Source organism: Cnephaeus nilssonii (genome assembly GCF_951640355.1).
Source record: "Cnephaeus nilssonii genome assembly, chromosome: X".
In the NCBI taxonomy this organism is placed as follows: domain Eukaryota; kingdom Metazoa; phylum Chordata; class Mammalia; order Chiroptera; family Vespertilionidae; genus Cnephaeus; species Cnephaeus nilssonii.
In genome coordinates, this window is record NC_137071.1 from 3,157,270 (window position 1) to 3,229,358 (window position 72,089).

General features: G+C 46.4%; 1 protein-coding gene and 1 pseudogene across 2 annotated transcripts; both read right to left on the reverse strand.

The window, feature by feature from the left end:
* Positions 1-24,260: 24,260 nt before the first annotated feature.
* Positions 24,261-24,905, reverse strand: LOC307096070 (claudin-34-like; the record flags this gene model as incomplete). The annotated part of the gene is made up of 1 exon (XM_079765648.1): positions 24,261-24,905. The coding sequence occupies one exon, from the start codon at positions 24,903-24,905 to the stop codon at positions 24,261-24,263; it is 645 nt and encodes a 214-aa protein (XP_079621774.1).
* A 12,503-nt stretch (positions 24,906-37,408) lies between these two features.
* LOC307096169 (ferritin light chain-like) lies at positions 37,409-38,171 on the reverse strand (annotated as a pseudogene). Its single transcript has one exon. The product of its transcript is annotated as a ferritin light chain-like (transcript).
* Positions 38,172-72,089: the final 33,918 nt, after the last annotated feature.

Genomic DNA, 72,089 nt, shown 5'->3' on the forward strand with positions numbered 1-72,089 from the left:
AGTGTTTTATTACAATGCTTTTGTTCAGAGCTAACCTTGAAAAATTAGGAGATTTCCAGTAAACATTCAGATTTGGGGAATTTTCCTTTTTTTCTTGAAAGGATAGATGACTGACTTTTAGAGAGAAAGGGAGGGAGGCAGGGAGAGAGAGAAACATCGATGTGAGAGTACAACATGGATCGGCTGCCTCCTGCATGTCCCCTCCTGGGGACCAAGCCCACAACCCGGGCATGTGCCCTGACCGGGACTCGAACTGGCAATCTTTTGGTGCACAGACGACGCGCAACCAGCTGAGCCACACCGGCCAGCGCTGGGGATTGCCTTTAGGACTCAGCAGCTGACACACGGGGTGAGTGCTCCCTTAAAGCGAGAATAGACAGAGCTTCGATCGTTGCCCTGGAGACGCTTAAGTTTGCAACCCTGCAATAGAACAAAAAAATGCATCTATCACCCTGAACTGGTAGGAGCTAAAGGAATAAGTCATGTCATGTGGCTTTTTGCAGTCTCCAAACCTGCTTGTTCAGTGGCTTTTGTTCCCAACAGGCCCCTAACCCATCCATGCTCCAGAATTATGGTTCCGGGTCCACTGCCCCCCTCTGCAATCAAAGGTTCTGCAGGCCAATAGCTTTCTCATGACTCCCTTGGTGGCACCATGTGCCGTGAACTGATGAAAGGCTGTTTATCACCTATTTTTCCCACTTCGTGTGGACATTCATGCATGTAGTTGCAGCAATATACACTGAGTGGCCAGATTATTATGATCTCTGAGCGCTTAATAATCTGACCACTCAGTGTGTGTGTGTGTGTGTGTGTGTGTGTGTGTGTGTATTAGAGGGCTGGTGCATGAATTCGTGCATGGGTGGGGTCTGGCCAGCCTGACCAGGGGGAGGGGACATGGGCAGTTGGCCAGCCTGCCTGCTGGTCGAACTCCTGGTAGAGAGGACAATATGCATATTAGCCTTTTATTATATAGGACTAGAGGCCCAGTGCATGATTGAATCATGCACGTGTAGGGTCCCCTACACACTTTCGCTTTTCGTGGTGGAGCTGGGTGCCTGTCCGCTGGTGCACCAGGCCTTTCAGAAGCCTCCGGCGCGGCAGAGGCTTCTGAAAGGCCTAGTGCCGGAGCAGACAGGCACCCAGCTCCCACGCTTTTGATGGTCCGCGGCCGCTGAGTGGGGCTACCCTGCTGTTGAGAGGCGCAGGGGGTGGGACTCCCGCCCCCTGCGCCTCTCAATGGCCGCTGAGGGGGGCTGCCGCGGACACCTGGCTACCCTGACGTTGAGAGGCGCAGCTGGGTGTCCGAGGCAGGCCCCCTCAGCGGCCGCGGATCTGGCGGTTGAGAGGCACAGGGGGCGGGAGTCCCGCCCCCTGCGCCTCTCAACAGCAGGGTAGCCCCCCTCAGTGGCAGCGGATCCGTGCCTCTCAATGACCGGATAGGCCACCCCGAGTCCCGCCCCCCAGCCTCCCGCCGCCCAATCGTGGGCGTAGCGGAGTGATGGTAATTTACATGTTACTCTATTATTAGATAGGATAGACACTGAGTGGCCAGATTATTATGCGTTCAGAGATCATCATCATCTGGCCACTCAGTGTAAATGCATCTGACTCTCTGGTGTGGCCCCCGCCCCTGATGGTGGTGGTTGGTCACATACAGCACAGGTGCCACATTACCTTTCAACAAACCCCACTCCCGCGGCCTCACCGTAGCAGCCCTGAGAGTAAGCACTTGCATCAGGGTCATCATTTGGGAGGCACTAGAAAAGTGGTCGCTGTGAAACAATTAGAGTCACAGGGTTACCATTTGCTAAGAAGTTCACGAATCGGGGGGCGGGAGTCAGGAATGGGAAAATGACAGTATTGCGGCTGAAGGTGGAATACAAGTGCTGGCCCACGGTGGCAAGAAGAGGGAGGGGGTTTTAAGCACAACGTAGTCTAATATCCCATTTGAAGTTGCTTGCTATACTGGGCTGTGATGTCATCCATACACACACTCACACACCACCACCAGCACCATTGCCCAAAGCATTCAGGGAAGTCTGTTACAAGCAGAACCTTGCGTTGGGAGCACTACTTGGATGGAAAGGGAAGCAGGACCACCCGGTGCAGAAGAGAGTGGCCATGAGCAGGGAGGAGGGAATGAATAGCAGAGAGAGTCCATGGATTCAGCAGAGCCAGGAGTGTTCAAAGGGACGGACACTGGGCTTTCAAAATGACATGTGAATTTTCACTGCAGCCTCAGAAAGTGAGCTGGGGGACCAGGGGACTTCTGGGGCCGACACTTGGGCTGTTCATGCAGAAAGCAGCATTTCAGAAGCAGTGTCACCGTGTTTGTAAAATCTTTTATTTTTAATACCGTATTTTCCGGCGTATAAGACGACTGGGCGTATAGAAGATTTTCTTGGGTTAAAAAGTCATCTTATATGCTGGAAAATACGGTATATTTTTATTGATTTCAGAGAGGAAGGGAGAGGGGGAGAGAGAGAAACATCAATGATGAGAGAGAATCATGGATTGGATGCCTCCTGCACCCCCCACACTGGGGATCGAGCCCGCAATCCGGGCATGTGCCCTGACTGTGAATCAAACCGTGACCTCCTGGTTCATAGGTCAAAGCTCACCCACTGAGCCACACCGGCCGGGCTAAAATCTTTAATATTTCCACTTCACCACACTGAAGGATCAGCCTCCCCTCCTTAGTGCTTTGAAAGTACTTTAAACACATTTAACTGTAACACTAGCTTGTCTTTGTGTATGTGTACATCTGTACAGTATATGTTTTAATATGCGTGTGTATCCATAGTTTTCTGAACTAGGCTAAAAATTTCTCAAGGCAGATACAATTTTTTCATTTTTCATCTTTGTTATTCCAAATTCTCATGCATGCCCTAACCGGTTTGGCTCAGTGGATAGTCAGCCTGTGGACTGAAGGGTCCCGGGTTCGATTCCGGTCAGGGGCATGTACCTTGGTTGCGGGCACATCCCCAGTGGGGCATGTGCAGGAGGCAGCTGATCAATGTTTCTCTCTCATCGATGTTTCTAACTCTCTATCCCTCTTTCTTCCTCTCTGTAAAAAATCAATAAAATATATTTTAAAAAACCAAAAAACAAATTCTCATGCAGTGTCGAGAACACAATGTTTGTCAAATGGCTCACGAAGTCAGCTTGATTCCACCCATCTTCATTTTACCCCCTCCTCCTCCCCCCCACCCCCCGCCGTCCCAGTCCCCATCCCCAAGGACCAGAAAGTCTAGCCCCAGAAGGACCGAGGGCCTCTCCAGCGAGTCATGGCCAAGGCCGCGTCCCTCAAGCTGGCTCTGCCCTGCCGGCAGCTGCCTGAGGCCCCGGATTATTGGACCCGTCCCATCTGGTCACGATCTTATAAAATAGCTCCGCAAATCATGGGTCTGTCTCTCAGGGTCTTCAGTTTGGATGCCGATCCACGCTAGTGGTTTCTGTGGTTCGTCCTCGGATTCATTTAGTCCCTCTCGCTGTAGCTCCACTTTACCCCTCCTTCCCCCTAAGAACTTGAACACTTTCTGTTCCTTTTGTCCCCATTTCAGCTCTCCTCTGGTTTAGTCTCTTTGCACCATTGTTCTTGGTCCACTGCAAATAATTCATCTTCGAGAGCAACATTCGCTCACTCATTCATTGGTTTACGTAGCAAGTATTAGCACCTACCATGTGCTAACGAAAGGAGTAAGAAACACGCCCTAGCCGGTTTGGCTCAGTGGATAGAGCATTGGACTGTGGACTGAAAGGTCCTGGGTTCGATTCTGGTCAAGGGCACATGCCCTGGTTGCGGGCTCAATCCCCAGTAGCGGGCGTGAAGGAGGCAGCTGATCAATGATACTCTCTCATCATTGATGTTTCTCTCTCTCCCTCCTTCCTCTCTGAAATCAACAAAAATATATTTTTTTAAAAAAGAAGAGCCTTGACCGGTTTGGCTCAGTGGATAGAGTGGCGGCCTACGGACTGAAGGGTCCCAGGTTCGATTCCGGTCAAGGGCATGTACCTTGGTTGCGGGCACATCCCCAGTGGGGGGCATACAGGAGGCAGCTGATCGATGTTTCTCTCTCATTGATGTTTATAACTCTCTATCCCTCTCCCTTCCTCTCTGTAAAAAAAAAAAATCAATAAAATATATATTTTTTAAAAAGAGTAAAAAAACATAGACCTGGTCCCTGCTTTCATGGACCTTACGGTTTTACAGGAAAGTCAGGCATGAAGCAAATAACTATGTACACAAATGGGCGTGTGGTTGCCAAGCAAACAAGAAAGAAACAGAAATTCTATGAAAGCTTGTGGTGAAGGGGGTGAGGGGTGGGCACGACTAAGGAACTGAGCAGTCAGTGTGGGCTGGGCCCAGAAGCAGGATGATGAGGAAACGGGGGCCAGATGCGGGCTCTTGTCATCACGCTAAGGATGCCTGTAAATGAGAATGCTCCGATGTCCCGCAAAAGGGAGGTCATCTGTTATGCATGGAATTACTGAACGCACTGCTCCCTCTGGAAGGAAGACCTGAGAATAGAAACTCACTTCGTGCATTTGTTTCCTGTGTAATTGCCACAGATTTGCTTTCCTCCTGTGAAGGGAGAGTCTAGAAAATTATCATCGAGCTTGCTCTAAAAATGTTCTGTTTAGTCCCAGTGTGTTAGAAATGCTCAATAGGAAGAGGGTTGAAAAGTCACTTAGCACCCTCTTAAGAGTCAGCAAGGCCTGAGCAGACTAAAATGCTAACTGTAGCAAAACGGAGACTCCCTGCTAATTGCCTATTGATCGAGGAAGGGAAAGAGAAGGAAAGGAAGCCAGTTATTAGCATCTTTGCTAAAATAGTTTCTTTTCCCGATTGGAAGGTCATTCTGACGACGTGAGACCCAAGCATTTTATACATGCAGCGTGACCGTGCTGCAGTTTAGTGGACATTGGAGCTGGAAGATGCACATGCCTACCTTCCCTGGGGCTGAGCAAGCTTTGTAACACAACCCTTCCACTTATAAAGATGTGCCAGTGCCCTAGCCAGTTTGGCTCAGTGGATAGAGCATCGGCCTGCGGACCAAAGGGTCCCAAGTTCGATTCCGGTCAAGGGCACGTACCTCGATTGCAGGCTCCTCCCAGGCCCATGTCCTGGTCAGGGCATGTGCAGGAGGCAACCAATTGATGTGTTTCTCTCCCATCGATATTTCTCTGTCTTTCCCTTTCTCTTCCACTCTCTCTAAAATCAAAGGAAAAATATCCTCAGGTGAGGATTTTTTTAAAAAAGATGTGTCAGGGAGGAAATCCTGGCTGAAAAGTTTGATCATGTTAAAGAACATTTTAATATCCTAGCTTCTGCTGAGTCTTTGTGCTGCTGGGGCCTAAGATTCGGTGTTGGAGACTTTTATTGCTGGCATTGTCTGGCTGTGCACAGTATGCCCCTACAGCTTGCATGCGGGGAGCAAAGCTGCTCTGATTAATAAAGTAAAAGTCAATCACCACGGAGGGCCAGGGAACTCGATGTGAATTACATTGCCTTTAGGAAAATGCTTCTCTTCCTTAAAATGTATCTGAAATATATTGCCTATAATCAACTTTGTTCGTCCTTGGGAGATGTGCCTTGTTCAAGAGCTTTTTTTTTTTTTTCTATCTCCAAATTTTTCAGTTACAGTTTACAGTCAATATTAATTTGTATTAGTTTCAGGTGTGTAGCATGTGATTAGACATTCATATACTTTACAAAGTGTTCTCCCTGATATTTCTGGTACTCACCCGGCGCCGTACATATTGCATTCTGCAATTACAGTATTGACTATATCTCCGCTGTAGTGCAAGAGCTGTTTTTATCTCATCCTAGCGGAGGGTGTCCTGTGAGTGCCAGAGTGGGTGTTACCATTCCAGACTGTCCCGTGAGGCCTTGCTGCCTCCTGGGCTGTTATTTGAACGGAGAAAGTTAGATTTGAGGAAACTGTTGTAGATTACTTTATTTTATATATGCTTACCCAGATGGACCCTATGAATAAACCAAACCTGTCCGGCCAGTGTGGCTCAGTGGTTGACTATCGACCCATGCGCCAAGAGGTTGCTGGTTCGATTCCCGGTCAGGGCACATGCCTGGTTACAGGCTCAATCCCCAGTAGGCAGCATGCAGGAGACAGCTGATCGCTGTTGCTGTTTCTCATCAATGTTTCTATCCCTCTCTTCCTCTCCCTTCCTCTCTCTCTAAAGTCAATAAAAACATACTTTAAAAAAAAAGGAAAAGAATAAACCAAACCATATGGATTAGGGTATAGATTACCTTGGAAGTAAGGGTGGCTAAGATTCATGCAATTAATAATTTAAAAAGGGCTCTCTGAGGCCTGACCAGTGTTGCTCAGCGGTTGACCATCGACCTATGAACCAGGAGGTCACGGTTCAATTCCCGGTCAGGGCACATGCCCAGGTTGTGGGCTCGATCCCCAGTGTGAGGCATGCAATCAATGACTCTCATCATTGATGTTTCTATCTCTCTCTTCCTCTTCCTTCCTCTCTGAAATCAATAAACACATTATTTTTAAATGAGGGAAGGGCAGAAGCTCTGGGAAGGGTCCCGAATTGGTTGGAAAATGAGAAAACAAGGAGAGAGAGAGACTCGGACTCTCCTCCCCTCTGAAAATAGAAGCGTGCTGTCACAGCCCTGACCTTGCTGGCTCTGAGATCCACTTCGCTCTCGCCCAGATTTTGTCTGACTTCCGAGCTCTGGTGGCATTGCTCATCCACGCGGTGAGGTGGACGCTGCGGCCCACTGCCTGGCTCTGAGCCCCTGGTCACTTAATTTGGGTAAATGATTCACACTCTCAGTGAATGCTCACTGACTGTAAAATAGGCTGCTGCTAACACCCACTTCAAAGAGTAGATGGGATGGAACAAGTTGCAACCTGGAAAGCCCAGACACAGTAAATGCTTTGTTAATGGGAGCTACTACTATTGTTCTTTGAATGAGTATTGATGGGGTGTCTGTTTTGTTTTGTTTTTTAATATATTTTTATTGATTTCAGGGAGGAAGGGAGAGGAGAGAGAGAGAGAAACATCAATGATGAGAGGGAATCATTGATCGACTGCCTCCTGCATGCCCCCTACTGGGAGGGGGGGTCGAGCCTGCAACCCGGGCATGTGCCCTTGACTGGAATCGAACCCGGGACCCTTCAGTCTACAGGCCAACGCTCTATTCACTGAGCCAAACCGGATAGGGCTGGGTGCCTATTATGTATAGCGTTAGACCATCTCTTTCACCAGTTATTCCAAGGCCACTCGCAAAATCATCACGTATGTCTCTACGTGACAATGTCATTGTGATGGCCTTAGTAATGTAGTGCTTGGCTGTCTTGATTTTTTTCTTATTAAAAAATGACTCAGTGCATCATAAAGTTCCATATTGATTGAAAATTACTGTAATTCGCTGCAATAGCACGTGGTGGGTGTGGTTCAGCTGCTTTATTTCCCTCTCCTCAAGAAGAACAAGTAAGATCCCCAACCCCTCATCTGTCATTAGGCGTGCACTCAGCCTCTTCAGAATGCCTGACCTGCAGTGGAAAACCACTCACATCCCTGGTGGTAGTCACCCCTTCTGCATGCTGACCATGAAATTCAACCTTATATTTATCCTTCATTTTCTGTCTCCCTTATATTTAAAACTAGAGTCATGATAATGGTTCCAGTATTTTAAAACATTTTGTCATAGTAACCCCGAGGGCCTAAAGCAAGCTATGAGATCTGATGATTATTACTCAGTTCGGGGCTATATATAACTCCTAACATAGCACCCTCACTGCTCAATCTGGTGGCTCCCAGATTACATTCTCAGCTATATTTCTGTCTTGGCTTTACAGAATCCCTCACCTATTGCATTTCGGCAAAGATCGGCTTAAAGCAGTTCTTCTCAAACTGTAATGTGTACACAACCCCCTGGCGATCTAGTTGAAGTTCCGGTTCTGCTTCAGTAGGTCTGGGGTGGGGCCCGAGTGTCTGCGCTTCTGACCGCTCCCTGGTAATGCCCGCGCTGCAGGTCAAAGGCCCACACTTTGAGTGGAAAGGATTTAAAGGACAGATGCCAAAAGCAGCTACACAATGAGGCTTAGATGAGCCTCTTGAGAGATCCCAAGCCACTCTCAGCTGTGAAGTCAACACTCAATGCTGAAATTCAACCCTGGCTGCTCTGTGAGCACCATCTGTCATGGTGTTGCCTAAACAGGTGTCCTATGGCTGATGGTCCCTGAGAAAGGGTGTTGGCCTCTTCCATAATCAGCCTTTTAAAAGCAAAAGCTGTTCGCCCTAGCTAGTTTGGCTCAGTGGGTAGGGTGTCAGCCTATGGACTGAAGGGTCCCGGGTTCGATTCCAGTAAAAGGCACATGCCCAGGTTGTGGGCTTGATCCCTAGTAGGGGGCATGCAGGAGGCAGCCAATCAATGATTCTCTCTCATCATTGATGTTTTTCTCTCTCTCCCTCTCCCTTCCTCTCTGAGTTCAATTGTGTGTGTGTGTTCAAAAGCTGTCTTCAAGCCAAAGAAGATTCGCTTCCTATTTATGGCTGTGAAAAATCGAGGTTTGAGGGTGAGGATGTGAGGAAGTTAAGAAGAAATTATATCATTGATCCTGTATTTATTCTCAGAAAATATTAGGCATCCTAACCCCCAGCTCTGATCTGGAGATTGTGTTTCCTGAGGGCATGTTTTCTCCCCTGCCAAGAACCACACATGACCACAGATGGGCCCAGAGATGGCTTTGAGTTTCAGAGCCCATACTAAGTGGTTGAAAAAACGCCCTATCAAGTCCATGGGTTGAATCGTTTGTACGACACACATTGCTTGGCCCCAACCAGAGTTCCTGACTCGGTAGGTTTGCCTGGGAAGTTGTGTTTTGTTAAGTTTTCAGGTGATGCTGCTGCTGCCGGGCCAGAGACCACACTCTGAGAACCCCGAATTTATTATCTTTAGCATTCTGCAAAAGTGGACTTTCTTATAAGCCCTAAGTGTCTAAGAAGGAAAATGAATGGGTAAGTGTAGGTCCAATGCATACCAGGCTTTTTACCTAAATCTTTGGCAGAGAGAGTGGGAGCAGAAAAGCAAGGCTGAGATGTGACTTTGGGATTTGGATCAGGGAGAAACCCCAGTTGCAAAACCCTGTTCCTTTTCGAAGGTACTAGATTGAAAGTCAGAGCTAGCAGCAAGAGGCAAATTATTCTCTTCTTTGGAATATTAAGTGTGATGTCATTAACGATGACTAGCTGTTTTAGGTATAAAAACTGTGAAGCAGGAGAAGTTAGAAGGAGCAAGCCCTGAGAGGTCTACAGCTTGGTGGCAATAAGAAATCAAAGATATTCTGAAAGTTGCCCTAGCCAGTTTGGCTCAGTGCATAGAGCGTTGGCCTGCGGACTGAAGGGTCCCGGGTTCGATTCTGGTCAAGGACACATGCCTGGGTTTTGGGCTCGGTCCCCAGTAGGGGGCATGCAGGAGGCAGCCAATCAATGATTCCCTGTCATCATTGATGTTTCTATCTCTCTCTTCCTCTCCCTTCCTCTCTGAAATCAATAAAAAAATATATATTTTTAAAAAATTCTGAAAGTAGAAAACAAAAGTTCATGTAGAGATTGTCAGCAGATGGGTCCAGCGAGCGGAGTCCTTGGTCAAGTCATGTTCCCTGTTTTCTTTCTTTTAAAAAAATATATATATTTATTGATTTCAGAGAGGAAGGGAGAGGGAGAGAGAAACATCAGTGATGAGAGAGAATCATTGATCGGCTGCCTCCTGCACGCCCCATACTAGGGACCGAGCCCACAACCTGGGCATGTGCCCTTGACCGGAATCAAACCCAGGACCCTTCAGTCCATAGCTCGAGGCTCTAGCCACTGAACCACACTGCCTAGAGCTCCTATTTTCTTAATGGCTCCCTGTCCTTTGAACCTGCCACTCGATGACATAGAGAAATCTTGTTAGCAACAGGTTGAACTATCTCACTTATGTCTCTGCAGCTCAGCAATCTCAGCCAGATGAGAGTTTCTCTTTCCCAGTAGTTAAAGCTCAGGACCAGGGATTGGCTTTGGTGGGACTGACTTTTGGTTGGTGCCTGTCCTCAGGTCATTCACTCCCATGGATGGGCTACCCTGGGATTGTCTCTGGTTGCTTGGGCTGGTGTCAACCTTTCCCATACCCCTTGGACTGGGAGTGGCAAAGGAGTGGTCCCTAGAAGACAACCAGGAGGAACGGAAGCTAGGACATCCAACCCAAAGTGTCCAATGCTAGCCTTCATTTTCAGAGTCCTCAGGTTTGGGGCCAGCATGCAGAGGGCTCTGAATGGCAAGAGAATGAGAAAGATCTGGAATATTTCTGTTACTAGTGGAGAGCTAATAACAAGGGTTTGGAGCCGCATAATGGTATAATGAAGTAGTAAATTGTGAAAGAATTAATTGAATTGGTTTTATAAGGAAGCTTAAAAAGCAGGGAAACCATTTAAGGGACCACTGAAATGGGTCAGAAGTAGGATGCCGTGGAAAAGGACTCTGATGCTCACGGGAGGAGAAGTACGTGGCAGACCATTTTGTAACTCTAGGAATTTGGTAGACATGTTAGGGACAGATGTCAACTCCATGCATGTACTCCCCTGGGCTGGAGTTTAGATCTTCCATGGGCACTTGTACTCTCTTGCACCCCAAACTCCTGTCCCCTCTTCCTTCGTGTTGGCCCAGGCTCAACTGCATCACCAGTGTATACACGCTTCTGTCCCATTTCTGCCTTGCAGAGGTGTTTACCTTATTTTAAGTATGGCCTTATGTTTTTTAAATTTTATTTTTCTGTAACTTAATTTGAAATGTTTGGAACTAAGAAGTCCTCAAGCTACAAACTTAACGATGCCATCTTGACCAAAAGTTTGCCCACTTGCTCATCTTAAACATTTCCCAGGCATTTCCTATGTTCCAGTCCTGCTTGCCCAGTATTGCTGCTTTGTCTCTCAGTAGTAAAGGGAAAAGTAGAGAAACTAGGTAGTAAAGTAAAATGTGTATATTTTACATTATTAAAACTACAGTTGGCCCTAGCTGGTTTGGCTCAGTGGATAGAGCATCAGCCCGCGAACTGAAGGGTCCCAGGTTTGACGCCAGTCAAGGGCACATGCTCAGGTTGCAGGCTGGATCCCAGTAGGGGGGTGTGCAGGAGGCAGCCGATCAATGTTTCTCTCTCATCATTGATAGTTTTTATCTCTCCCTCTTCCTTCCTCTCTGAAATCAATAAAAATATTTTTTTAAAAATACCGTGATTAGAACCAGAGCTGTAACCAATCATTAAAGTAATTTTCAAAGCGTACTCTGTGAATTATGAATAATTGTGCTGACGGGAATAAGGAGGGCATGGAGAATTTTATTAAAAACTAGAGGCCCAGTACATGATTGAATCATGCACGTGTAGGGCCCCCTACACGCTTTCGATCGCGGGGGAGCCTGGTGCCTGTCCGCTGGTGCACCCAGAGGCCCCTTCAGCTCGCTGCCCCAGAGGCCCCTTCTGTTCCGCAGCACAGCCATGGTGCAGATGCTGGCCCAATCGGCTACCCCGGCCACCCCGAGTCCCGCCCCCTGCGCCTCCCACTGGCCCAATCGTGGGCGTAGCAGAGTGATGGTAATTTACATATTACCATTTTATTAGGTAGGATGTGAAAAGCTTATGCTTTTCATTAGTGGAGGAATAAGACCACCGCGGTGTGTCCTGGGAGGGAGGGACAAGTGCCAATCAGAACCGCCACTGAGTTTATTGTTTTTTTTAAAATATATTTTATTCATCTTTTACAGAGAGGAAGGGAGAGGATAGAGAGTTAGAAACACCGATGAGAGAGAAACATCGATCAGCTGCCTCCTGCACACCTCCTACTGGGGATGTGCCCGCAACCAAGGTACATGCCCTTGACCGGAATCGAACCTGGGACCTTTCAGTCGACAGGCCGACGCTCTATCCACTGAGCCAAACCAGTTAGGGCTGAGTTTGTTCTTTTATCATCATTTGGTTGGGAGTCACACTGTGATTTTCAGACGGATGCTGACGGGATGTAATGCCCGGGGCACTGGACCGCTGCCCCGCTGCCTCCCCATCAGTGTCGTGGACTTTTGCTGTCTGGTTCTACAAGATGCCTGCGTGGGCGAGCCTCAGTGGAGGCAAAAGCTGGATAGGTTATATTGTGGGAGTACTTTTGCAAATGTGGCATTTCAGCAGCCTGGAGAATTACCAAGGCAGAAGAGATGAGCCTGCAGGCGAATGTAATTGCTTTTACAGAATGAGCAATTCGGAATTCCAAGCGTCAGATGAGGTTCTTCTCTAATTCCTCAGGTGTTTAGACGGGCTACTTTCACTTGGAAATCTTCACTTAGATGAAAGAATTAGAGCTGATTTCGAGTTTCTTGAAGTTTTTTTCTTTTTAATTACAGAGGTGCTAGAGGCTGAAAAAATATTCAAAAAACAGTCCTTTGGAAATTATAAAATGCAAGCCTGCTGCTTGTTGAATTCATTGTCATCTCATCTTTTAGGGCAGCTTGTTTTTTGTTTTTGTTTTTAAAATATATTTTAATTTATTTCAGAGAGGAAGGGAGAGGGAAAGAGAGAGAGAAACATCAATGATGAGAGAGAATTGTTGAGCGGCTGCCTCCTGCATGCCCCACACTGGAGATCAAGCCCGCAACCCGGGCATGTGCCCTGCCCTGGAATCAAACTGTGACCTCCTGGTTCATAGGTCGATGCTCAACCACTGAGCAATGCCAGCCAGGCCTAGGGTAGCTTGTTAAAAGAGCTTACAGTCCATTTCCTGTGGATATAATATGTCTATGATTATATCTATAACTACAGCAGTGGTTCTCAACCAGGGGGAATTTTGCCCCCCAGGGGACACTTGGGAATGTCTGGAGACATTTGTGGCAACAGGGAGAGGGCTCTTGGCATCCAGTGAGTAGAGACCAGTGAGTATTCAACCACTGAGCCAGGCCAGCTGAGCTAAGAAACTTCAAATAGGAAGGAGTAAATCACCATTGTTTCTTAGAAGTTCATTGAGGGAATCTAGCCACTAATGATCTAGTATTGTTTTCTTTTTCTCTGTAAAAGTCTTTAAATCATTTTTGGAGTAGGCATTGGAACGCATTTACTCCCAGTTCTACTCATGTAGACAGGGAAGGTCACCTTGCTCCCAGGCAGGGGAGAATGAGGACAACAGATCTCAGGGTTTGGGGGCCACGGATGCTTGGGGAGTGTCCCCAGGGTGCAACCTCAGAGTCATGGCAAGGGTGCAGCTGGGGAGGGGGCTGCCGCCTGGGATTAGACAGGACCTGAGGCACAGGTGGCTCCTAATGAACCCTGAGCTAGAAAAGCCAGCAATCCCATTCACGCCCACCTCCCACACCTGCAGGGGACACGGCGCTTGGGCACATTTCCCCCCTTTATGCTTACTTGGATTGGCACTTGAATCAAAATGTCAGGAGGTGGGAAACAGGAAATCTGAAGACAGTGGAACCTAAGGGATTTTTCCCCTTAGACTCCAGACTCCGTGGGGTGCATGCATTCTGAGAACTGCAGCCTAGCTCGGAAATTCTCGCCCCAGCGCCGCCTTGGAGAGAAAAATCTCTTTGAGCCACGGTTCATGGCTGTAAGCAGGGGCCACTCCGCCAATGCCAACACGATGGCCGTAGCACAGACGGGACAGGCAGGTCTGTCCCTGGGGCAAGAAGTTCCACCTGTGTCCCATGGCCATTGGAGGAAACGGGGAGGGTGACAAGGCCTGGATGACTCCTGCCCACACCTGGGAACCTTGGTGAGGCTTGCCTGTAGTTTGCGTCACACAAGCCCCAAGGGACTCTGGGAGTGACTCCATAAGGGAGTGTTGGCCAAACCATAATTATGCCGACTTTCACCAGTTGGGGGTTAGAATGCCCGGATTGAGCATCCTCGTGGCATAGCTGTAGGTTTGAACTGGTCTGAAATACTCGAGTGCTGAGAATCTTATGGGTGGGTAGGAAAATGGTTTTGTTTCTTCCCTCCCTCCCTCTCTCCATACACCTTTCCCTGTTCTCCCCTCCCCTCCAGAGAATAATATCTTAGGAAACTTGAAATTCCTTAGGAAACTACTTATGGGAAAGAACAGCTATGTAAAATGACATTTCAGTATTTACCATTCTATAGGGTAGAGACTATTAGGGAATAGGATGGAGAAGTTGAAGGTATTTTTGAAAATCTTGTTATGTAAATCACGTGTTTCATAATGTACTTCTGTTTCAAAATATATTAAATCATTAATTAGCATTTTGTCACCAGAAGACATTTAATAAGCTCTCAATGGGGGCCTAGCATTTTGCCAGACCGGATGCATATTTATTCACGACAAGTAAACATGAAAATCCTCCCTGCGACCTTTATCAAATGCCATGATGTTTCACTCTCCGTGAAATCGAAATATCCCTTATCCGGAGTTTAATTTGTCCTCACCATTGAGAGCAGGTGTATGGTTGAAGAGACAAAACACACAGCTTGGAGGCGGGCAGCTCTGATTCCAGATCCCACCATTAGCTTGCACCTGCAGGGAGCTGCCTTTTCTTGGTACAGAAACATCCGGATTTTATCCCAATATGACACCCAGATCTTTGCTTCCTCTAGTTGCCTTCCAAGGAAATGAAGGGGAAAGCAAGTATACCCCAAATCCAACCACTTCTTCCCACTCCCCTGGGCCACCCTGGTCCCAGGCACAGTCCTCTCTGGTAGACTAATATAGAGGGCCGCCTGGGAAGGCACATGGACATTTTTTAAATTGTCAGCTGAGCCTGAGGCGATTGGCAGAGCCGCATCCAGGTTACACGCTCCCCCCCCCCCCCCCCCCGCCCCCAAGAAGGCAGGGGATGTTATTCAGTTCTGACTTACCCTTGTCCAGGTGTTGGCAGGGGTGGGACTAGATATGTAAATCTAGGAATGCTAGGGCCTACTTAAGAATGCAAATAAGCTCCTTTGATCCTATAAAAATAAACTCGCTGTGAGTCATGGCTCGATGCCTCTCCATCAGAGAGAATGGCGTCCCACCTAGCTCCCAGCTTTTATTTCTGTTTCTGCGTCTTGGTCTCTTTCTTTCTTTAATTTCTTAATCCCCAGCTCCTCCACTCAGCAACCGGACCAGTTCCTTTTCCGTGATGGACGCAGAAAAGAGAGAAACACCCCCCCCCCTCTACAGACTAATGCCAGGGTTTCCTCATGGGTCTCCCTGTCTCTGCCCTGGCCCCCTGCAACCTCCTCTCCACCAGGCAGGCAGAGCAGTGATCTGAAAAAGGAAGAAAGCCCATGCCATGCCTCTGTCCAGAAGCCCACACTGGCTCCCCCTTACACTCGGAGCCCATTTTCCATCTTTGGGTCCTCCCTCCTCCAGGCCTTTGCATATGCCATTCCCTCTCCCTGGCAGGCCTTTCCTACCTAGCCGGGCAGCTGCAAGACCACTCACCAAATAGGCCTTGGCCTTCCTGCTTCCCGGGGCAGCCCCCCCCCCACTGCCACAGCACTCCCTAGGCTCCTGCCCCTGCAATAGTTTCTCCACGTTACTTGTAACTCCTTCTGTATACTTTCTTTCTTTTTAAAAATATATTTGTATTGATTTCAGAGAGGAAGGGAGAGGGAGAGAGAGATAGAACATCCATGAGAAAGACACATTGATCGGCTGCTTCCTGCACACCCCACACTGGAGATCAAGCCCACAACCCGGGCATGTGCCCTGACTGGGAATCAAACCGTGACCTCCTGGTTCATAGGTTGATGTTCATCCACTGAGCCATGCCAGCTGGGTGATATACTTTTTTAATTTACTAGTTATTATCTGCCTGCCCTACTTGAGGAAAGTTTCATGAGAGCAAGAATTTTTATCTGTTGTTTTGTGTTGTGTGTTTTTTTTTGGGGGGGGGGCGGTTGCATAGCTATATCCCCAGTAGCCAGAACTGTGCCTGGTACAAATATTTTGTTTAAGGAATAAAAAGTAACCGCACCTCTGTTTTTCTACCATTGAAAGGAATACAGGTAGACGTGATCATGAGGGATGCTAAGCAGGTTAGGATCCATCCAGATTTCTTTATATCCGATTTCAAATGGAAAATATCTAGTTAAGGCTCTTCGAGTAAGTTGCTAATCAACAATATTTTCAATAATAGGTTAATACATGCAGCGTGCATGCAAGTGTGGCCAGATGTGTTGAATATGTGCACCTAACCGCAGATATATCTCCATAAACTTCATATTTGCAGACACAGGTTTTACCACCAACCCATCCATCCTCTCTGAGCTGTGAGCAATATTTTGCTAACCTGTGGAAGGAGGGCCAAGAATCAGTTAATATCTCGATTTTTCTTTTTCTTTTGGCCACACAAACTCACTAACAGCAGGCCTCCGGTTTCTATATGTGGCTGCCTGTGTGAGTGGTGAAGATAGGCATAGAGCTTAGCACTGTCTAGGAGAAATGTAATGTGAGCGCCATTTTAAATTTTCTAGTAACTCAATTAATAAAGTAAAAGGAGACAGATGAAAATTACATAATTTAAATAATAGATTTATTTAACCCAGTCTATCCAAAATGTTATTTCAACAAGTAACCAATATTAAAAGAGGATTTATGAGATATTTGACATCTTTTTCTTTTGGACTAAGTCTTTAAAATCCAGTGTGTAACCCTAGCCAGTTTGGCTCAGTGGATGGAGCATTGGCCCACAGACTGAAGGGTACCGGGTTTGATTGCAGTCAAAGGCATTACCACATTGCAAGCTCCATCTAGGCCAATTGGTGTGCTTCCCTCACATTGATGTTTCTCTCTCTCTCCCCTTCCCTTCCACTTTCTCTCAAAAAAATATCCTCAGTGAGGATAACAAACAAACAAACAACCCAGCGTGTAGCCCTGGCCAGAGTTTCACAGTGGTTAGAGCATCGGCCCCGTGCACCAAAGGGACTCGGGTTCGCTTTCCAGTTAAGGGCATGTACCTGGGTTGCAGGTTGGAGCCCCAGCCCTGGTCCAGGTGCGTGCAGGAGGCAACCAATTGATAATGTCTCTCTCACATCATCTCTCTCTCTTTCTCTCTGTCCTCCATCCCTCCCACTCTCAAAAAAAAAAAAAAAACACAATGGAAAAAATATCCTCAGGTGAGGATTAACAACAAAAAACCCAGTGTGTATTTGACACTTAGAGTACATCTCAGTTTGGATATATTTCAAGTGCTCATTGGGGCTGATGGCGACTGTTGCGGATGGAATGTTTGTGTGCCCCCCAAATGCACAGGTTGAAGTCCTACCTCTCAATGTGATGGGATTAGGAGGCGGGGCCTTTGGGAGGTGATGAGGATTAGATAAGGTCATGAGGGAAGGGCCCTCATAAGAGTCACAAAAGCTTACTACTCTCTGTTCTCTGCCAGGTAAGGATTCAAGAAGACAACTGTCTAGGAACCAGGGAAGAGAGCCCTTACCAGACACCAAATTTGCCAGCGCCTTGATCTTGGACTTTGCAGCCTGCAGAACTGTGAGAAATCTGTTTGTTGTTGAAGCCTCTCAGTCTATAGTTACAGCAGCCCGAACTGTCTAAGACAGCTGTCATTAGACAGTGCGGATATAGACTTTCTATTTAAATGTTTCGTTGGCCCGTGTTAATAATGTTACTAGTTATTTATTCAATGAAAACCAATTTTTGAGTGTCTACCATGTGTCAGGAGCTGTTCCTGGCTCTAGGATACAGCAGTGAACAACGCAAACTTCCCTTCCCATCCAGAACGCACATCGTAATCATGAGCAGAGTAAGCAGTAACAGGCTTATAGCAGGGAAGACGGGTGGCGCCATGGAGGGGTGATCGGGAGAGCCTGGGGTGGGGTAGAGCATTGCAGTGGTAAGAGGATGATTCTAGAAGACTTCACTGAGGCAGTGGCACCCAAGCAGCCTGAGGGAGGTGGGACAGCAAGCCACAGGGACGTGTTGGGGGGGAGGGCTCCCAGTAAAGGAAAGAACAGGGATGTAGGCCGTCCTTGGAGTGTCCAGGGACCTGCAAGAAAGCCCCTGTGGCTAGTGGAGGGAGGGCAAAGGACGGTGGGGGAGGGGACGAAAGTATCATCTGAATTTTGAGGCTTTGCCTTTTCCCCTGAATGAGCTTGGAGGCCTTGTGAGGGTTTTTAATGGAAGGGTAATAAGACCTACATTTCACCCGCACCTGCTGGCTGAGCCCATACATTTCTGCAAATCCTGGCCCTGTCTCTTTTCCCCTGTGTTTCCTTCCGCACGTCGTCCTAGACGTGCGGCACTGGGATGACTGTTGAAATGTGAAGTGCGGTGGCTGTCTTCAAAGGTGGCCCTCATCCTATTAGCTGTTCTGCAGCCCTTTGCCCATTCGGCCAAGTACAAGGACAGAGGAGCTGGATGTTCAGCTCTCAGCGAAGCCACCGCGGGGGAGGGGAAAGATCAGTTTCTGGGCACTGTCTTCCACAAGGCAGATGCCCGTGCAAACACCGCACACCTCCTGCCGATAGCGAATTCCATTTGTTCCGATGAAAACATCTCCCAGCTGAAATGCGGGCACCCTCCTTCCAGGCCTGGCTCTGACCCATGGAGACCGGGAGAGATGCCCTCCTGACCCCTGAGGCTCAAAGTGTGGTTCAGGACCAGCGGCATCAGCACCAACTGCAGAATCCCCAGCCCCAACCTAGAAGCGCTGGGTCAGAATCTCATTTTAACAGCGTCTCCAGGTGATTTGTACACACAGTACAGTTTGCAAAGTGCTCTCTAGATAGTTTAATTCTATATATATATATATATTTTTTTAATTGATTTCAGAAAGGAAGGGAGAGGGAGAGAGAGAGAGAGAGACAGAAACATCAATGATGAGAGAGAATCATTGATCAGCTGCCTCCTGCACACCTCCCACTGGGGATCGAGCCCACAACCTGGGCCCGTGCCCTGACTGGGAATCTAACCCTGACCTCCTGGTTCATAGGTCGACACTCAACCACTGACGGGGCTAGACCAGTGGTCGGCAAACTGCGGCTCGAGAGCCACATGCGGCTCTTTGGCCCCTTGAGTGTGGCTCTTCCACAAAATACCACTGCCTGGGCGAGTCTGTTTTGAAGAAGTGGTGTTAGAAGAAGTTTAAGTTTAAAAAAATTGGCTCTCAAAAGAAATTTCAATTGTTGTACTGTTGATATTTGGCTCTATTGACTAATGAGTTTGCCGACTACTGGGCTAGACCATTTAATTCTTAATCTGCTCTAAATTTCTCCCTAGTAATAGTGTTTTAATGGTTTAAAACTGCAATTACCATTTATTCTTTTTCATAGTTTTTTTTATGATTGATTGGACTCCACTGGGTGATTCTTCTGCTCCCCAAGGGGTCACCTAGGGCGCTGATCATCTGGAGGCTGGACTGGACTGGAGTGACCACTGGCAGGCAGTGGCATAGGGATCACGCTGCCCCATGTTTTGTCAGTTGGGGATCCAGCTATCTAGGGGTCTCACCGGGCTGGGACACCCCAGCTGGCTCCCTCCCATGGCTGAGGGTGAGTGCTGGCTGCCCATTGGGAGCTCAGCTGGGGCTGTGGCCTGGAGAGCCCCATTCTGCTCCGTGTGACTCCCCCTGTGGCTTGCCTTCCTGGGAGCATGGTTCCAGGAGGGAACTTCCCAAGGTGTCTCAGGCCCAGCGTGGAAGTTACACGGTGGGACTTTGCTCCATTCTCCTGGTCAAAGCAAGTGACAAGGCCAAACTAGATTCAGGGGGAGGGGCAAAGACCAGCTCTGGCTGGAGGAGTGGCAAGGACTTGGCAGCCATCTTGAATCCGTATTCCAAAGGGAATAACGGACATTTAGTGAGCCATTGTCATGTGAGTTCTATTATCCTGTATTATCCAGTTTCATCAATTTCAAAATGCACTTTTTTTTTTTTACTTTTTATAAATCCATAGAAAGTTGTTAAGGTAGTACAGAGAGGCCCTGTGTAACCTTACCCAGTTCTCTCCAGTGGTTATTAAACCATGCATCATTTTGTTGTTGTTGTTTTTTTGTTGTTTTTTTTGTGTGTGTGTGTTTTTAAATATTTTTTATTGTTTAAAGTATTACATGTATCTCCTTTTTTCCCCCCTTGACCTTCCCCCAGCCTTCCCTACCCCCTGTCACATGCCCTCATTCCCCCCCCCCAGTGTCTTATGTCCATTGGTGTGCTTATATGCATGCATACAAGTCCTTTGGTTGATCTCTTTCCCCCCTCCCCAACACTCCCCAGCCTTCCCACTGTAACTTGACAGTCTGTTCGGTGCTTTACTGCCTCTGTATCTATCTTTTTGTTCATCAGGTTATAATGTTCTTTATTTTCCATAAATGAGTGAGCTCATGTGGTATTTTTTTTTCATTGCCTGGCTTATTTCACTTAAGATAATGCTCTCCAGCTCCATCCATGTTGTTGCAAATGGTAAGAACTCCTTTTTTACCGCAGCGTAGTATTCCATTGTGTAGACATACCATAGTTTTCTAATCCACTCATCTGCTGATGGGCATTTGGGCTGTTTCCAAATCTTAGTTATGGTGAATTGTGCTGCTATGAACATAGGGGTGCATATATCCTTTCTGGTTGGTGTTTATGTTTTCTTGGGGTATATTCCTAGGAGTGGGATTACTGGGTCAAACGGGAGTTCCATTTTCAGTTTTTTGAGGCAACTCCATTCTGTTCTCCACAGTGGCTGCACCAGTCTGCATTCCCACCAGCAGTGCAGGGGGGTTCCTTTTTCTCCGCATCCTCGCCAGCACTTGTCGTTTGTTGATTTGTTGATAATGGCCATTCTGACAGGCCATACATCATTTTAGTGCGGTATCAAAGCCAAGAAACTGACACTGGGACAATGCGTATGTATGGTCCTATGTAATTTTAAAAGTGCATAACTGCCCTAGCTGGTTTTGCTCAGTGGTTAGAGCATTGGCCCTTGGACTGAAGGGTCTCAGGTTTGATTCCTGTCAAGGGCGTGTGCCTCTGTTGCAGGCTTGATCCCCGGCCTTGGTGTGACGTGTGTGGGAAGCAACGAGTCGATGGGTCAGGAAAGTCGAAGAGCTCTCATTTCTCTAACACTTAGCTCAGTGTTGGCTCTGGCCTAGCCCATGAGATGGCATCAGATCCAGAGCCATCACCCTGGTTTGGTTACGGGGTGACTGATTCCATTCCCTGCTCTGATGCTGAGTGTCTTCTCTCCATGGCTGCAGTTTACATACATGATGCATTTCCTGTCTGAACCCCCATCTGCCTGTCATATCTCCATGAGCCATATGCTCGTGTGTTTGAAGTACAGATGGGGACATTAGTCATGTAATTCGTCATATGGGAAAATTCAGAGTCTGGCTATTGTATTTCAATATAAGTATTAATTTCTACCTTTGGTACTGGGAGAAAAATCCAAAAATGTCAATGAGAATTGGAGGTAGACTGTCTACCCCCACTTAATTTTACTGGATTCTTCCATTGGTGGTTCAAATGTGGCCTGAACTGTCCAGAAATTATAGAAAGATACATAAAGCTGGCGTGGTAGATTTATTGCAGTGATAGCCCCAGTTCTTCACCCCTTCATGTAGCCTCACTCTGTGGCCTGTGGCTATGCAGAGCCTTTCTAAACACCAGTGTCTGTTCCCCGTCCCTTGAATTTAGGCTGCCCTTGTAGCTTGCTTTGGCCAATATGATGTGGCAGAGATGACTGTCCAGCAAGTCCAAGCATTAGGCTTCAAGAGGTCTTGTAGCTTCCATTCCCTCTTGGACCCTTGCATCCACCATGTAAACACGCCGGCCAGTCAATCCCAACATATGAGAAGGCTCAGCCAAGATCAGCAGAGCCATCAACTTGACCTACATCTAACCACAGATGTGTGTATAAACAGCAAAAATAAAGAACCACTCGCCTAGCCGGTGTGACTCAGTGGTTGAGCATCGACCTCTGAACCAGGAAGTCATGGTTTGATTCCCAGTCAGCGTACATGCCCGGGTTGTGGGCTCCATACCCAGTAAGGAGTGTGCAGGAGGCAGCCGATCAATGATTCTCTCTCATTATTGATGGTTCTCTCTCTCTCTTTCTCCCTTCCTCTCTAAAATCAATAAAATCTATACTAATAAAAGGGTAATATGCTAATTAGACCAGGAGACCTTTCAGACTTCCTTTCTGACAAAGCCATGGTGGCAGGGCTGAGGCAGAGGCAGTTAGGGGCAATCAGGCCAGGAGGGGAGGGCACTTGGGGGTGATCAGGCTGGTGGGGGGAGCAGTAGGGGGAGAGCAGGCTGGCAGGGGGAGCCAGTTGGAGGAGAGCAGGTTGGCAAGGGGGGGCAGTTAGGGGTGAGCATGCCAGCAGTGGGGGGCATTTGGGGGCAATCACGCTGGGGGGGGCAGTTGGGGGCAAGCAGGCTGGCAGGCAGGTGAGTGGTTAGGAGCCAGTGGTCCTGGATTGCCTGTGGGGATCGGGCCTAAACTGGCAGTCGGACATCCCCCGAGGGGTCCCAGATTGGAGAGGGTGCAGGCCAGGCTGAGGGATACGCCCCCCCCGCATGAATTTTGTGCACCGGGCCACTAGTATATATATAAAAAGAAAGAAAGAAAGAACCACACAGTCATCCCAGAGCAGTGGTTCTCAACCTTCCTAATGCCGTGACCCTTTAATACAATTCCTCATGTTGTGGTGACCTACAACCATAAAATTATTTTCGTTGCTACTTCATAACTGTAATTTTGCTACTGTTATGAATCGTAATGTAAATATCTGTGTTTTCCAGTGGTCTTAGGTGACCCTGCAAGCGGTTCTCAACCTGTGGGTCGCGAGGAAATGTCCTATTTTTAGAGAATAATCTTGAAGTGCATAGGGATGAAGGAACATGATTCTGGGGTTTGCGTTTAAGTTCCTCAGAGAAAGAAAAGTAGAGGAAAAGAAGGGAAGGAAGGAGAGAGAAAGCGAATATGGCAAAAGCGCGGTAACTGTTGAGTCTGGTCATGGAAGGGGGATTCCTCCCGCTGTTCTGCTTTTGCACATTTGGGGAATTGCATGAGATGGAGAGGTGTTAGGGCCATGCCAGGGAAGCTCAGGCCAGTTGTTTTTAGTGGGAGTTTGATAGGGAGCTGTGAGAATCCCAGCAACTCTCATTTCCACACAGTCGGTGTATAGCATTGATTATCCTGTATAATAAAGAGGGAATATGCAAATTGACCCTAACTCCACCACAAAGAAGGCGGTGCCCACAGCGGAGTTAGGTTTTCCATAACACAAGATGGCTGTACCCACCGCATAGGCGAAGTTCCCCTAAAGAGCTTTAACGAGCAATCAGCAAGACCTGAGGCTGCGCCCCCGTGGGGCTTGACAGGGGACCTCAGGCTGCGCCCCCTACCCTGGCACCAAGCCGGAGGACCTCAGGTCTTATCCCCCACCCGGGAGGGCTTGAAGGGGGAACCTCAGGCCACACCCCCGCCTGGTGGAACTTGACAGGGGACCTCAGGCTATGCCCCCCACCTGGCCCAGGCTGGCAGACCTCAGGTCATGCCCCACCCAGGCCCAGGCTGGGAGACCTCAGGCCACACACTCCGATCCGGGCCAGGGCTGAGGGACCTCAGTCCATGCCCCCCATATGGCAGGGCTTGATGGAAGACCTCAGGACGTGCCCCCCGCCCAAGCCCAGGCTGGGGGACCTCAGGCCATGTCCCGACCCCCGGCGCCAGGCCAGGAGACCTGATGCTGTGTCGCCCCATCCAGCAGGGCTTCACAAAAGTGGGACCAGCCGGGTCTGGATATAGCCCAATGGGAGTGGGGGCTGGCTGGGTCTGGGTCTCGCACAATTTTGAGGCTCACGTGGGTGGGCGGGGACTTGACTCTGGGTTCCGTGGTGTGCCACAGACTCTGACAGGAGGAATATTTTCATATACATTTTACTAATTTTCTTTCATCTCTGATACTTCTATTATAGAGAAAGGGCAAATAGCAATATTAAAATATTTCCTCTAATTAATCCCCTTTTAATGGGCACAAACTTCGTGCACCAGGACACGAGTTTACTCAATAATAATTAAAATCCAGATTCAGTAAGACAGGTGGAAAGTGGTTTCTTTGGAATTTTTTTAATGAAAGTTCCTTAACCAATCGATGAGCCCAATTTGCTCATAGCAGGATATGGCCACTTTCTGCCAAGATGACGTTTGCCATGGTCATGAGCCCTTGGATCTATTTCATAGTTACTTCACCCCCATAAACTGCTCATCGTGGATTTGCAAAGCTATGCAACCGGGAATTTCACAGTTGTGAGATTTGGGGGTACATTTGGCTGTTGGGGGGCAGCTGGAAAGAGATGGTAAACAGCCCACTCAACAGCATCAGGCATGCAGCCAGAACCGCCAGATACACGGTGCTGCCAATCTCCTGCCGCTCCGGCGTAAACGGGATGTGGAAGGATGGCGGAAAGTGTATGCCCTCTTCATTCTTCACCGCGTGGTGGTTACAGAGCACTGCGATGAAGATAAATGAACCAGCGACGATGCTCAGGATTCTGGAAATGAGGAACAGATTGCAGGTGGTGTCCTTCTGAAGCTGTCCCGAGTACACTCTCCGCAGGCCCATGATCATGAGCCATTTCCCGAGGAGACCGAGGAGGCTGGCAGCCAGCAGCAGGTTCTGAGCGAAGCGGATATCCATTGGCAGGTAGGTGTCCCTGTAGGTGTAGCGGTGACAGGCTATGGGTCTGGTCTGGGGGCTGTTGGGCTGGTAAGTGCAGACCTTCCACATCCCTACATAGGCCAGCCCCCAGGATGGCTCGGGGCTTCTCTCTATATACCATACTCGCCAATTAGCCTGGCCCATGCAAACCACGATCAAGAGCCATCCCAGGATGTTGATGGCTAAACTCGCTGCCTGGCAATTGGCCTTGTCGAACAAGGCCATGGCTCTGTATCCAGGGGACCTGCAAACCAATAGAGAGCGACATGAGGGTGGGACCCACGGGCTGGACCTGACCCCGGGGGTGAGCAGTGCTATATTGGAGAGGGAAATGCCATATTCGAGAATGGAGACACTTGACCCCCATGCTCTGCTGGCGAAGGGTCCTTGGGCAAGATTTACTGAAAGCCTTAAAGTACACAGACTTTCACCCTGCAGGACCGTTAAGTGGTTAGAGCATCTTCCCAACAGGCCCAGGTTGCACAGCTCAATCCCTGGTCAGGGCACATACAAGAATCAACCAATGAATGCATCAATCAGTGGAACCCCAAATCGATGTTTCTCTCTCTCCCTCTCCCTCTCTGTCTCTAAAGTCAATAAAAATATGTACAAACTTTCAAACAGGCAGTTCCACTTCTGGACATTTGTTGAAAGACACAATTACTTAATCAATAAAGTAATTTTTAAAAAAAGACTCAGTTAAGATTGGCTACAGCCCAGCAGGCGTGGTTGAGCGTCGACCTAAGAACTAAGAAGTCAGGGTTCGATTCCTGATCAGGGCACATGCCCCTGCTGTACACTTGATCCCCAATGTGGGGCATGCAAGAGGCAGCCAATCCATGATTATCTCTCATCACTGATGTTTCTCTCTCTTCATCTCACTCTCAAATCAAGAAAAACATATTTTTTACAAGATAAATCTTATATAAAAGGAAGGAAGGAAGGAAGGAAGGAAGGAAGGAAGGAAGGAAGGAAGGAAGGAAGGAAGGAAGGAAGGAAGGAAAGAAACAAGGAAGGAAGGGGAAGGGGAGGGAAGGGAAGGGAAGGGAAAGAAAAAGAAAGAAAGAAAGAGAGAGAGAGAGAGAGAGAAAGAAAGAAAGAAAGAAAGAAAGAAAGAAAGAAAGAAAGAAAGAAAGAAAGAGAAAGGAGGGAGGGAGGGAGGAGGAAGGAAGGAAGGAAGGAAGGAAGGAAGGAAGGAAGGAAGGAAGGAAGGAAGGAAGGAAAGAAACAAGGAAGGAAGGGGAAGGGGAGGGAAGGGAAGGGAAGGGAAAGAGAAAGAAAGAAGAGAGAGAGAGAGAGAGAGAGAGAGAGAGAGAGAGAGAGAGAGAAAGAGAAAGGAGGGAGGGAGGGAGGGAGGGAGGAGGAAGGAAGGAAGGAAGGAAGGAAGGAAGGAAGGAAGGAAGGAAGGAAGGAAGGGAAGGAAGGAAGGAAGAAGGAAGGAAGGAAGGAAGGAAGGAAGGAAGGAAGGAAGGAAGGAAGGAAGGAAGGAAGGAAGGAAGGAAAAGAAAGGAAGAAAGCAGTGATGGATGGGAGGAAGGAAGGAAGGAATACAGGAAGGAAGGATGGATGGAAGGAAGGAAGGCGGATGGAAGAAAGGATGGAAAAAAGAAAGGAATGATGGATAAATGGATGAATGGATGGAAGTAATGATGAATAGAAGAAAGGAAGAAAGCAAGGATGGACAGGAAGGGAGGGAGGAAGGACGGAAGGGAAAGAAAGAATTGAAGGAAGGAAGACTGGATGGAAGGAAGGAATAAAGAAAGGAAGGATGGATGGAAGCAAGGGAGGAAGGAATGACAGATGGAAGGGAGGGAGGGAGGAAGGAGAGAAAGATGGAAGGATGAAAGGAAGGTTAGAGAGGTTGCAGGAAGGAAGAATGGAAGAAGGAAGAAAGGAAGGTGGTAAGTATGAAAGGAAGAAAGGAAAAATTGATGGATAAATGGCAGGAAGGAAGGAAAGAAGAAACAAAGCAAGAAAGAAAGGAAGGGGGTAAGGTAGAAAGGACGGATGCAAGGAAGGAAGGATTGATGGATGGAAGGAAGAAAGGAAGGAACAGTGGATGGAAGGAAGAATGGATGGAAGGAAGGAAGGAAGGAAGGAAGGAAGGAAGGAAGGAAGGAAGGAAGGAAAGAAATAAGAAACAAAGGAAGAACGAAATGAGAAGGTAGGAATGAACGAAGAATGGATGGATGGATGGAAGGAAGAAAAGAAAGATGGAAGGAAAACGAAAGGGGGAAGGGAGGGAGGGAGGAAGGAAGGTTGAAAGGAAAGAAGAGAGTGAAGAAGTTAGAAAGGAATGAAGGAGAGAAGGAAGGAAGGAAGGAGAGCAGGTAGGAAGGACGGAAGGCAGGAAGGTGGCTAGGGTTCATCTCTCCTGTAAGACCACTGATGACAGTTAACCTGTTCACAGAGCAAATAAAAGGATTAAATAAAGTGACGCACTGCCCCCCCCCTCAAGAAATCTCAGGGCTTTCTTAACCAGGGGGACAAATAAAGCGCAATCATTACCCAACCAATACAGAAAGGCAGAGGAGGAAGTCTCAGAGGTACCAAAGGTAGCCACTGCCAAGCAGTAACAGACATAAGGAAACCAAACATTCTCATGTTTCCATGGCACCCAGGGCTGGTCTGCAGGCCTGTGACAATGGTCTTCTTAAAGGGCCAGAGTCAGGGAGCAGGTCTTCAAGAGGTGAACTATTGCCCTGGCTGGTTTGGCTCAGTGGATAGAGCGTTGGCGTGGGTACTGAAGGTCCTGGTTTCTATTCTGTTCAGGGCACATGCCTGGGTTGTGAGCTGGATCCCCAGTGTGGGGCATTCAGGAGGCAACCAATCCATGATTCTTTGTCATCATTGATGTTTCTCTCTCTTCCTTTATCTCTAAAATCAAGAAAAACATATTTTTTAAAAGACAAATCATATATAAAAGAAATGAAGGAAGGAAGGATGGATGGAAGGCAGGAAGGAAGGAAAAAAGAAAGGAAGCAGCCCTAGTTGGTTTGGCTTAGTGGATAGAGTGTCGGCCTGTGGACTGATGGGTCCCCGGTTCGATTCCAGTCAAGGGCACATGCCACGAGCAGGAGGCAGCCTATCAATGATTCTCTCTCATCATTGATGTTTCCATCTCCCTCTCCTTCCTCTCTGAAATCAATAAAAATATATATATTTAAAAAAGAAAGAAAGAAAGGAAGCAGTGATGGATGGGAGGAAGGAAGGAGTAATGGATGGGAGGAAGGAAGGAGTAATGGATGGGGGGAAGGAAGTAAGAATGGATGGAGGAAAGGAAGGAAAGAAGGAAGGAAGGAAGGAAAGAGGGAAGGGAAGGAAAGAATGGAAGGAAGAATGGATGGAAGGAAGGAGAGAAAGATGGAAGGATGAAAGGAAGGTTAGAAAGATGGAAGAATGGAAGAAAGTAAGGTAGAAAGTATGAAAGGAAGGACGGAAGAATGGATGGATAAATGGCAGGAAGGAAGGAAAGAAGAAAAGAAAGATGGAAGGAAGGAAGGTTGAGAGGAAAAAAGAGAGTGAAGAAAGAAAGGAATGAAGGAGAGAAGGTAGGAAGGAAAGGAGAGAAAGAAGGAAGTGGAGCAGGTGGGAAGGAAAGAAGGAAGGAAGGAAGGAAGGTGGCTAGGGTCCATCTCTCCTGTAAGACCACTGATGACAGTTAACCTGTTCACCGAGCAAATAAAAGGATTGAATAAAGTGACACCTCCACGCCCCCTCCCCCGCCCCAAGAAATCTCAGGGCTTTCTTAACCAGGGGGACAAATAAAGCGCAATTGTTACCAACCAATACAAAAAGGCAGGAGGAGGACGTCTCAGAAGTATAAATGGTAGCCACTGCCAAGCAGTAACAAATAAGGAAACCAAACATTCTCATGTTTCCATGGCTCCCAGGGCTGGTCTGCAGGCCTGTGACAGTAGTCTTCTTAAAGGGCCAGAGTCAGGGAGCAGGTCTTCAAGAGGTGAAGTATTGCCCTGGCTGGTTTGGCTCAGTGGATAGAATGTTGACCTGGGGACTGAAGGTCCTGGTTTCTATTCTGGTCAAGGGCACATGCCTGGGTTGTGAGCTGGATCCCCAGTGAGGGGCATGCAGGAGGCAGCCAATCCATGATTCTTTGTCATCATTGATGTTTCTCTCTCTTCCTTTAACTCTAAAATCAAGAAAAAGATATTTTTTAAAAGACAAATCTTATATAAAAGAAATGAAGGAAGGAAGGATGGATGGAAGGCAGGAAGGAAGGAAAAAAGAAAGGAAGCAGTGATGGATGGGAAGAAGGAAGGAAGGAAAGAAGGAAGAATGGATAGATGGCAGGCAGGAAGGAAGGCAGTAAGGAGGAAGAAAGGAAGGAAGGAAGGAAGGAAGGAAGGAAGGAAGGAAGGAAGGAAGGAAGGAAGGAAGGAAGGAAGGAAGGAAGGAAATAAGAAAAGAAAAAGGATGGCCGAAACCAGTTTGGCTCAGTTGATAGAGAGTTGGTCTGCGGACTGAAGGGTCCCAGGTTCGATTCCGGTCAAGGGCATGTACATTGGCTGTGGGCACATCCCCAATGGGGGGTGTGCAGGAGGCAGCTGGTGGATGATTCTCTCTCATCATTGTTTCTAGCTCTCTATCCCTCTCCCTTCTTCTCTGTAAAAAAATCAATAAAATATATTTTAAAAAGAATGAAAAAGGATGGATGGAAGGAAGGAAAGAAGGAAGGATAGATAGATGGCAGGCAGAAGGGAGGGAGGGAGGGAGGGAGGGAAGAAAGAAAAGGAAGGCAGGAAGGCAGGAAGGAAGAAGGAAGGAAGGAAGGAAGGAAGGAAGGAAGGAAGGAAGGAAGGAAGGAAGGAAGGAAGGAAGGAAGGAAGAAGGAAGGAAGGAAGGAAGGAAGGAAGGAAGGAAGGAAGGAAGGAAGGAAGGAAGGAAGGAAGGAAGGAAGAAGGAAGGAAGGAAGGAAATGAAGAAAGGAAAGAAAGAAAGGAAAGGAGGAAAGGAAAGAAAGCCAAAGCTAAAACTGTAAGTGCCTCGAGGTTAAGGCTAAGGATAGCCGGTTGCAAGCCGCCAACTAGTCTTTATACCTGTGGTTCTCAACCTTCCTAATGCCGCGACCCACAGGTTGAGAACCGCTAGCAGGGTTGCCTAAGACCATCGGAAAACACAGATATTTACATTATGATTCATTAGCAGTAGCAAAATGACAGTTATGAAGTAGCCACGAAAATAATTTTATGTTTGGGGGTCACCACAACATGAGGAACTGTATTAAAGGGTCGCGGCATTAGGAAGGTTGAGAACCACTGTCCTAGAGACTCGTGAGCAATAATAAGTAGTTGGTTTTTAAGCCACTGAGTTTTGGGGGGATTTTATATGCAGCATTATTTGTGGCAATAGCTAATGGATGCACATAGGCCTGGGTTGTTTTGTTTTGTTTTGTTTTGTTTTGTTTTGTTTTCATTGTGTGTATGCTTCAACCCCAGGTAGGAGTCAGGCTATGGGAGATTTTCAGAGAGAGCTTTCCATGGCCTGTTGCAGGGAATAAGCCTAACTGACAGTCTGAGGTCCCAATAAGAGGCAGAGCCAGCACGTACCATCACCCCTGACTGTGTTTAGTGTCCTTCTTCTGGAGTCCAGTCCCACTGATGAACATTTCTAGAGTAAAAACCTACCCCTCTGCCAGGCTCTAACTCCATCTCACAGGGATGTTTGACAAATCTGCCTTGGGTGTCTTGTTCTGATTGGAGTTGGTTTTCAGCTTTCCCTGCTGTCAGCTTGGAGTTCTCTGGTCAGATGAGGCAAAAGCCTTAAGACAGAGCAACCCGTTAGGCTTCCTTCTAGAAAGGACTGAGCATCTGCACAGGCTGGGGAAGGGAGAGCCTGGGCCCCAGGCTTCTCAATGTCATGGGCAACAATGACCCAGGGAAAAAGGATTGATTAAGGGGAGATAGCCATGTAAGAGCTATTTAGAATCTTTGGTTTTTGTTGCTGTTTTAATATATATATTTTTAAATTATTTTTATTAATATCAGAGAGGAAGGGAGAGGGAGAGAGAGATAGAAACATCAATGATGACAGAGAACCATTGATCAGCTGCCTGCTGCACGCCCCGTACTGGGGATTGAGCCCACATCCTGGTCATGTGTCTTTGACTGGAATCGAACCTGGGACCCTTCAATCCGCAGGCTGACACTCTATCCACTGAGCCAAACCAGCTAGGGCTGTTTTAATATATTTTAATTGATTTTAGAGAGGCAGAGGAAGGGAGAGATAGAAACATCAATGATGAGAGATAATCATTAATTGGCTGCCTCCTGCACGCCCCCCCTACTGGGGATCGAGCCTGCAACCTGGGCATGTGCCCTGACCTGGAATCAAACTGTGATCTCCTGGTTCATAGGTCAACGCTCAACCACTGAGCCACTTAGAGTCTTTGAATTTAGCTTCAGCATCATTTTCAGTGACTAGCATGAAAAAATTGCTAAATTTAAACTTGTAAACAAAGACTTGCTTTGATGAAACCTCTCAACCATTTACAGCTCATACATTTCCAATTCTATGCCAATGGTCTAAAGTTCACTTACACCCTAAGACTCTCAATGTGTATTTTGGGGCTTGAGTTTTTCCAAAAATTGAGCTTTCATGCCATTGGTCATGGTTAGATTCCATGTGGGAACTATTACATACGTACTATTTTTATTAACTATTATCCTTATTTGTGCTTTTCTGGGTTTTTCTTCAAAACTGTTTCCTGAGTAATGTCCCAAAAAACAATGAAAGAAACAAAAGAAACAAAGACAAAAATGTTTGTGGTCACTGCAAAGTACGAACAATTCCAGAACTCTCTTCCTCTTGACATTCTTCCCCACTTCCTTTCCCACTGGATCTGGTTGCTCAGATAATCATTTTAAAGTAAATGTTACATGAGGAGGAAATACATCCTATGCTAAGATGACCAGACCACCTCTTGCAAATATCTTGCAAAGGAGAGACAAATTGTTTGGGATAACTTACGCAGAGCCATTATAGTAGACGTGCTCTTATGTTTTATAGGTTTTTGTTTAGTCGCCTGGGCTGCTGCCAGGAGATCCATGCCTCAAGGCCTCATGGGACTTTTCCCCCAACCACTTCCTCTGTCCAACATCCTCTGACCTCAGTTTGTTTTCTCAAATAGGAAAAAATGTTCTTTTCCTGCTCATTTTGCACACATTTGGCAAGTACTACCCTGTATCCGGATCCCCCACCCCCACCCCCCACCCCCGGTTTGTAACCAGAGCTGACATTTTAATTGTCCTTGTAAATTCTAATCCCATGTCAGAATATAGGCTTGATGTCAAGGAATAATTGACATAACATATTAATTTCAGGTAAACGGTACAACATAATGATTTGATATTATTTGATATTTGTATATATTGTGAAATTATTTCCATAAATCTAGTTAACATCTGTCATCATACATAGTTACAGAGTTCTTTTTCTTGTGATGAAAACTTTTAAGATTTACTCTCACCTAGCCACATGGCTCAATGGTTTAGCGTTGACCTATGAACTAGGAGGTCACGGTTCAATTCCTGATCAAGGCATATGCCTGGGCTGCGGGCTCGATCCGCAGTGTGGGGTGTGCAGGAGGCACCCGATTGATGATTCTCTCTCATCGTTGATGTTTCTCTCTCTCTCTCTCCCTCTCCCAAATCAATAAAAAATATATATTTTTTTAAAAAGATTTACTCTCCTAGCAACTTACAAATATATAATACAGCATATTAACTATACTCACCTTTCTATACATTACATCCCATGACTTATTTTGTAACTAGAAGTTTGTACCTTTTGATTCCCTTACCCATTTTGCCTACCACCCCCACCCCCAACCCCCAACCCTCCTGCTTCTCGCAACCAATCAGCTTTCTATATCTGTGAACTTGGGCTTTTGTTTTTGTATTTTCAGATTCCACATATAAGTGAGATCATATGGTATTTGTCTTTGACTTATTTCACTCAGCATAATGCCTCAAGGTCCATCCATGTTGTCACAAATGGCAAGATTTCATTCTTTTTATGACTGAGTAATACTCCATTGTGTACATGTACCATATTTTCTTTTTTTTTAAATATATTTTATTGATTTTTTACAGAGAGGAAAGGAGAGGGATAGAGAGTTAGAAACATTGATGAGAGAGAAACATTGATTCAGCTACCTCTTTCACACTCCCTACTGGGGATGTGCCCACAACCAAGGTACATGCCCTTGACCGGAATCGAACCTGGGACCCTGAGTCCGCAGGCCGACACTCTATCCACTGGGCCAAACCGGTTAGGGCCACATTTTCTTTATTTGTTCACTCAGCAGTAGAAAGGGTGTTTTCATATCTTGGCTATTGTAAATGATACTGCAAAACATAGCGGTGCATATATCTTTTTGAGTTAGTGTTTCTTCATATCCTTTGGATAAATACCCATAAGTGGAATTGCTGGGTCATATGGTAGTTCTAGTTTTATTTTTTATTTTTTTAGGAATTTCCATTCTGTTTTCCACTGTGGCTGCACCAACATACATCCCACCAACAGTGCATGAGGGTTCGTTCCCTTTTCTCACATCCTCTCCAGCACTTGTTATTTCTGGTCTTTTTGATGATATTCACTCTGACAGGTGTGAGGTGGTACTTCATTGTGGGTTTTTTTTTAAATATATTTTATTGATTTTTTTTACAGAGAGGAAGGGAGAGGGATAGAGAGCTAGAAACATCGATGAGAGAGAAACATCGATCAGCTGCCTCCTGCACACTCCCTACTGGGTATGTGCCCGCAACCAAGGTACATGCCCTTGACCGGAATCAAACCTGGGACCCTTCAGTCCGCAGGCTGACGCTCTATCCACTGAGCCAAACTGGTTTTGGCTTCATTGCGGTTTGGATGTGCATTTCTTTGATGATTAGTGATGTTGAGCATCTTTCATGTGTCTCTGGCCATCTGCATATCTTCTCTGGAAAATGTCTCTTCGGATTCTCTACCCATTGTTTGTTTTTGCCGTTCAGTTATGTATTTGGTACTTTTATTAAAGATGAGTGAGAAGTGGTTTGATAAAGATTTTCAAAATCAGGGATGATTATAATACTCTATTTACCCCTTGCCTTGATAGGTAAAGGATTCTAGATGGCTTCCTAGATTTCCTGAGATGAAATAGGTATAAAACTTAAAACTCGGGGCCTACAAAAGTGCAGATGGCCCGGCTAGCATGGCTCAGTGGTTGAGCGTCGACCTATGAAGCAGGAGGTCACAGTTAGATTCCTGGTCTGAAATATATATATATATATATATATATATAAAATAATAGAAGCATAATATGCTAATTAGACCGGACAGCTGAATGACCTTCCAGACGTCATTCCGGACATCCTTCTGGATGAAGCTGCGGAAGCAGGGGCCAAGACAGAGGCAGTTAGGGGCAATCAGGCAGGCAGGCGAGCAGTTAGGGGTGATCAGGCAGGCAGGCAAGTGTTTAGGGGCGATGAGGCAGGCAGGTGAGTGGTTAGGGGCAATTGGCAGGCCGGACTGAAGGACCCCTCCACCCCCATGCATGAATTTCATGCACTGGACCTCTAGTGTGTGTGCGTGTGTATGTGTGTATAGATGATAGATAGATAGATAGATAGATAGATGTTTTAAGTGCAGATGGATGAAAAAAGGAAGAAAATAGAAAAAAAATTATGCAGGTTCCACTCCAAAGATGAGCCAAAATTTGGCTCTAAGCTTTGTGATGGCTCACTCAAAAAGGAAAAATATAGTCAAGTGTGTGATTCATGTTGCCTAAGAAATAAAGCCTGCCAGTAGTTTGGAGGAAGCAAAGCCTCTCCTAGGGCAGAACTACAAGAACATTCCCGTGCAGGTCCCCACATGGGGCGCATCGCCTCCATAATAAACGTGATCACTGCTGTGCGAGGGGCGTTTATGAAAAGATCCCTCCGTGGGAAGGTAAGAGGGCGAATAGCCATGCACTGGCCAGCAGGAGCGGTGTTCCACAGGCATCTGCCACAGCGTGGCCTGGTGTGCGGCTCCCCGGTGGCTTACCCAGAAGAACACGAGGCGTGTCAGGTGAATAGCTGGCATATTTTACAAAGAAACTTCTGGTAATATCTTGTCTTTCAACAGAGTTCTGGCTTGCCTTCAGAATGCTTTTGAGCAGGGAAGCTCAGTAGAAAGTCCCGCGAAGGCTCAACAAAAGGGAATTCGTTTCATTTGCAATGTGAAGGCTTTGAGGTTTGTTAAAAAGAATGCCCTGACAGTGAGGGGATTCCTCTGAGAACAGATTCTTTTCGATACGGTTTTGTCTCACTCGTCTGAAAGCGTGGAAAATCTGCAGAAGGCTTTTACCGACCCTGTGAGATGCTGACTGTGACGATTCATTTCCAGTGTGCTGGAGACATATGACTACTTCATGCCGATCTCTGACCCCTGTGCTGGGTCAAGTAGGAGGAGGAAAAGGAAACATAGGAAGGGGGGTCCTGGCCCACCCAGAGGGAAATTTCATTCGGGGTGTGGCTCCAGTTCCATCGGCCCGGCATCAAACTTGCGGCCAGCTGTGTGAGGTTTTGTGGGAACCAAGAATTCCAGGCCTGGGTTGGTGGGAGAGCACCCGGAATAGACTCTTCATGGAACCCTGTTTCCATTCCCCGATGGGGAGCTCCCTGGGGCTGCCCTTCCTCGTGAGCTTAGGGCTGGGGAGGAGCTGGCCAGGCACCTTTGGAGTTCAAACTTAGACACATCGCGGCCCTTTCCCACAGAAGAGCTGACCCTTGCAGTGAGGGCCTCGGACATTCCACATGCTCCTCCTGAGACAAAATGACCCAGAACAGATGCAGTGGGTGTCTCTGGTGACCTCCCCGAGTTCACCAATGCCTTCCAACCTCAACAAAGCCAACCCACATGTTCCACTTACACTAACGATTCGGGCTGGTGAGAAGGAGATTGTCCATCACCCAGTTTCTCTCACCTAGAAACAATCTGCGTGAGATTGAATTACTATCTAGTCAGCGAAACCTTATTATAGGTGGGATGTGAAAATTGTGCATGTGAGTCTTACAGCAATGCAGATGGGTCCCCACATCTGAGTAACTTGCTAAAAATGTCCTTACATGCCCAGCCCCACATGGTCATCCGTACGGGGAATATCTTGGAAGTGAACTTGCTCATTGTCTTGGGTCAGGTTCCCCAGAAGTAACGCCTGAGATAGGGGTCCTTGGGCAAGTAATTTATTGGGGGCTGCTTGCAGGAGAAGTCGGTAAGGCAGTGAGGAAAGCAGGACTGGGAGAAAAGCAAGGATGTGGTTTAAGAAAAAGTCTAGGCCCTAACCGGTGTGGCTCAGTGGATAGAGCGTCGGCCTGCAGACTGAAAGGTCCCAGGTTCGATTCCGGTCAAGGGCATGTACCTTGGTTGCAGGCACATCCCCAGTAGGAGGTGTGCAGGAGGCAGCTGATCGATGTTTCTCTCTCATCGATGTTTCTCTCTATCCCTCTCCTTCCTCTCTGTAAAAAATCAATAAGATATATTTTTTTAAAAAAGAAAGGAAAAAGTCTAGCCACACTGCCCAACCCCATGGGGAAGTCTGAGCATAAGCAGCATAGCAGAGTGGGTCCCATCTTGAGGCAGGGTGCTCTGGTAACCTGTACCAACCAGTCAAGGCTCCCAGCCAGCCTGCGTATGTGGACGTGAGGGGACCCCCAAGCATTTCTAGTTGAGGCAGCTCCAGATGCTCCAGTTCTCAAGAGCATCCTCAGGAGAAGGTTTTATTTTACTCTTTAAATACATTTTTACTTATTTCAGAGAGGAAGGGAGAGGGAAAGAGAGAGAGAAATATCAGTGATGAGAGAGAATCATTTATCGGCTGCCTCCTCCACCCACCCCCCTACTGGGGATCGAGCCCACAACCTGGGCATGTGCCCTTGACCCGAATCGAACCTGGGACCCTTGTCCGCAGGCCGACGCTCTATCCACTGAGCCACACCGGCTAGGGCTGAATGCCAGACTCTTTCTCCCCAGCTGAAAAGGGTCAAAGAAAAGCAGCAACACCTGGAAACATTGGCTCGCGTTTCCTTTGTGTTACAAAAGAGGAAGCGAAAAGAGCCACTGCTCTCCTGTTGTCCGCTGTCTGTCATTTGATATGATCACAGTTCCTGGAATCTCGTGAATTGGGATCATTAATCGCTAAGCTGACTCGGGGGCCTGACAGGTCACAAGAATGGGGCACTCCCCGTAAGCTCCAGGGCTTTGCTTTAATCCTCTGGGACTCCACATGGAAATCCATAATGGTTTCTTCAAAGTGGGATGGTCTATTGTGTGAGTGCATACTTAGCAACTCCTAAAGAGTGGATTAGAAACACAATGGACTGTATCACATGAATGGAGACACTCCTACTTAAAAATTAATAAACTTGGGAATTCAGAAAGAGCACTGCAGCATGGACCTTAAAGTCCGCAGGAAACAAACAACGATGCATCCAGTCCCTCTAGTCTTCACATTGATGAAGGAAAGTCAGACAGTGTGCGTGGAAGGCAGAAATTTTCTTTATTCAGCCATTCAGTTGGATCATTGTGTGTGTGTGTGTGTGTGTGTGTGTGTGTGTGTGTGTTTTGGAGGAAACAATAAATATAAATATACACTGAGTGGCCAGATTTTTTTTTTTTTTTTGCTGCAAAAAGCTTTATTGTTTCATTTGGTCCAATGCAGGGGAGAGGGCTCCAGGATGGTTAAAAGAATGGCTAGTAGTTTCGGGAAGAGGCTCAGGTAAAAGCCAGAGACACCAGGGGGATGCAGTGGGGAGGACCTCTGAAAGGTTTCTGGGCTCCAAAGGCTCCTAGTCATGCTTGAGGGGGAGCCTTTCGAAGAGATCCTCGCCCAGCCCAGCCTGGGGGCCGGCAGCCTGCGGATGTTAGTCAGGTGGTCGCCCATCTTCTTGATCAGTTTCACCTCCTCACCCCGGAAGTGGTTCTCCAGGAAATCACAGACATGAGGGTCTGCACGGGTAGAAGCCAGGGCATGCAGCTCCAAAAGGGCCTGGTTCAGGCTCTTCTCCAAGGCCAGGGTGGCTTCCATGGCGTCCTGAGTTTTGGCCCAGTCTTCCTGGGAAGGTTTCTGCACGTCCTGAAAGAGAAGGCGGCCGCCTCGCTTGTTTTGCAACTTTAAGAGACGCTCGGTGCCCTCGTGCTTCTTCTCCACCAACTCGCAGAAGAAGCGGCCCCCACCCTCCAGAGCCACACTGTCGCGGTCGAAATAGTAGCCCAGAGAGAGGTAGGTGTGGGAGGCCCGCAGGTGCAGGTTGGCCAGGCGATTGACTGCAGCCTCCACCTCGGTGCAATAATTCTGACAAATTTGGGAGCTCATGGCTGTTCAGCAATGAGGAGTTAAGGTAGAAAAAAAAAAAAAAACGGTGTGTTGGCTGGTCCCGGAGGTGGTGCTGAAGGTGGTGACTGGATGAGACGAAGGAGAGAGGCCGGAGGCTGAAAGAACGGGCGTCCCTGGGTCTGTTCCATCCAAACACTGCTGAAGCAAGAGAGAGATCTGGGCTGAACGCATAATAATCTGGCCACTCAGTGTGTGTGTGTGTGTGTGTGTGTGTGTGTGTGTGTGTGTGTGTATTAGAGGCCCGGTGCATGAATTTGTGCATGGGTGGGGTCTAACCAGCCTGGCCAGGGGGAGGGGACATGGGCGGTTGGCCGGCCTGCCTGCTGGTCGAGGGGACAATTTGCATATTAGACTTTTATTCTATAGGATATACACTGAGTGGCCAGATTATTATGCGTTCAGAGATCATGATAATCTGGCCACTCAGTGTATATTATGTGCTACATAAAAACAGTTCTGTGTGAAGTGTGATGAAGAAAAGAAAAGCAGGGTAAGGAGGACAAGTTGTGCTGGGCAGACTCGGAGACTTGGGTGTGGGCAGGGGAGCTGGGGGCATAGTGGAAAGGAGTTTTGCTCTTTTAGAGGGATGTCAGGCTGACTCTCAGATACAGGGGACTTGGAGCCGAGCCCTGAAGGCAGCGAGGGATGAGCTGTGTGGCCATATGGAGGGGCAGTGTTCCAGGCAGCAGGGACAGAGTACACCGCCAGTGGAGTGCTCAGGAAACAGCAAGAAGGTCTGGGCGCTAGAGCAGAGTAAGCCCGGGGAAGGGGCATGCGTGATGGGAGCGGAAAGGATCCCTCTGGCTCTGTGTGGAGAAGATACTATAGGGAGGAAGGGGAACAAGATGTGGTTTAGCTGGTTGTTACCCGTGGGGGTAAAGTGTCCAACTCAAGATGTGTCCATATTTTGAAGGTGGAGCAAGCAGAATTTGCTAATGATCTGAATATAGGATGTGGCAGAAAGAAAGGAATCAAGGATGGACGCAATGCTTTAGTATGAGCTACTGGGAGAATGAAGCTGACACTTGCTGACATGTAGAGCTCAGAAGGCTGAGCATGTAAAGGGTGGGAGGGAAAACAAGGGTTTGGTCTGGAATGTTCTAACGTTGAGATGCCTATTAGACACCCATGAGGAGATGTCATGCAGGCAGTTGAAGTCCAGAATCTAGAAGGGAGGTCTAAGCTGGAGATACAATACTGGGTGGCATCAACTCTGTACTACATTCTTTCTAAACAGCCTTGTAGTCTAAACCCCAGGGGTAATTAACATATTCTAGCCAAGAAGCGCTAGATTTACAACAGTGGATTTTCTAACATAAGACAGTTTGTAAACAATTAAATATAAAGCTATGATGGTTTTAAAGGAACTTGGTCTTATAACGAAACCTCTGGGTGCAATTTTGCAACCAGGACAAGCACATTCCAACAGTATTCTGAGGGTTAAGTTAGATAGCTGGTCAGCTAGACTCCGGAAAAACTAGCCTCCTTCAGGCCTTTGTGTAAGAAAGGATCCGGGAAATTGAACTTCATCAAAATTAAAAGACTTTAAGTGCATCAAAGGACATTATCAAGAGAATGAAAAGACAACCAACAGAATGGAAGAAAATATTTGCAAATCACATATCTGATAAGGGTCTAGTGTCCAGAATATAGAAACAACTTACAATTGAACATAAAAGACAACCCAAGTTAAACATGGGCAAAGGGTTTATATAGACATTTCTCCTAAGAAGATACAGAAATGGTCCAGGGGCACCGGAAAAGATGCTCAACATCATTAGTCCTTAGGGAAATGCAAATCAAAAACACAGTGAGGTACCACTGCTAACACACTAGGCTTATTATCATCAAAAGAGTAGGGGGAATGCCTCGCTGGTTTGGCTCAGTGGATAGAGTGTTGGCCTTCGGACTGAAGGGTCCTGGGTTCTATTCCGGTCAAGGACATATGCCTGGGTTGCTGGCTCGATCCCCAGTGTGGGGTGTGCAGAAGGCAGCCGATCAGTGATTCTCTCTCATCACTGATGTTTCTATCTCTCTCTCCCTCTCCCTTCCTCTCTGAAATCAATAAAAAAATATATATTTTTTAAAAGTAGGGGGGAAAACAAGTAAGTGCTGGTAGGGATGTGGAGAAATCGGGGCCATTGTGCATTACTGGTAGGAATGAAAAATGGTGCAGCCACCGTGGAAACTAGTTTGGTGGTTCCTCCAAAAGTTAGATGGGAAATTACCATAAGAACCAGCAATTCCGCTCCTAGGTATATCCCCCCAAAAGTGGAAAACAGGGACTCAAACTGATACTTGGACACCATTGTTCACAACAGCACTGTTCGCAATAGCCCAAAGGTAAAGTGTTAAAAAAATTTTAATTGAGTACATTTGAGCTCTACTTGGCTTTAATTGAGGGCAGCATCCCATCTAGCCACTAGAAGGGCTCTACAGAGGGTTGTACTAAGTGGAGGGTTTTTATAGGAAGAAGGGTAGGGCAAGGGAGCTATTAAGGAAAGAATAGAAAGGACTCTTCCTGTGCCCAGGCATCCTTTCTTAAGGGAGGAGAACCGGAGGTTTTGCCATGCAGATCGCCTCTTCCTTCCTGTGGCGGATGGAGAGCGCCCACCAGCACAGGTTACTTCACTGGTGCTTGACCAGCAAGTTCAAGACTGGGTGATTAGGGTGATGTTTCTGGGAGAGGCTGAAATGCAATCAGGTCAGGAATTAAATCTAGCTTCGGTAGCATGGGCCTTTAGCACGAGTGACGCCATTTGGGACCTGTGGGTTTATGTCTTTAACAGCAGAAACAACCCAGATGTCCAGCAACTGATGAATGGCTACACAAGGTAAATATGTTGTATGTACATGTGATGACTATTATTCAACCATAAGAAGGAACGAAGTTCTGATACATGCTACACTGTTGATAAACCTTGAAAATACTATACTAAGTGAAAGAAGCCAGACACAAAAGAATACTGAAGATACGATTCCATTTGTAGGAAATGTCCAGAACAAGTAAAGCCACAGAGGAAGAAGACAGAATGGTGGTTGCCATTCTGAGGGTCAGAGGGAGAAATAGGGAGTGACTACTTAATGGCTACTGAGGTTTCTTTTGGGGTGATGGGTATATTTTGGAACCAGGTAGAGGTGGTAGTTGTACATTGTGAATATACTAAATGCTACTGAATGGTTCACTTTAAAATGGTTCGTTTTAGCCGAAACCGGTTTGGCTCAGTGGATAGAGCGTCGGCTTGCGGACTCAAGGGTCCCGGGTTCCATTCCAGTTAAGGGCATGTACCTTGGTTGCGGGCACATCCCCAGTGGGGGGTGTGCAGGGGGCAGCTAATCGATGTTTCTCTCTCATCGATGTTTCTGGCTCTCTATCCCTCTCCCTTCCTCTCTGTTAAAAATCAATAAAATATATTTAAAAAATAAAATAAAATGGTTCGTTTTATGTTATGTGAATTTCAGAGCCTGCTTCTGCAGGAGGGAGGTATTCTTCCGTAAGTTCTCATAAATAAGCTCCGGGTATGTCCCATACAGACTCCAAGTCAACACAACAATTTCCTTTGCTAAGGGGAAGAGCCGACACTTTCCAAAAACTCAAGCATTGAAAGTTGGTTGTTTTCCTGATTTACATCCATTGCATTTGTATTATTGTGTCGCTTACCAGGGTTGACGGGTTTTGAAAGTAAGTCGTAACCAACTAAACAGAATAGCCTGATTCCTTGTTTACCAAAAAGAAAAAATGAAAGAGACGGAAAGGCAGGCCTGAGCACACTGTGCCTTTGAAAGCACAGACTGTGCAGGGAGGGACACGCTGCTATTTTCAGGCGTGTGTGGGTGTGAGGATAACAGGCCTCTGGAAACAGCTGTTTAACAACAGACTGTGAGAAGTCTCCTGGGACTCAAAGACCCCCCCCCCCCGCCCCCCTGCAGTGAACCGAGGGAAAGTTCATGAGAGCTGGGAAAGTTCAACGCATTGAAAAAATGCGAAATGCAGATCTAACACAGGTTTGATTGAGCTGCAGCAGTTAGCAAGGCTTTGCTCCCTCGGTTCAAAAGAATGACTCCAGGAAACTGAAAAGCCAAACCAGAAACAGACCTGGTGTCCTTTCCCGAAGAATAACTCTCCGCAAAGCTGCTCCTGCAGGGATCCAGCCTCCCTCTGGGGGTCTGACAATTGGCCCACTTCTGGAAGAAAATGGACTTGGGTGGAGGGGCAGTTGCCCGGGTGCGAGCTTTTGTTTCAGGATCCAGCATTACATGCGAACGCTCTGTTGTTATGAAAGATAGAAGATGGCTTGAAGTCTGAACTTGCTTTCATTTTTGTTTTAATGAATCATATCTACCTCTCAAACATTGTCCCCATGCACTGGAAAGTAAAACCAACCCATTTCCAGCCAGATACAGAGAACACACAGTAAATAGGACCCAAAAGGTGATTCTTTAAAAGCTGGGTGGCTAGGTGATCCATTTTTCTTTGTGTTTTTTTTTTTCCTATAAACCCTGTATCTTAAACATAATAAGAGTAGCCCAGCCAGCTTGGCTCACTGGTTGAGCATCAACCCATGAACCAGGAGGTCATGGTTAGATTCCTGGTCAGGGCACATGCCCGGGTTGCGGGCTCAATCCCCAGTGTGGGGCGTGCAGGAGGCAGCCGATCAAGGATTCTCTCATTGATGTTTCTATCTTCCTCTCCCTCTGAAATCAATAAAAACAATATATTTTAAAAAATAATAACAAGAGTAAGGAAAAAATCTTATAATTTAAGGTAAAATTACTTTAAGAGTGCTATAGCTTCAGCCATACTCTGGTCAACAGTTTTAGCATTTATTCATTCTATCATGCATTTATTCAGCAAGTGTATGTTTATTGCTTGTAGCATGTTAGGCATCACGTTAAATGTGAGGATACGGTGAGAAGCAAAGCAGATACAATGTCTGCCTCAGGGAGCAGGTAACACACAGAGGAATATAGAAAACTATTTACCCAGTTGGGGGCTGTGACAGGGGGACATTTTCCCATCACCCAAGCTCAAGACCTCCTTCCTGAATCCTTATTTTCTGTTCCAAAATGAAACTCTACCCATGATGAAATACAGTGAGACCATCCTTCCCTAGAAACATGAGCCCTCACAATCATCAGAAGAAAATGGGCTAATTGTACGTTTCCCAACAAGGGCAGGATGAGTCACAGTCAAACTATGGCAATGGTCCAGCTGAGCGGAATTCATGCCTGCAGGTCCCTCAGTTCCCAGGTTCTCAACGCTGGGCTTCCTGTAAATGGCTAACATAAGAGCACATATAACACCTCCCCAAGCAACAATGACTTACAGTCAAATTTACTGAGGAAAGTAACAGCTCAGTCCCCAGAAAAGTGCATGCAATTTATACCATCAAATTGGAGCCCTGGGATTCACAGTAAGATCTAGCCTTCCCTAATAACAATAGGTACCAATTGCTTAATATTTGCATAACGAAGAGGCCCATAGTAATCGTTTTCTCAAAACAAAGGGATCCTTTTCCTCAATTGTGAATCCACAGCTCTACCTCTTAGGAAGCAAAATACAGTTCCCAATTTTTTTAAAAAATATATTTTATTGATTTTTTTACAGAGAGGAAGAGAGAGGGATAGAGAGTTAGAAACATCGATCAGCTGCCTCTTGCACACCCCCTTCTGGGGATGTGCCCGCAACCAAGGTACATGCCCTTGACCGGAATCGAACCTGGGACCCTTGAGTCCGCAGGCCGACGCTCTATCCACTGAGCCAAACCAGTTTTGGCAACAGTTCCCAATTTTTAACCATCTATTTTTTTTTTCAGTATCTGCTCTTCAAGACACCTGCCTCCCAAAGCCTTTTTTAAAAAAAATTATATATATTTATTGATTTCAGAGAGGAAGGGAGAGAGAGAGAGAGAAATATCAATGATGAAAGAGAATTATTGATTGGCTGCGTACCTCCTGCATGCCCCACACTGGGGATCGAGCCCGCAACCCGGGCATGTGCCCTGACCAGGAATTGAACCATGACCTTCTGGTTCATAGGTCGATGCTCTACCACCGAGCCACACCGGCCGGGCTCCCAAAGGTTTAAACAAAGCCCAGTCCTAAGCAGGATCACTGGATGATATTTGTTTATAAAATTTACAGGTAGTGCAAAGCTGAATGTGGTTTGGGGAATGGGCTGAAAGGACTGTGATCAAACTAAGCATTGACAGGCTGGATTCAGGCACCAGGCTTACCCAGGTGACAGGGAACCTCCAACCTAGGGTCCTCCACTTCTGATGGACACATCAACCTCAAAGGGGTCAGATTGAGAAGCTGCCACTGAGGCACCCTGCACAGGACTTTGGGCCTAAATTGACCATAAATTCTATATGAAGTAACAGGAAAGACCACAACTTTTGGAATTATAAAATAGGGTTCTCACCCTCTATTTAACCTCTCTCTTATTCAGTTTCTTTAAACAATTACACACACACAGATGAACATATATAATTTTTATTTATTGTTGACTGTATTACAGATGTCCCCTATTTTCCCCCCTTTGCCACCCTCCAGTTGCCCCCGCCCCACCCCGGGCCTTCCCCACACTATTGTCTGTGTCCATGGGCTATGCATATATGTATAATATCTTCCCATCCCCCCACACCCCTCCCATCTGAGCTGGATCAGTCTATTCCATGCATCCATGCCTCTGGACCTATTTTGTTCATCAGTTTATTTTGTTCAACATTATGATATCCCTTTAAAGTCTCTGATTTGAGTCATTTGAGAGTGTTTTCCCTTCTTCAACACTTGGGGAGTAGAAGTCATTTTCTATGCCCCAATATTAGATTATTTTAGTGAATATTTGGGTGGGGTAGTGGAGAGGCAGTGCCCTGAGGTTAAAGGGTGCCAAGCCATTTGAGCAATAATTGAACAGTTTATCACAGTGGACCACTGACTTTCCCAAATTTAGATTTCAGAGTCGCTGTTGGAGGCCCTAAGGGAGGTCAGGGACAGGGTTACATGGGCTGCAGAGCCCTCCCTGAAAACAATTTGTGTAGGAAAAAAAAATAGGGGGCAAGGGGTAGATGGTAAACAGCTCTAAAAAAATAAAATCTTAAAAAAAAATCACTCCCACCCTAACTGGTTTGGCTCAGTGGATAGAGCATCGACCTGCGGACTGAAAGGTCCCAGGTTCGATTCCGGTCAGGGGCATGTACCTTGGTTGCAGGCACATCCCCAGTAGGGGTGTGCAGGAGGCAGCTGATCGATGTTTCTCTCTCATCCATGTTTCTAACTCTCTATTCCTCTCCCTTCCTCTCTGTAAAAAAATCAATAATATATATTTTTTTAATCACTCCCACCAGTACATTGCCTCTAGAATGGCCTCCTAGTATTCATGCCCTTGTGTGATCACCACCCTTTATGGGTGAGCTGGACTGACTTCTAACTGCGTGACTTCTGACTGAGAGGATGTAGCAGAAATGATGGGATGTCACTTCCGAGATTAGGTTACATAAAGACTCTGGCTTCCATCTTGCTTGCCCTCTCTTCCCCTCTCACTGGCTCTGAGGAAGCCAGCTGCCATGTTGTGAGCTGCCCTACAGAGAGGCCCACATGGCAAGGAACTGACAACAGACTGCAGCCAATAGCCAGTCAGGAACCGAATCCTGCCAACGTCCCCTGAGTGAGCTTGGAAAGGAATCAAGGAATGGAGGTATGTCAAATTTCCTTGGTAATTGATGGATAAGAAACCAAAAGTGCACACATACCCTCCTCTTCTTATCCTCACCCGAGGATATTTTCTCATTGATTTTTAGGGAGAGTGGAAGAGAAAGGGAAAGACAGAGAGAAACATTGATGTGAGAGAAGCACATTGATTGGTTGCCTCCTGCACGAGCCCTGACCAGGGCGGAGCCTGCAACCAACCGAGGTACATGCCCTTGACCGGAATTGAACCCGGGCCCCTTTGGTCCATAAGCCAATGCTCCATCCACTAAGCCAAACCAACTAGGGCCCCTCCTCTTGTAAAAACAACATAGAATATGCCAGTGTTCAGAGTTTTCTTTTTCCTCCTCCTCCCTCTCCTCTTCTTCCTTCTAATGAAATCTATCCCAAGGGAAGACCTTGCTTCTGTTGCATTTTTTTACTCTGCAGCAAACACTTTGCATTTGTTGCAGAGTTGATTTAGGGAAGTTTGAGAGTAGAGAGCAGAGATGAGAATGAGGCACCTGAGGACACCTCACAAGAGGCCAGACAGCTTGGGGCGATGATCTGTTTGAAGCTGTACAGGGAAACAGGAGTGATGGCTAACCATTTACACAGCCGCAGCCTGCCGTCTGTCAGCAGCCTGGATTCACTCCCAGTTGTCAGGAACAGCATTGGAAGTGATCTCCATCCAATTTGTTATGGACAGCTGTTCAGATCACCAGGCATCCTTCTTGAGGCACAAGGATCGTCAAGACTGAATGGGCGTGCACACGACCTCCACTGTTAATATTAAAATAGGAAGAGATCAGCCCTCCGGTGTGGCTCAGTGGTTGAGTGTCGACCTATGAATCAGTGTGGGGCGCGGCTACAGTGTTTGGACAGGTTCAAGCCTTGGACTGACGAGAGGGCACAGTCCTCTCATGGCCACGTGCAAGTCCCAGCTTGGAGGGCAGAGCCCTCCCAGCACAGTTATAGCCAACAGCTGTAGTTGTGAGCTTGAACCGGTTGTCCGAACACTGGCCCCACGTGCCTAAGTGATATAGGCTGCAAGGAAACAGAGCTTGATCAGGTGCATGTAATGAGTAGGATCGAAACCCACAAGAATGTTGTAAACATCTTGACCACGCCCTTACTTTGTGGCATCTGGCTACAAAATAAAGACACGGCTTGTCTCTCAGGAAGCAGTGTCCCACCGAGACCCAGCTTTCATTCTCTTGTCTTTTCTAAGCCTTTCAGCCGCCCCCTCTCAGGGTCACCCTTGGCCATGCCGGCGCGGCACAAACCAGGAGGTCATAGTTCGGCTCCTGGTCAGGGCACATGCCCGGGTTGCAGGCTCAATCCCCAGTGTGCGGCATACAAGAAACAGCCGATCCATGATTCTCTCACATTGATATTTCTTTCTGTCTCTCCCTCTCCCTTCTCTGAAATCAATAAAAATATATTTAAAAGAAATAAAATAGGGAGCAAAAGGGAGTCGACATTGTAAGCATGGTCATCTGGGCAGCTTCACCAGAAAGGTGAAGCTTTACACTCCCCAGGGAGCCACCAGTCCATACCCTGCAGTTCAGGGACAGGGAAGAGATTAACCAAAGAACATACATACATAAATGCATAGCCCATGGACACAGACAGTAGTGTGGGGACGGCCTGGGATGTGGGACGGGAAATGGACGCATGTGCAGTGAAGTTGGAGGAATGTAGGGAAGGTGCTTGTCTGTCAGTCTACCCTGAGAAAAAGATAATTGGCTAGAGGGGGTGGAGCCACTGCAAGTAGGCAAAATCTTGAAAGGGTAAAATCCCCGGGACAAAGAATTCTCTCTTGCTTGCAGCTTGCACTCCTTTTTCTAGCTCGTTCCGTGACCTGTGCACTAGCCCATCATGTGTCCCTAGTAGCCACATGGCCCGTGACCATGCAGACCCCACACGCAATGGACTGCAGCTGCTAAGCTGGCCAGGTGCTGGACTGGACTGGACCTCAGTATGGAGCGGAAACGCTGGGCAATGGCTTTTTTAAAATATATATATTTTATTGATTTTTTTACAGGGAAAAAGGGAGAGGGATAGTGAGTTAGAAACATCGATCAGCTGCCTCCTGCACGCCTCCTACTGGGGAGGAGCCTGCAACCAAGGTACATGCCCTTGACTGGAATCGAACCTGGGACCTTTCAGTCCGCAGGCCAATGCTCTATCCACTGAGCCAAACCAGTTAGGGCTGGGCAATGGCTTTGATCTTAGCCCTGCTGAAGACAAAAGGAGGGGGCGTGTAGGGGCTGGGTGGAGGCAGGTAAATGGGAGAAATGGGAGGCATCTATTATACTGTCAACAATAAAAAATACATTTTAAAGAAAAGACAAAATGGGACCTTTTCTTTTATAGTATTTTTATTGACTTTAGAGAGGAATGGAGAGGGAATAGAGAGAGAGAAACATCGATCAGCTGCCTCCTGTACACCTCCTACTGGGGATTGAGCCCATAAACCGGGCATGTGCCCTGACTAGGAACTGAACCAGGGACCTCGTTGCTCAACCAACTGAACCACGCCGTCCAGGCTGCAAATGGGACAGAGCAACCCACCGATAACAGACTCAGCTTTGAGGCCTGGACATCCAGAACCTTCAGAGATGATAAGTCAGTTCTGAAGAAACAGGCTGGTGCTCTGAAACAAAAATGATTGAAGTGTCATCAGCAAGTGTGCCGTGGAAGAGTCAGGGAAACACGTCTTCCAATTCTAATGCCAGGTCTGCTGCTGGCCAGATCTTTCCAGTAAAGCAATGAAGAGTTTTATGCTTTCATTTCTTCACCAACTCTATAACCATACCACCAATTTATCCCAAAGGAGCAATGTCAGGCTAACCTCATAAACAACTCGTACTTGAACACGATTTACGCTCATGAAGACTGCAAGATCTGTACTGAGCCAACCCAAGGCCATTTAATCACCCAACTTTGAATCTGCATCCTCCCTTATATGGTCTCCTGGACCTTAAACAACCTCATGACATCACCCAGGATTTATCAAGCACTTCACTTTTAAAATAATTCTCATTTACTTTTCACAACAAACTTGAGTGGAAGATGCTTTTATCATCAGTTAAAAGATGAGTTTACGAAGGATAAGTAACACGCTCAGCCAGCCAGTGAGTAGGAGAGCTGAGATCCAAACCTACCGGGCCCCAAAGTCTTTAAGACCACAGCCCCCCCCCCTATTTAAATGAAGGGGGAGTCTACTTACTGCATGTCCATGGATAAGGACCATAAATCAAAGGCACCCCACCACCCAAGAAAAGAGATCATTGATCCCCATAACCTCGAATAAAGGAAGAACACTCAGGTCAGACAGCGTCTTCATTGACTGTCACTCATTAGTGGTGTCATTCACAGATACAGCGTCCGCTGCCTGCAGAAATCCTTCCCCACACTTACCAACCCCATGTTGTGGGCTTAGAGATTCTGAATTATCTCTTTTGGTAAAACCAGACTTAACATGGTTTTAAAGGTACCTGGGAGAATTCAAGAGTACTACACAGAGTCTCCATCTCACCCTCAGAGGGAAATTACCTCAGATTGCATCTTGGCAGATTTGCTTTAGACACCTCAAATCCTGTTTACTTGGAATTGTAACCGGACAACCGAGGGGTCTGGGCCGCCTGTCACTACTTGAGCCAATTCAGCAGAGACAGGGTTGAATCATATGAGTGTTTATTCCAATCCTGCCGGCAGGATGGGGGAGCAGCAGGTCAGCCACAAACATCTGCTCTGCACCCCCCCATAAGCCAGCTGCTTATATGGGGTAGAAGGACACAGGTTACATGGAAAGTAGGCAAAAGGCTATGCCAAATGGGGAGTTAACAGGTAATGCAGGCTGGAGATTTGCAAAGCCTGAGGGTATACAAAGGCTGGGGGGCTTCAAAGGGCTGGTGGTTCTGGTTTCTGCAACAAGGTGGTTAATCTTTCCAGGAGGATGGGCTGCATTTCCAGGTGAGCTCCCAGGTCTCATGTGCAGCTCCCAGCCAGGTTAGCAGGTGCCTTCATTAATCAGAACAAAACAATCATGGTTAACAGAGCATGGTTAATATTTCTTACAGTTTTAGCTGGTCCCCAATATTCTGTTTCTACCCCTATCAGAATCTCTTGGATTCAAGAAACAGATGCTCCCTCGGGTCGCTAAAATAAGAGAGGTCTAATATCATGCTGTACCTGGAGCAGGGGAGGGAGATGGAGGGCCACAGATGCCGAGATACTTCTCTGACGGTCTTGTAGCCTGCAGGAGGAGGAAGATTCTAGAACCCAGGCTGCTCTGCTGGCCCCAGGGTCTTCATTCAAGTTTTCTACCGTTACCACAACCCAGCTAGTCTCCACAGATCAGATCAGCTGTCTTTCTGTGCCTGAAATTGGCAGGTTCTTTATTACTGGTTCAGATTCCTGAAAGGTGAAATCACACTGGCCCGTTTTCTCTCTTCCCAGCAGGCCCGCTCTAGGGCTCTGGCCGGCCTGTGGATTGACTGATTCCTGGGCCCATCTATGAGCAGAGAACAGCCTAATGCAGCTTCCCAGACTGCAGGGAAGGGGCATTGAAATGGGGCGATTTTAGGGGAAAAGGGGGAGTTGACCTTGAAAGGTAACATGTTTGGGTCCCATTTGTGACAGTCCAGAACCAAGCAATCAAGGATCTTTTCTGAGATAGAGAACAGGTCAATGGTTGCCAGAGGAGTGGAGGTTGGGGGTCTGGGTTAAAAGGTGAAGGGACTGAGAAGTACAGATTGGTAGTTACAGAATAATCATGGGGATGTAAAGTACAGCATAGGGAATAGAGTCAATAATATTGTAATAACTATGTACGGTGTCGGTTGGGTACTGGAAATATCGGAGGGGTGGAGGCACTTTGTAAAGTATACGATTGTCTAACCGCTATGCTGTACCCCTGAAACTAATACAAAATAATACTGACTATAAACTGTAATTTTAAAAAATATTTGTTTGCCCTAGCCAGTTTGCTCAGTGGATAGAGCACAAGCCTGTGGACTGGAGGGTCCTGGGTTCGATTCCAGTCAAGGGCACACACCTTGGATGCTGGTTCGATCCCCAGCCCAGATCAGGGCATGTGGATGAGGCAACCAATTGATGTGTCTCTCTCACATCAATGTTTCTCTCCCTGTCTCTTCCTCTCCCTTCACTCTCTCTAAAAATCAATGGAAAAATATCCTTGGGTGAGGATTAACAAAAAAGAATAACAAAAATCTATAAAAATTTGTTTTTTAAACTGAAAAATGAAAGACTCTTTTCTGATTCATCTAGTTTTCCCAAAGGAAGTCTGCTCCTTGGGATTTTTGCTGGGTAGAGCTAGCGGGCTGTGAGGAAGGGAGCAAGGGAGAAAGTGCTAGAAGAAGGGAAAGGCTACTCTGTAACCCCCTTAGGACACTTGGGCAAGACAATAATACCCTACCATTTTACTAAATTCCAGCTGTGGACCAGGCCCTGTGGTAGGCTTTGTGAGAGCAACTAATACGAATGATTCCTATATAGTACGGCAGTAGGATGATGGTACTTAACATACCAAAAACTCCCTTTTATTACCATAAAAGTGCTATCCCTATGCTCACTTTACAGAGCAGGGAACTGAGTCTCAGAGAGGTTCAGCAGCTTGCAAGGGACAGGGCTAGGATTTAACCACGACACTGTGCCCCATCTTGATTCTTTTAAACATTGTCATCTAATTCCCGCAGACGCTCAGACGTAGGTGTAATTACTTACATTTAACGTTTGAAGACACCGAGGCTCAAAGAAGTCAAGTAATTTGCCCAAAGCCCATCAGCAGGCATCGTCCCTCCCCCTTCATTCAATCTGTCACACAAGTCACTGAGCAGATGAGGCCCTGCACTCCACTCTGCGCATGTGCCAGTCGTTCCGCCACCCACACCATGCAGCAGCCTTTCCCTGCGTCTCCCCTGCTCCTGTTGTGGATTTTGTCACAAGTTGCTGCATCAATATCCTATCTATTGCAGACACCAGTCTAAAAAGGATCCACCAGGAAATCTGACATCATGCCTATTAAGAAGGAAAGTTTTATCTCCTTTTTAATGATTTCTTCCTTTAACATTTTTTTCTTAAATTACAATTTACATTAAATTTTTTTTGTATTAGTTTCATGTGTACAGCATAGTGGTTAGACAATCATATACTTTACACAGTATTCCCCCTGATATTTCCAGTACCCACCAATTACAATATTATTCACTATATTTCATATGCTGTTAACTCATTTTTTAAATTGGGGGGAGTGTAACATTCCTATAAATGTGCAAAATCTGAAGTGTACTGTAGCTTGATGAAATTTTCCAATATGTATAATTATGGAACTATCATTCAGTTCAAGATATAAAGGAGGGCCTGGCTGGTATGGCTCAGAGGTTGAACATAGACCCATGAACCAGGAGGTCACAGTTCGATTCCCAGTCAGGGCACATGCCTGAGTTGCAGGCGCGATCCCCAGTGTGGGGCGTGCAGGAGGCAGCCCATCAATGATTCTCTCCATCATTGATGTTTCTATTTCCCTCTCCCTGAATTCAGTAAAGACATATCTTTTTTAAAAAGGATATAAAGGAGGGGTGCGCAGGGAGAACCACAGGCAAACCAAATCGGGCCCTCCCCCTGATTTTGTAGCTGAGGTTGTGGTGGACCCGCCGAGCCGATTAGTTTATGTGTTGTCTGTCTGCACTTGCGCTGCAATAGCAGAGCGCATAACTGACAGAGACTGCATGCCTTGAAAGACAAAAATATTTACTATCTGGTCCTTGACAGAAAGAGTTGGCCGACCCCTGTTATGGAACATTCTGGAGCACACCAGAAGGCTCCCTCATGCCTTAAAAGTAAATGTCACCCATCAAATCTTGGAATTGGTGAGCAGGAGTGACTACAGGAAGAGAAACGTGAGGAAGATCGCATTTGCCTCTGTTGGTTTTCTCATCCTCCTTGGAACAGTCACGTGGCTAACAGTTTTAAGCTTGTCAACGGGTAGCCTGCCAATGCATACAGAGCTTCTGTTTTTAAGAAGCTCTCTCAAGAGTGACTAAGAGTTGCAGTGAAACGAACAGGAACGAAGAGGGAGACAGGGTTCCCAGGCAGTTGCGCCCCTCCATTTGCTCTGTGGTTCTGCACATCTGACTGAGGCTGCTTCATACCTTCCTTCCTTTGGGTATTAGACCTTCCAGGATGTGGAGAATAAGCGGGGGCTGAGCTTTCATGAGTTTGCCTTGGCCCCATTTCTTTTCTTTTTTTTAAATATATTTTTATTGATTTCAGAGAGGAAGGGAGAGGGAGAGAGAGATAGAAACATCAATGATGAGAGAGAATCATGGATCGGCTGCCTCCTGCACGCCCCACACTGGGGATCCAGCCAGCAACCCGGGCCTGTGCCCTTGACCGGAATCAAACCTGGGACCCTGCAGTTTGCAGGCTGACGCTCTACCCACTGAGCAACACCGGCTAGGGCTTGGCCCCATTTCTTCTCTGTTTCCTTTTCATTTGACTTTGGAGCATCCATTGCATCATTGTTTGTGCTTTTTGTATTTTCTTCACCTTCAAGCTGCTCCTTGAGGTTACATGGAAGTTCTCTAAGGGGTCTGCCCTCTTGACAATACCGAGAAAGAGCTCCATCAATCAGCCCAACAGCTCAATTGCATCTGTTCTTTAGTCCGGGCCAGAACACACCCGCCCACAATAAATCACCGCTGAGCAACAATAGCATGTCCGGATTAATGAGAAGCGTGTCCGGAACACTCCAAGAACACGGAACCTGCTGGAACGGCCAGCCAGGCTCCCCTGAATAGATGGCAGGGAACAGGTGCCCTCCTCTCCAGAGGCCTTGGGACACATGCTGCCGATTCCAAAGCGTTTTAGCCTGCGCTCTGCCCTGTTGAGCCAACTAGAGACAACCGAAGGGGACATCTGGGCACACCTGCCCCGGAGCACAGGCAGAACCAAGATAGAGCCCATTCTTAACATTTCCATCCTCTTTAGAAAAAGCTCTTTCCCCTACTGGCAATGATTACGTTCATCCTAGGTCCTTTCTCTGTCATGGCAACCCTCAGGACATACGGGGTGGGGCAAAAGCAGGTTTACAGTTGTGAGTACGCAAAACACAATTTTTTTTCTTTTTTTAAATACGTTTTTATTGATTTCAGAGAGGAAGGGAGAGGAAGAGAGAGAAACATCAATGATGAGAGAGAATCATGGATTGGCTGCCTTCTGCACGGCTCCTACTGGGGATCGAGCCTGCAACTTGGGCATGTGCCCTTGACCAGAATCGAACCTGGGACCCTTCAGTCCGCAGGCCAATGCTCTATCCACTGAGCCAAACGAGCTAGGGCACAATTTATTCTGGTATCATTATTTCTTAGTTACTGTATTATTTTCCATATGAACAATGGTACATCTACTTTTGTCCTCCCCCCACCCAGCCCCCTTAATAATTTGCAGAAAAATTCAGCATGTTGAAGCCACAGTGTGGACTATTCTAAAAACTCTTTGAGATCCCTGCCGGTGGAAGTAAAAAGACTCCCTCATTCTTCCTGTGGCCTTCCCGTTTCCTGAGTAACTCCTGCTCGGCAGACGTGCATGCACACACGCACGCACACACCCCTCCAAGGGACAAACAGCAGTTCTCAGGGACTGGGGTGGGTCTCAACTGTCCCTGAGTAGAATCTGCTGGGATTCTCCCATCCACAATGGAAATGCAACTTATTTGCACAGAAGGCCGGTTCCTTCTTCTCATCCCCCTGCTTCTAGACCATTGCTAAGAGCGTCTTAGTATCTAGGAAACATCCCGTCAAAGAACTGCCTCAAACAGCAGGGCCATTTAGCCTTACTGTTTACTTTTAGCTATATACAAAGGCTTGGCTCAAGCCTTGAATCAGATGCACTTTTGTTTTTTTGTTTAACCTTGGACTAGAACAAATTGTTAGGCACAGCTCCGAGTCCCTTCTAATTTCTGTAAAGAGAAGGAAAAAATATTGAGATTTATTTTCCCTTTGTCCAGAACAAAGAATGAAGGGCAGTTCTTGTAATTACATCCCTTTAACCCTTGTCCATCGGGCACCTGTAATCTGTAGGTGCGGGACACTGAATGGGAGTCAAAGAAATGCAAATCTGTTCTTATCTTTAAACAGATTATAATCTAGTCAGAAGAGAAAATGCTGGAAAGGGATGGAGGGAGAAAAGGAGGGGTGCCCTGTGAGTAATTAGTCCTTGAAGACGTTTTGGGGCAAGCTTAGCATATGTTAACAGTCCATTCAGAACCCAGAATTCATCTTTGCTATGGTTTCTGAAAACCACCTGATATGTTGTGGGATTTTCCTTTACAAATTGCTTCAGTCTGCTTGTGCCCTATAGGGTCTACAGTACACACAGACACCCTAAATAGATTGTGCTACCCACAGTTTCTACTAAGAACCCCATCTGCTTGTCCACTGCCATCCAGCGTCTGGCCAGAGTTTTTAGGAAGGCCTAGTGTTTTGTTTTGTTTTGTGTTTTTTTTTAAATAATTCTTTATTGTTGAAAGTATTACATATGTCCCCTTCTTCCCCCTATTGATGCCCTCCAGCCTTCCCCCGCCCCGCCCCGCCCCGTTGTCTGGGTCCATGGGCCACACATATATGCATGCAAGGTCCTTGGTTGAATACCTCCCTCCCACCCACCCTCCCTGCCTTCCCTCTGAGATCCGCACGCTGTCCTTGCTTCCAAGCTTCCACGTCTCTGCATCCACGCTGTTCATCAGTTTACTGTGTTACTTAGATGGAAGGACTAACACTTTTAGGGAATCATTTTGAAGCAGGAGATTGAATGAATGATGATTCTCATTTCGCTCACCACTGCCCTGGGGCACTCATCTTTGGTTAGCAGATGATGTCACTCTGAGCAAGAGAATCCCAGGCTGTCCAGCGGGAGAGGATGCTGACAGAAGACATTTCTCGCATGTCATCTCTCCAAATTACAGAAAGCGTTCTAAATGAATGGGGGCCAGTGCACACCCTGCTGTGGTTGGCGACTCTCACCACGAAACCTGTAAGATGAAAGGCATATGTCAGCCAGAATCCACCCTCCTCTTGAGGGGGTGAGTCACCAAAGGGATCTGCACATTTCTTCATGCACAAAAGGCAGGAGACTTTCCAAAAATGGCTGTGGTTTCTCTGTTTCCTTGGCTCCCTGACACATAGTCTAGCCGTGACCACATGCGGCAGGAACCTGCTGCCTTATTTGGGAATCCTCAGCCCGATTTTGTATGGGGAGTAGGGCGGGCCGAAAAGTCCAGATCAAAACGCCAACTCACAAAAAATAGAGAGACTCAGATAAAGGAAGTGGATGTTTTCTCCGGAACAACCATGGAGAACTGCCTGATCCGAGGAATAAATATTTCCATGCCCGTTTCTTTGTAGAGGTCTCCTGGGAAAATATTGAGAATCTTCCATTTGCTGAAATGATTCCCCCCCCCCCCCCCCGTTTTCTTTCTCGCCATAGTGCTGACTGTCTGCATTTCTCAGCTGCTGCGGAGACAGCTCCGCTGTGGGGGGAGACTATGAATCACATTCGCTCACAGTTGTCCAAGCAAATGCTTCTCAAGTGGCCCTCATTGTGACCCTGACATGTTCTGTGTGACAGTCATTGTGGCATGCAGACAGCAGGAACAGTCTCAGCCAAAAAAAAAAAAAGAAGAAAAAAAAAAGGGAAATTGCACCATGAGGAGCAGGGAGGCTAAGGGTGCAAATGCTCTGAATTTTATTTTTATTTTTTTATTGATTTCAGAGAGGGAGAGAGAAATAGAAACATCAATGACAAGAGAGAATCATGGATCGGCTGCCTCCTGCACGTCCCACACTGGGGATCGACCCCACAAACCCGGGCATGTGCCCTGACCGGGAATCGAACCTTGACCTCGCTCAACCACTGAGCCATGCCGGCCAGGCAATGCTCTGGATTTTATAACTGACTTCCAGTCTGCCTTTCCTTAGGGGGGTATAATGGGGCGGAGGGAGGGAGGATGGACCCAACACAGATCTCAAGCCCACATTTAGGCCTCCTTAGAGAAGCAGGGAAGCAAGCTGTAGACAAAGCCTACACTCCTCTCCTCTGGTATTCCTCCAACAGGCCCGCAGCCGGGACCACTCCTTTCCATTGTGTTTCTCCAAATGTGAGATCATCCAGCTGAGCAAGAAAAGGAAAGTGGGGAAAGGGAGGGAGTCCGTGAAACAGTAATGGGTGTGTCAGCTCCAACTGGAATGTGTGTCCATTGTCAACCCCCAGTAACTGAAAAACAAACCCGAGGCCAGAATTCCTTCTGGTGGCCAGTGTGTCAATGGCGTAGTCGAGGGAAGGGCGCCCTCTGCTGTCAGCTCTGGTTCTTTGTTTTTCATTTCAAAGGAAATGTTCAAGCTCCATGTAAAACAGATTTAAGAAACATTCTGGGTATTAAATAGGGAAGCTAGGCCGTGGCCGGGTAGCTTAGTTGGTTAGAGCGTCGTCCCCATGCACTAAAGTTGCAGGTTCAATCGCGGTCAGGGCACATACTAGAACCAAGCAACGAAAGCATCAATAAATGGAACAAAAATCTGTGTTTTTTTTCTTCTCTTTCTCTCCCTTCCTCTCTCTCTCTAAAACCAATAAGTAAATTTAAATAAATTTTTTAAATTATAAATAGGGAAGCCAACTTAGGATTTCAACTGTTTTAACCAGACTGAGAAAAGTCCACCCCCCCCCCTGTTTTTTTCCAGTAAACTAATTAAGGCTTGTTATTAGATTCCTTCGTTTGTTTCTCTAGGAAAGAAATATATATATATATTTCTCACATAGTGAAAACTCAATGGCTTTGCTCACAAACACTGCATGGAGAAAAGGATTTAAAATAAATACAAGTGCCCAACTCTAATGAAAGATGAGTTATGTAGCTCAGTGTGCTTTCCTTGGAATATCCACTGAGATATAAAGTCATTGACCCAGGCATTTACTTTAGAGTTAACCCAAATGCAATCTACAGCCTGTGTCAAATGGGATGAAGATCAAATATGTATTTCTTATTGTTAATCACAATATCACAACTACGTATGCCCTTGCCTCTGACCCACCAATGCCACTTGTAGGAATTGACCCTGAACTCCACCTCTAACAATATGAAAGTACATACAGGGGTGGGCAAAAGTAAGTTTACAGTTGTGAGTACGCAAAAGTTGGTTCTTGTATTATTTATTTGTGTTACACTGTAAACCTACTTTTGCCCACCCTTGTATGCAAGCAGTCATTCTTTGCAGCATTATCTGTTCAATCATAGGAGACTGGTTGAATAAACTATGGTGCATCCACATCACCACGAATACTATGCAAATACATTGAACTTGACAATGTAGGACAGATGGACGTTATATGTCTCCAGATGTGCTGCTCTGAGAAAGACACAACATCGCCTATATAATAGTCTGGCAAAAATACATAACATTTTCAGATTTCCATGCCTGTGAATACAAAACCCTTCCCTTTAGATCCCGAAGGAGTTTGTGGAGAGCTTGGGGAGGGGCTTGTATTCATGTATGAAGTGGAACCTATTTCTTCTGCAGTCCCCCCCATCTCAGGAAAAGACAACTCCAAGCTTCCAGTTGTTCAGAACAAAAGCTTTTGCTCCTCAAGATTCAGTCTTCCCTTCTTGATAAACTAAGAAAAAATGGATCTTACTGGATTAACATTCGGGTCCGATGCTCTCTGCTCAGACACCTCAGATTTGGGGGAAAGAGGTAGATCTGAAGATAGGCTGATAACATCTAAACCAACCAAAATGTGGGGCATTCAACACTGTATAGGTGGTACCCCTTACAAATATCATATCTTAATAAATTGAGTATTAGTTTAAGGCCCACACTAGAAGCCCCTCATTTATTTTTTGGTGAGATCTGTAAATTCAGAAGGTCATTGGGTGGGGCAGAGAACTTCAAAGAAAAAGTAGCACAGTGAAGGAGCCCACATTTCCCCTCACCTTCCACTGGCCAGCACTCAGTCACATGGCCAAACCTAGCTGCAAGGGAGGCTAAGAAATGTAGTCCAGCTGTCTGCCCATGGGGAGAAGGAAAATGATTTGGTGAACAACTGGCTAATCTTTGCCACCGTGGTGCTAGATTATAAATATTGTCTTCCTTTTCACATATTAATTAGTATGAATCTATTAATATTAACTATTAAAATATGTTATTTATACTTTTAAATTATGATGACTTGATTTCTTTTCATTTATTAAATGGATGACCTACATGAAACTCCTGATAGTGTAGAAAACCCATTAAGGACATTGTGGATGCCAAACATCAAGGAACATCTCACTCAAGTAATACCCAGTCTTTTCTCAGAAATGTTCCCTGGTGGTGGCATTGAGACTCAAGAAAGAAGGCTGGTGCGTCTGTGAGGAATAAAATTAAGTGTTGCTGAAAAAATGTTCAAGTGCTAGCTGATAACTGCACACCAGCTGTCCTCATTTTATAACACTTTTCCATAAAGTTTTGCTCCCCAGGGGTGGGGGTGGGATGGAATTGGCATATAGTGGGTGAGACTAGACATCTTACAATTCGCAGGGCAGCCCCCACAATCAAGAATTATTGAGACCAAAATATCAATAGTGCAGAGATTAAGAAAACTTGACTAAAAGCAACCATATCCACAAAGTCCAAAGGGAAAAACCCATTTTAGGAGACCTTTATTTATTTAATATATATATATTTTTAATTGATTTTAGAGAAGAAGGGAGAGGGACAAAGAGATAGAAACATTAATGATGAGAGAGAATCATTGATCAGCTGCCTCATACTGAGGATGGATCCTGTAACCTGGGCATGTGCCCTGACCAGGAATCGAACCATGACCTCCTGGTTCATAAGTTGACACTCAGCCACTGAGCCACGCCAGCCGGGCTAGGAGACCTTTAATAGTATAGATCTCTGTGGTTCTCAGCTAGGGGTGCTTTTGTTCTCCAGGAATATTTGTCATGTCTGGAGACATTTTTCTTTGTCACAAGTGCAAAGGTGAGTTGCTACTGACATCTAGTGGACAGAGACCAGGGATGCTGCTAAACATCCTACAGTGCACAGCCCTATGACAAAGAATGATCCCACCCCAAATGTCACCTGTGCCCAGGCGGAGATCACCTCTATTGTGATTGTTTGGCTCCCTGGTTTTCTCACCCCCTTCCGGTTTTGTGCTTTTGCTCCCATACTTTGCACCTGCCCCATTATTGATGCCTAGACCTGATACAACTTTGGCATCGGTCTAGGGAACTAGGGGTCACAATGAAGCACAAACTGCTCAGTGAACAGAGCAGAAGCAAAACAGTTGAGACCAAAAGTATAACCAGTTACTTGTTTGTGTTTTTTAGATAGCTTTGGCTTTATTTTAAAGGTACGTTTTTCTAGACTATTTTAAACATAACATACAATCCTTATAGAAAATCTGGAATTTACAAAAGAATTTAAAGAAGATGAAAAATTAACCTGTATTTTCATAATATCTTTATTAATATTCTCTATCAATGCCTCTATTAATATTCTTCTACTCTTTTATCTTTGCAAAGATTCCATTTTTTTCTACAGAGAAGAAATACTTTTCTCTCTGTAACTTGGTATCCTTAACATTATGACAAAATAATTTCCCTTGCTATCACAGACTCTAATTGAATAATTTTTGTGATATTTCCTGGTTTTGTCTCATTATAAAGTCAACCCATGCTATCTGCATAAAATTTAGAAAATACATAAAAATATGAAGGCATTAAATAATCTATAATTCCATATCCCAATTTTCAGACCAGTACAAACACCCCAACTGTCAGTTCCAAGTCTTCAGCTCTTTCCCCTGCAATTGATTCCCTTAGCATCCAGGAAAAGCAGAGGCCTTGTCATTTAAATCAGGGGTGATCATCAGTCTTGTAAAGCTGAGATGGGTGGGGGTGTGGGGAAAGAAGAAGTGCTGGGTAGGTGAGAACAGTGAGAGCAGCTATTTTTTTAAAACAAAATTTTTAAAAAATCCTCTTCCAAGGATATGTTTATTTATTTTAAAAAGAGAGAGAGAGAGAGAGAGAGAGAGAGAGAGAGAGAGAGAGAGAGAGAGGAGAGAGAGAGAGATATGTTGGTTGGTTGCCTCTCGTACACACCCAACCGGGGACTGAGCCCAAAACCTGAGCATGTGACAGGGAATCGAACCCACGACCTTTGGGTGTATGGGATGACGTTCCAACCAACCGAGGCACACTGGCCAGGGCTGAAAGCCTCATCTGAGCAGCCAAGTAATGGCATCTGACACCAACCAAATACAATGCCACATAACTGCCTTCACAATACAGCAAGTCATTTTCTCTTCGGAAATGCTGGATGCCAGCAGAGGTCATGAGAACAAACTAGCATGGTACTTAAAACTAACAGTTAAATATGACGGGTATAAAAGGAAAAAGCAGACATATCTATTTTCTCAGTGCCGGACTGTAAGCAAAACAAAACACTTGACATTGTTAAGAAAAGAGGCAGCAACAGATCTTCATTCAAAATAAACATTGCCGGCAGGTGCAAAGCACACACGTGCTTCCTACCCATACTTGCTGATGAGACTGCCGAGTAAACACGTATGTAAGCGTTAACTGAAGATGGCAAACAGTAGTGTACATCTGTCATGAGAACAGACTTCACTCCTGTCTTCTCCAATGGATGGCTGACTTCCAAGGGGGCACTTCTTCTAGCCACTGGCGAGTCAAGGTTCATGTCCAGACAAGGATTTGAAAGAGGCTTGTTATCCATATATTTTAGGGGACTGGATATATTGCTTCCATGTCTCTGGATCCACTCTGTTCATCAGTTTACTGTGTTACTTAGATGGAAGGACTAACATTTTTAGGAAAACATTTTGAAGTAGGAGATTGAATGAATGATGATTCTCATTTCGCTCACCACTGTCCCGGGGTGGGGAAAGAAGAAATGATGGATAGGTGAGAACAGTGAGAGAAAAAGTGTGTGTGAGAAGGCATTTTTCGGGGGAGCCAGGGAAGGCTTAGCTTTAGTAACTAAATTCCCCTAGTCTCTGGAACCCTAGCTTTTTATTAACACACTAGAAGCCCAGTGCACGAAATTCGTGCACGGCAGGGGGTTGTCCCTCAGCCCAGCCTGTACCCTCTCCAATCTGGGACTCCTGGAGGGATGTCCGACTGCCCGATCCCATCGGGCCTAAACGGGCAGTTGGACATCCCTCTCACAATCCAGGACTGCTGGCTCCCAACTGCTTGCCTGCCTGCCTTCCTGATTGCCCCTAACCGCTTCTGCCTGCCAGCCTGATCACCCCCTAACCACTCTGCTGCCAGCCTGGTTGATGCTTAACTGCTCCCCTGCCAGCCTGTTTGCCCCCAACTTCCCTCCTCTGCCAGCCTGGTCACCCCTAACTGCCCTCTCCTGCAGGGTTGATCACCTCCAACTGCCCTCCCTTGCAAGCCTGGTCCCTCGCAACTGCCCTCCCTTGCAAGCCTGGTCCCTCGCAACTGCCCTCCCTTGCAGGCCGGGTGCCTCCCAACTGCCCTCTCCTGCTGGCCATCTTGTGGTGGCCATCTTGTGTCCACATGGGGGCAAGATCTTTGACCACATGGGGGCAGCTATATTGTGTGTTGCAGTGATGATCAATCTGTATATTATTCTTTTATTAGATAAGATAGAGGCCTGGTGCACTGGTGGGGGCCAGCTGGTTTGCCCTGAAGGGTGTCACAGATAAGGGTGGGGGTTCCCTTGGGGTGTGGGGCGGCCGGAGCGAGGGCCCTGTGGTGGTTTGCAGGCCGGCCACGCCCCCTGGCAACCCAAGGGGAGGCCCTGGTATCTGGAATTTATTTTCCTTCTACAATTGAAACTTTGTAGCCTGGAGCGGAGCCAAGCCTGGGGCTCCGGAAGCCATTTCTGTGGCAGTTAATTCACCTTCTACAATTGAAACTTTGTTGCCTTAAGCGGGTGGGCCCGGCCAGGGTGTGCAGAAAGCTTTGCTTCCCCTGTTGCCGCCGGCAACCCTGGCCTGCTCTCTCAAGCTCCATTCTGCCGCCATTTGTTTGAATTTGTTTACCTTCTATAATTGAAACTTTGTAGCTTGAGTGGAGGCTTAGGCCTGCAACAGCTATGGAAAGCTTGGCTTCCTCTGTTACCTGGGAAACCTTGCTCTCTGTGGCTGTAGCCATCTTGGATTGGGGTTAATTTGCATACTTGCCCTGATTGGCTGGTGGGCGTGGCTTGGCTGGTGGGCGTGGCTTATGTAGCGGAGTGATGGTTAATTTGCATATTACCATTTTATAGAGAGGATTTTGCCCTATAGTAAAGCAGATACATATATCAAAGGTAAGGTTTGGTTATCAGGTTGGGGGAAATGCCTACAGCTGTCTGGCAGCAAGCAATAATATATGCAGATCTTCATATATTTTAATGATCAAACTGAGTGCATTCAATTATACCACGCTTATTATCCTAACAGGGACATTATCATTGACTGGCATTGAAGGTCTGGAGAGTGGCTCTTTTCACAAGACTTTAGGCCTTAGAGACAAGCTTATTTTTTTTTTCACGGTTAATGTTTCTATCGAATATACTACTGTACGTCTTTGAAAGCCAACTGGAATTCTTTTTAAAGTGAAAAAAAATTATAATATAGAATAATACCTACCTTCAAGGCACTGTTAGCCTAGTTAAGTGGACTGTACTATTCAAAAATATCCAAGCCTCTTAAAAGAGGTATAACATAGTAGGGCCCAAGGGAAGAGGGCTCATATTTGGAAAGAAAGCACACAATGATTCATAGAGGAGATGGTGTTTGAGGTGGATCTTACCAGAGTTAAAATATATTTCTAGGCTCAAGATGGAGCCGCTGCCGCCCAAGGTGCCACATATCAACAAATCAAAGCTTAGATAACTGGCCCTAGCCAATTTGGCTCAGTGGATAGAGCATCGGCCCGCAGACTGAAGTGTCCCAGGTTTGATTCTGGTCAAAAGCACATACCTGGGTTGCAGGCTCAATCCCTGGCCTTCGTTGGGATGTGTGAAAGAGACAACCAATTGATGTGTCTCTCACATCAATGTTTCTCTCTCTTATTCTCTCTCTACCCCCTTCCACTCTCTAAAAATCAATGGAAAAATATCCTCGAGTGAGGATTAACAACAAAAACTTAGACAACTGTCATGTCCCTGTAAATATTCCTCTTGACCAGAAATACAGTATGTCCAGTCAGCCCATCCCCAACTGCCAAGCCAAATCTGGGCCATCTCACCACAAACAAGGTTGACTGTAGTTCCAGCCAATCAGATATTTTCTATTTTTCTCTTGTTTTTTATTCTTTATCCTCTCAGAGCTTCCTGTCCCATTTTGCAGATCTCCAAATGGAGACTGTGCAGTTCATGGAGTGTTAATGTTCGTTTAGACCACCTAAATTGTCTTTTCTCATCATTTTTTTTAACATCCCAATGGTAGGATCCAGAAAGGTAGAAGGGAGGCAAGGAGTGAGAAGTGAAAACATGGGCGGTGTCTGAAGAATATAGCCTGATGCCGAGTTACAATAGAGAATAATGGGAAGTGCCTCCGTGGGAGGACCCTGAGGGCCAGGCTGAGGCATTTGAAGGAACTCGGGAAGATGGGGCATTGAGGACTTTTGAGCAAGGACTCATCTCCTACAGGGCTCTTCTACCCAGTCCCTCTTGTTGGCTTCTGATGTGAGAGGAAAGGGCTGCTCAGAGTAGAAGCACAGCTATGTGGAGAGAAGACCAAAACAATTCAGAGAATCAGGCCACAGTGGATTCGCTAACTGCTAATTCCTGAGGACCTACAACCACTCTGGGTTTCAGGTTTACAAGATAAGTTGAAGCCCTATTTACCTAGAACTGGTAGGGAAAGCAAGAGACAGGAGAAAAACTATCATATGTAAGTAGCTATCATCAAATGGATGAATAGCACTTTAATAGAGAAAATTAAGCAGCAATGTGCGAGTCCATAAAACACAGAAGTTAAGTCCTATGTAATTGAAGAAAGTGCATCAAAATAGAAGAGTATCAAAACACAGATGCCATCTGTAAAGATACCATAGACAAAATTGACCTTTGCTGCTGAAACACACAAAATATATGCTTTTCTATAAGCCATATTGTAGAGTTGCACTGTTCACTAGCTGTGGCTATCTGAATTTAAGTTTAGTTAAAGCGCAGTTCCTCAGTCACAATAGCCATGTTCTAGTGGTCAGTAGCCACAGTGGCTAGTGGCTACCATGTTGGCGTATTGACAGCGCATACATAGAACATTCGTCATCATCACACAAAGTTCTGTCACCACTTTTTGAGACTTGTGGTTATTAAGTTTAGGGGTTAGGGGAGAGGATCATGAACCCTTCCCTAATAAAATGTGCAAACACACATACACGTGTGCCAGGGTTGTTCTCAGCATCTAGAAGGGTTCAGGAATCTGGAGAAGGGGCTGCGCATAAATTAATAAAGAGACTAGACACAAAATATAAATTTGGAAGGCATTTTTCAGGGGAGCCAGGGAAGGCTTAGCTTTAATAACTAAGTTCTCCAAGTCTCTGGACCCCTAGCTTTTTATTAATACATTTTGCCCTATAGCAAAGCAGATATACATATCAAAGGTAAGGTTTGGTTATCAGGTTGGGGAAAATGCCTACAGCTGTCTGGCAGCAGGCAATAATATATGTAGATCTTCAGGTTTGGGGAAATGCTTTCAGCTATTCCAGCAGCAGGTAATATGATTCAACCCTGCTGAAGCCCCAAGGTTCATCAACCTTTTGATGAACTTCTTGCATTTATGACCTGCTGGAATTAGCCTCCAGCACACATGCTATTATGTATTTAAGTCCACGTTTTTATGTATCCCTATTCATAGACCATTTAGATATTCATGGATTCCAAGTTCAACCCCAGAAGACTTTTAAATATTTTGGTGTCTGGCTCATAATCCTACTTTTTACACTTAGTCCTGTCATATTCCCAGAAGCCTCGAACATTCCAGTGAATGTCGCATAGAAAATCCTGCCTCTAATTCCCTTGTTCTCTTCACCAACAGTGACCTTCCCTTCTATTCCATATTGGCCACATGGTCACTTCCTAAAGCTGGTCTTTGTTAGGAAGAACACCTGCTGTCACCTCTGAAATCACAAACTCTAACACTCTGACTACAAACTTCTTCCTTCCAACTCTCTCACTCGCTTCCACTACATTGGATCTTCGGACTCATCAAGACTCTAGCCCACTGGCCTCTAAACATTCTCCCTACCATACACCCTCTTCCTTTATTTACTCCCTTGGATAACTTGGACCAACATTTGAACCACTCTCCTGCCCAGGTCTTCATTCCCTTGCCTGTTGGCCAGCTCTTAAGTCAGCCTGCCAAAACCCCATCCTCAATGGGCCCAACTGCCCACCTTTTCCCAAGGTGCACCTGACCTGCTGAATAGCATTAGCGAAGAAGCATAGAATTCCTCAGATTTCTACTACAACACATTTACGGCATCCAAAATCAACTGGTCTCCCATATTGCTGCAACCCTATTGTGCTCCCCTTGTCAAATCTTTCTCCCACTTTCCACATCAGCCACTTAAGACATTCTCCAGTCTGCATATTTACATAATGACATGTGTGCGTAATAACAAGAGATTGGACATAAGCCATGTCCATTGTAAAGGGACAAAGTAAATAGACTGTGATGCATCTACCAAATGGAATCCTGTGTACCTATTAATGCAATGGAAAGATCTTCAGGATGTCTTGTTGGAAGTAAAATAAAGTGATTTCCTTTGTTCAGATGGGCACATTATGTGCTGTAACAAACTGTGACATCTTAGTAGCTTAATATAATGTTTATTTCTTGCTCGTAGCACAACTCAATGTGTGTCAGATGACTCAGAGATCTAGATGTCCTCATCTTAATCACGTGGCCTTTGAAGCCAGAACAAAAGAAGGAGCATAAAAGGCTCAGGAAGTTGTGTGGGCAGGTCCCCGGATGGTGTAATCACTTCTGCACACCTCCAGTCGGCCAGAACCTCACATGGCCTCAACCAAACAGGAAAAGAAGCTGGAAAATAGAATTGTCCTGTGTCCCTTAGAGAAAAAAAAGGGGGAATTTGGTGACAACATAACAGTGTCTCTGCCACAATTACATTTAAGTAAAAAAGGAGAGGGGAAAAAAGAATATTTATTTAAATTTTCTTGTTTTGTATTTTTTAAAAGTTGAGTATAGGAAAGTCATAGACATGATTACATCAATCAGGAGAAGAGATGGACGGAGCTTTCTGATCTCAGCATAAGCTCCTCCTCCTGAGAGGAAGATGTCATGCCCACGGATACCTCAGGTCCAGCCGCAGGTGAGCAGTGACAGCTGGCCAAAGCAGGAGGCAGTAGAAAAGCCCAGGCTGTGGAGTAAGAAGGGCTGCCTTTACATCCTGTTCCATCTCCTTCTGGCTCCGAAACCTCAGGCAAATTATTACTTTCTCTGAGCTTCAGTAACCTCGGCTATAAAAGGATACTTTTTCTAGGGTTGTTGCCAAAGTGAAAGTAATCGAAGCAACGAGTCTTATATAGTTTCTGGTATGTAATAGATGCTCAATAAACAATAATGATCCCTATTATTATTAATCTATGTATATACAAGCTTAAGCGACAAGCTGACTGGCTGGTAGCTATGACACACAATGATCACCAGGGGCAGATGCTCAATGCACAGGCATGGAAACATGGACCATACTGATGAATCTCAGAGGGAAACAGGGAAGAGGGAGGGAAGGAAGAAATTAACCAAAGATCTTACATGCATACTAGAGGACCGGTGCACAGGTTTGTGCACTGGTGGGGTCCCTCAGCCTGGCCTGCAGGGATTGGTTCGAAACCGGCTCTCCAACATCCCCTGAGGGGTCCTGGATTGCGAGAGGGCGCAGGCCAGGCCAAGAGACTCCACCAGTGCATGAATTCGTGCACCAGGCATCTAGTTATATCATAATACAGTCCCTACAAATGAAACAGAACCTGTTAAGTCCTGGGAATGTGTGCCCTACTGAAGTGCAAACTGGAACCACAGCTTGCATTTGCACTTGCATTTGCATTTCATCCTCTGCTTCCCATAACAATCGACTAATGGAGGCAGGTACAACTATCACCACTTTTCAGTGAGGATAACAGGGCTCAGGGAAACCAGGTCACTTGCCCAAGGTCCCACAGGTCATAAATTCAGCACTGGGACCCAGTTCTTCTGACTTTCCACCACACCGGAATAGACAAATCAAGTATTACCTTTTTTTGGTTGAAGAGAGCCCCAGCAATTTTTTTAGCAGATTGGAAGCAGTGAATGAGCAACCTGGGGTTGAGGGAGAGAAGGAAGGTGGTTTATTGGGGTGGTACTTGGGGATTACAGAGCCAGAGCAGCCGTGGGCCTTGGCCATGGCTTAACCCTGGTGCTACTGGCAATTGAGGCTGGCACATGCTTTGTTGAAAAACACTGACTTTACCCCAGCCTTTCTGTGGACAGCTGAGGCAATGGGAATTTTTTCAACTCAGGTGGGATCCAACTGCTCCCAGCAGAGTAGAGGTCATTGTCTTCTTTAAGGCTTCTCCAAGACTCCATAAGGCATCTTCAATAACTGGCTGACAGCCCGGCCGGCATGGCTCAGTGGTTGAGCATCAACCTATGAACCAGAAGGTCATGGTTCAGTTCCCGGTCATGGCACATGCCCGGGTTGCAGGCTCGATCCCCAATGTGGGGTGTGCAGGAGGCAGCCAATTCATGATTCTCTCTCATCATTGATGTTTTTCTCTCTCCCTTTATGAAATCAATAAAAAATATTTTTTAAAAAATAATTGGCTGACAAATGGGCAGGAAATTATATCTGGCAGGTTACCTATATTTTAGACCCCCTCCCCTGTACCTTCCTTCCCAATTTTGCTCTTGCTTAAGAAATGAGAGAGAAAAATACAGTTAAAGTTTCTCTAAATTCCTCCTGCAGGATTAATGGCCCTTGACACTTAAATAACCAAGCACTCTTATCAATGTACAAATACCCAGCAATGGAGCAATGTAAACATCCTTGAGTTTTCAGTTGCCGAATTTTGCAGGCCCAATTTGTGATCCCAGCCGGGAAAAAGACTTACAAACTCCTCCCACTAGGAGATGAGAACCACTTGACCCATTTTTGTCTCTAGGAGTAGTTCAAGGAGTGTGATCTCTAGACCAGCAGCACCTGAGAAATGCAAATTCCCAGGCCTTACTCCAGGTGATGCTATGCACACAACAGTTTGAGAACCACTGGTTCTAGAACTATAGGCCCAAGACCTGCTTTTGTAAATAACCTTTTATTAGAACACAGCCACACCCATTTATTTACGGATTGTCTATGGCTGTTATGCTGCAAGAGCATGCAGAGCCAGGCAGGCGTGGCTCAGTGGTTTAGCATTGACCTATGAACCAGGAGGTCATGGTTCGATCCCCGGTCAGGGCACCTGCCTGGGTTGCAGGCTTGATCCCCAGTGTGGGGCGTGCAGGAGGCAGCAGATCAATGATTCTCTCTCATCATTGATGTTTCTTTCTATCTCTCCCCCTCCCTTCCTCTCTGAAATCAATAAAAAAATATATTTAATTAAAAAAAGGAGGCGGCACATAAGAATGTGTGGTCTGCATGAAAGTCCCTAATGGCTAACTTAGCCCCTTCCCCTTTAATTAAACCACTGTCTTCTCAGTCCCTCTTCAATGGGATGAAATGTGGAGTCTGTTTGTAGGCTCCAAGGTCATTGGGTTGTCACCCGAGTGTTCTACCTGCTGTAGTTGACAGCTGGGCTCATTCTCACTGCTCCCTTCACCTAGGACCTGCTTCAAGGGCACATGACTTGAACAGTGACACAGGACCCCATACGCAGAAGGACCCCGCACTTAGCTTCATGCTCTGTGGTGGCTCTCTTGAAATTCTTAATTTGTGAACCAAGAGCCTCACATTTGCATTTTATACCAGGCGCCCGCAAAGGATATAGCCCGCCCCACCTTCATCCTTTGTAGAAACTGGATTCTAACCTAAGCCTTTTGCCCAAGACTTACTATCTACTCAGGACTCTGTATAAACGTGAGAAGCTATTTTAAAAATAAATAACAGCAACTACAAGAGGACTTAATTTTTTTTAATATATTTTATTGATTTTTTACAGAGAGGAAGAGAGAGGGATAGAGAGTTAGAAACATCGATGAGAGAGAAACATCAATCAGCCGCCTCCTGCACACCCCCCACTGGGGATGTGCCCGCAACCAAGGCACATGCCCTTGACCGGAATCGAGCCCGGGACCCTTGAGTCCGCAGGCCGACGCTCTATCCACTGAGCCAAACCGGTTTCGGCAAGAGGACTTAATTTTTAAGAAGGTGAAACATTTTTGTGACTTTCAACATTAAAGATGCCTACTATTGGCCAGCAGATGGCGCTCTAGCTGCATGCAGGAGAGGAGATCTGTAATCAACTAGCTGGTAATTTCAGATTTTTGAGCCTTTAGGAAAGCAAGGCCTCAAAGAAGCGTGATCTAAGAACTTTTATTATAAACATCATGCATTCTTCTGATGAGGAACCACCACAAAAACAGGAAATTCACCACCCACCAAATTTAAGCGGAAAACTGCAAATAATGATTGTAGCATGGTATTAACTCAGTTAAGTACAAAATAAATAATGCCACTAAATTCAGTTTCTTCACATAGGCTGACATATTGTAACACAGTCTCGTCCTTTCAAACTGGTGTTTCACACAGGGCATATGGTGATCTTGTGATTTATAATAAGAAATGTATGTTTGCTCTTGGTCCTATTTGTGGCACAGACAGGGGAGGGGGGGGGGCTGCAGGATCAATCAATCACCCGTAGCCAAAGATTTGATCAATAATGTAATGAAACCTCCATAAAGACCCAAGAGGGGAAGGTTCGGAGAGCTTCTGGGTTGGTGACCAATAGGGATTTGGGGAGAGTGGACAGCTTAGAGCATGGATGCTTTGTGCCCTTTCCCCACACCCTTCCCTATGCATCTCTCCCATCTGACTGTTTCTGAGTTATATCCTTTTAAAAATATTTTTATTGACTTCAGAGAGGAAGGGAGAGGGAGAGAGACACAGAAACATTAATGATGAGAGAGAATCATTGATCAGCTGCCTCCTGCACGCCCCTCATTGGGGATCGAGCCCACAACCCAGGCATGTGCCCTGACCTGGGATCAAACTGTGACCTCCTGGTTCAGGCGTCCTCAAACTACAGCCCGCGGGCCACATGCAGGTATTTTTGCCATTTTGTTTTTTTACTTCAAAATAAGATATGTGCAGTGTGCATAGGAATTTGTTCATGGTTTTTTTTAAACTATAGTCCGGCCCTCCAACGGTCTAAGGGACAGTGAACTGGCCCCCTGTTTAAAAAGTTTGAGGACCCCTGTCCTGGTTCATAGGTCTATGCTCAACCACTGAGCCACGCCAGCAGGGCCTGAGTTATATCCTTTTATAATAAACCTGTAATCTAGTAAATAAAGTGCTTCTCTGAGTTTTTTGTACTGCTCTAGCAAAGTAATTAAACCCAAGGAGGGGGTCATGGGATCCTCTGATTTACAGTCAGAAGTACAAGTAGGTAGTATCAGAATTGAGTTGAATTGCAGGACACGCAGCAGTGTCCTAAGAATTGCTGGTTGGATATGTGGGGAACCACCCCACCCCCACCCCCCCACACACACACAGTGAAACTGACTCTCAGAACAGCGAGAACGTAAGACATTTCCCCAATGTGTTCCCTGTGTTCCAAGGGTTGCGCTTATTGCCAAAGAAAGTGTCAGAGGTTAAAGTCCAGCAGAGAACTGATGCCTTTCACTCCAGGACTCTTAGGGAAAGTGGCAGAGTGAATCGGAGGTTTCCCTTGAATGTGTTTCCTAATTTGCTAGAAGGTCCCAGCTGAGCACATATTGCCAGTCTGAGGCCCATCATCCCTGTGTAAATAGTGATGGAATGAGATGATTCAGTTGCTAGGGTAACTATTGGTCGCTAAGTCTGCCCAATATTAAAATGTCCCTAGCACTATAGTAACAGTTCGTCATGGAAAGACAGTCCAATAGCCTTCGCAGTTTATCAAATGTGTGTGTGTGTGTGTGTGTGTGTGTGTTTTATGTGGCGAAGTTAGAAAGCATCCCTCTCACCAGAATTCAGTAGCATGTGCAACCTTGCGAGGTCAGTGGACTTGGAGTACTTAAAGCAATACCCCACCAACAGTGGTGCCAACAAAGGGTCATCACACTTGCGTGGCATTAAAGCAAATGGTCTT